At 33.2% G+C, this 64,703-nt stretch overlaps 1 protein-coding gene across 4 annotated transcripts; it reads left to right on the forward strand.

Annotated features, from left to right (window-relative positions):
• Positions 1-7,624: 7,624 nt before the first annotated feature.
• On the forward strand, positions 7,625-45,476 carry LOC110033540. Of its 4 annotated transcripts, none has more exons than XM_020737559.1 (9): positions 7,625-7,964; positions 8,702-8,816; positions 11,887-12,665; positions 24,285-24,473; positions 24,590-24,681; positions 35,991-36,050; positions 36,171-36,240; positions 44,204-44,407; positions 44,493-45,476. In XM_020737559.1, the coding sequence occupies exons 3-9, from the start codon at positions 11,982-11,984 to the stop codon at positions 44,877-44,879; spliced, it is 1,686 nt and encodes a 561-aa protein (XP_020593218.1). In that variant the 5' UTR covers positions 7,625-7,964; positions 8,702-8,816; positions 11,887-11,981; the 3' UTR covers positions 44,880-45,476. The 4 variants fall into 4 exon arrangements, with proteins under 4 accessions (XP_020593218.1, XP_020593219.1, XP_020593217.1 ...); XM_020737560.1 differs by having other exon boundaries at positions 8,722-8,816; XM_020737558.1 differs by lacking the exon at positions 8,702-8,816.
• Positions 45,477-64,703: the final 19,227 nt, after the last annotated feature.

The following is a 64,703-nucleotide window of genomic DNA, read 5'->3' on the forward strand; positions in this document are numbered from 1 at the left end:
TAAACAAATGGAAGAAATTCCTTATGCATCTATTGTTGGAAGCTTAATGTATGCTCAAACTTGTACCAGACCAGACATTAGTTTTGTTGTCGGGATGCTGGGCAGGTATCAAAGTAATCCAGGAATACATCATTGGAAAGCTGCAAAGAAAGTTTTGAGGTATCTACAAGGAACAAAGGACCACATGCTCACTTATAGAAGATCTAAAGATCTTGAAGTGATAGGATATTCAGATTCAGATTTTGCTGGATGTGTTGATACCAGAAAATCAACATTTGGCTATCTGTTCCTTTTAGTTGAAGGAGCAATCTCATGGAAAAGTGCGAAGCAGACTATCACAGCTGCTTCCACTATGGAAGCTGAATTTGTGGCTTGCTTTGAAGCTACAATTCAGGGTTTATGGCTGCGGAATTTTATTTCAGGACTTGGAATTGTCGACAGTATTGCCAAGACGATGAAAATTTATTGTGATACTCCACAACAGTCTTCTTTTCCAAAAACGACAAGTATTCCAAAGGTGCTAAACACATGGAATTAAAATATCTTGCCGTTAAGGAAGAAGTTCAGAAACATAGGGTGTCAATTGAGCATATTAGCACCAATCTCATGATTGCAGATCCTTTGACAAAAGGATTGTCACCGAAGACATTTAACGAACATGTCGTGAGAATGGGCATTACCAAAACCCTTTATTAGTTTTATGCTCTTTATATTTTGACATTTTGGGCTCAATTTTTTTTGTTTCTGATATTTATAAATCTTGTTTTTATCGTTAGTGTACACTTTATGTTGCATGATGTTTCAACAAGATTTGTCTTTTAATAGACATTATGGGACCATGATGTTAATTCTCATTATGCTAAGTATGTGATTGATATCGTGATACATGGAAGGGACTGTGTCGATAAATTGATGCACAACCGCCATGATTCATATTAATTTCATACTTATTAAATAATTTATGATTTAACCAATATAAAGAAGGATTTATCTTGTAGTATGTAATGCACTATTAAAATTAAGTGAGCCAAGTGGGAGAATGTTATATTTTTATTTATGACTCACATTTATTTTAATAACTTATGAGATTTATTTTTGATAACTTAAGTTATTAATTTTCATAACTCATAACTTATGTCATAAATTATGACAACTTATGATATTTATTTTGATAACTTAAGTTATTTATTTTCTTAACTCATAACTTATGTCATAATTTATGATAACTTATGATATTTATTTTTGTAACTCTATAACCCCTAAAATAAATAAATGTTACTAACTTATGTCATTGATTTTATTAATAAAAAACAATTAATTTATTAAATTATCATAAATCCTATTGGTTAGTAACCCCCTTGATGGATGGTGGATAAATAGAGCATGAATTTGAGAATGGGTCCTCTCTCTACCCAACACACCTCGTACATTTCTCTCCATCAGAAAGTACAGAAAGTTTTACGGGATTAGAGTGAACAACTCGTACATTTCTCTCCATCAGAAAGTACAGAAAGTTTTAAGGGATTAGAGAGAGAAACTCCATCTCTTCAAGATCAAATTTGTTCATCATGAATACAGGTATGCGTCGCTTTATTTTTACATAGTAAAAATCATGAATTTAAAAGATCTTGGCGCTATTATGTACTTTTCTTTTGAAATTTGTGTATAAAGTTGAAACATGAATTTTCTAACAATTAATACATAAAAAGAAACTAAGGCATATAAACAAACAAAATGTAGGTAATATCTAAGATAATAATTTCATGTTTTTTAAGATATAATTTATTATAACTCTCATTTCTCTCTTCCTTACATACATCAATATTTATCGATAAAATAGGCTTTTTTATTTTATAATTTATATCATATTAAATATGTATTCTTAATATTTTCTTAATTTTGACTTGCTGACTTTCATGCGATCAACATTTGAGGATGCATTTCTCTTCATAAGAAAATGAAAAAAATTATAAGAAGATAAAATTAAGCTAATTTAAATTATATTTATTTCATATTTGAGTGAGAATTTGAAAAATGGATGAAAGAGGGACATGGCAATGCATGTAAATAGATAATTACATACATAGCTCTTACGAAATTAACACTTGATGGCTTTTTTGAACTACTAAACTAACCCATTTAAGCATGCTAGATCAAACCTCTAAGAATTTGATAAAAATAAAACGTAAAAGTTGGGGATATATTTTAATATTTGATTCATAAATAAAATATTCCTCGTGCTATGTACGTATTTGATTTATTTTTAAAATAAAAAAAAAAATTATAGTAACGGATTCATCACGTCTCCTTGCTCCATCGTAACTGCGTACATGTTCTTATAGCTTCCCCATAGCAGTTATGCAAATGCACAACAATTGTGTAATTTGCCGTTTCGTGAAAGCAGCGCATTTTTATCTGTCGCGGATCTCTCCATTTCAATTTCTGCTTCATATTCTTCCCCAAGAATAGGTTCGTTATCTCGCTTTCCATTGCTTATGCTAAATGTTCTGTTGTGCATGAGTTCGTTTGGTTATATTTTAAATATTTTCCACTTTTATGTTGCCCGCTAAGCTTATCAAATGATTGCCTTGTTATCTGCCATTAAAATGGCAGTTGTTTCTTCTTGTTATTCCTTTCTTTTTTAAAATATCCTCTTCTGTTTGGTTGGAGGTGGTTTTTTTGAGTGTGTATTAAGATAATTGTACTCTTATGGCTGTATCGGCCAGAAAAATTAAATCATCAAGAGTTTTAAAACTTAGCTACTCCAGCTTTTTCCCAAGATAATTTGGCAAGTATACTCACCTACAATCCATAACTTTCTTGAAGCAAAAACTGTTGTTGACAGACACTTGCCCACTACACAACTACCTTCACAGTTTCTATTTATGTACTTTCTCACGCTTTTATCATGTAGCCAATTTTATACTGGCAACCTTGATCCTCTTCTAAGTAGACGTTTGTTGGTTGAGCTAGGGAATGACATAATTTGCACATTTTGGGTGTGTTTGGTAGCATAGTATTTACAGGATTTAGTTAATTTAACTTAAATCCCGCCAAACATATGAAAATAGAATCTAAATCCAACGCTCCGTTAAGGTGTCACTCGTCATCCATCGTCGTCGCTAGTCGCGTTTGATAAATACAGATTTAACAGGATTTGATAAATCCTATTTAACTTGATTCCGCCAAGCACCCCCTTTGTCAATTTTTTGTCTCATTGAGGTCTCTCCTTGTTCCTCCTCCAATTTCTCTCTCCTAGAATTTTCCCTTAGCTTAGTTTGTCTCATCCTTTTAGCTTAATGGGTCAGCTAGGTCTTATTTAAACAGACCCATTTAAAGGGAATCTTTAAACCATAATTGTTATATTTTTATTCTCTGCTCTGCATGCTTGATCGATTTCTATAATAAATTTGTGGTAACTTTTAAGAATAATATTTGATCTAACATTCTTTTAAAATTGTGGTGCGCGTAAATTTTTTTTTATAATCAATTATATTAATTTAATAATGATATATGAGTATGTCTAGTGCATTTTTCAAGAAATGACAGAGCAAAAAATAAAAAAAAAATACATTGAAGAAAATAAATAATAATTTTATTTGGAATGTATAGCTTGAAGCTTGGTAAAAATAGGAGAGTGATGAGATATTTTTTTCTATTTTTTTCTCCATATGGTGTAAATAACTTGAACTCTTTTATCTTCCAGAAAGTTGACACTTGAAATTCTCTAATAACAATAAAAAAACTTTTTATGGAAAATAATTTTCATTTTGTTCGCCAATGAGAAGAATTTGAGATATTTCAAGAACATGCAATACATTTTTAGTGATCATATCAAGGGTTGATTAGGTGATAAACGTCATGGGACTAATAATAATAGAAAGGTCAATCGCGTTCTTCTAAAGTGAAAATTTTGAGAACAAATATGAACAAATGAGGTGAGATCTTTCACCGTAAATGCATTTTAAAAATTGAGATGTTGTAGCATCTAACTGTAAATTTGAAGCAGCGATGAAACCCAAGGTGGTTGAAGGAGGCACTTGTCAATAGCTTTTGAATTTTTACTAATGTATTAATATTATATAATACACTAAAAATTTTGCAATACTTAATAATAGTTTTATATTTATAATGTATTTAATAAACATATATATAATTGATATTAAAAATTAAAAAAGAGAAAAATATTAAACTTAAATACTTGCTGCATTTTTTTATTGCCACCTATTTCCTTAAAATTGGGTTCTTCCCCTAAATTTGGAAGCTAAAGTTAATAAGGTAGACTAGCTAAAAATAATATAGGCAAATTGATGGAAATGAGATTTAAAACAAAGTGACAAATGGATTCACAAAGTAATTAAAATGAGATGACCATCATAAACAACCTATTAATATAATCAGAAATGGCATGAGAAGTATATGATGAAAAATGCTTTTAAACAAAGTCTAATGGTATGCTAAGGGTTAGTAAACTCAACGACATAGGAATAGGAACTTTGCATGGACTTGAAAATGAACCTAGTAGGATCCTTGCACTTGTGTCAAATGAGAAAGAAGAAGAAGATGATGAAATTGGGTCACACAACACATTCTTCATGAACTTTGATGTGAACATGCCAGGCTACGCGAATTGTACTGACCCTGTTGTGTGATGCTCAAGTTGCAGGCATCACCAAGGATGTCTCTGGAATGCTTACCTATGGATGTCTTTAGGAATCTCAGGTTTGATTGCAAATGTCTATGATAGGAAATTTTCATTGCAACACTAGTGTTCAAACAACTATCACCTCTAGACATATGCATCACATGGAGGATCATCTGACAAAGATAATCGAAGGGATATTTGAGCGCTCTTTTCTTATTATGTTAGTGTTTTGGAGTTTGATGCACAATAACAGTAGAACAAACACTATATAAAAGAAAACCAGCGCCCCTTAGGGGTTCCTTGCACCCATAGTGGTGCCCCTTTGCCAGGAAGGACACCCAGTGCAGGGAAGTCCTGTATCAAAGCGCTGATGTGTTGCGTTTTTGCTCATCTTTTTTAGAAATAGTGAGATTGGAATTCCTGCACCCATAAGGGGCACAACATTGGTCAGATCGTGCTTTTAAGATAGAGTGAGTGAAAAGGTGGAGATCTAGACAGACGATCCAGAGTCAAGGGCGATTTTATCTCTGACTCAATTTTAGGTCCTTATTTCATTTGAAAACTTGCTAGCAGTGTATTCTCTTAATGACGTGTGACAAGTGTGAGTTGTGTGAAGTGTCGAGGGGTGGATTTCAGTTGATTTCTCTTGTGTGATCAAGAGAGGAAGGAGCATCCATATTGTTGCAAGTTCTAGGAGAGTAGAAAGAAAATCTGAGCATAGTGTAATATGTATGTTTCCCCTGATTTTCATAGTGGAATTGTGGTGTGATGTGACTCCATGGATTTTTTCCATTCTCAGTTTTGCCCAAATTAATTTTGTGTGTTTTTTAGAATTTTTTATATTTTGAATTTCTGTTGTTATTCTAAATCTCTCGAATCAGCGTTTTTTTTTGTGTGGTGTGGTTTGATTATGAATTGATCGAATCTGATTTTTCTATCACAAAAAGTGTCATCAGAGCGAGGTTTTCTAAAGATATTTAATTCAAGTGAGAGCAATGGTTGACAAAATCATACTACATAATCATCTTCTCTTTTTGCAACAATTTGATGAATTTGTCTTGCATCTATTTAGGAGCAGATTGTGGTACTAAACATTTTTTAAAAAGCTCCACAAAATCTTCTCATTTTACCATCATGATTTGTATGCCACTGACATGTTCTGACTTTGCCCACACCACCACCTTTCAAACTTCTTCATAAAGCACAGAAGTAGCTAATACTACTCTTCTTTCATTCACACATGCCATGTTGTCTAATCTCTTTTCTATCTGCATCAACCAGTTATTTGCTTCAATTAGATCTTCAATTTCCTTAAATAAAGATGGACATAAATCTTAAAATATCTTCAAATATTTAGCCACGACAATGATATTGCTTCCACTAGAATTTAATATGGATTCTTGAATCAAATGAGCCATTAACGTTATCATCTCGGTCAGAGCACTGGTATTCACAATTATAATAAAAAGTACTTTCTCAAGTCCTACCACATTTCTTCTTCCAAAATATTGGGTACACCCATCTGCTTGAATTAAAATAATTACTTAATTAGAGTTAACATAAAAAATTTTATTATTATTAATAATTTTTATATAATTATTCTATTGGTTCTTTCATTAAAATTGTATTAATTAATTCTAAACCTCATCTCTGATACCACTTTATCACAACTCGACACCTGAGTCTTTGAATTAAGTACTAAGTTGAGAATAAACGAATGGATAATTAGAATCAAGTTTTTTTTTTATTTTCATTCTCTATAATTAATATTTTATCAACAAAAAATAATTGAATAAGCAATTACAAAAAAATATAAATTAAAAGAGTTACTTTTTTACTTTTTATTTGGTTGTTCACATCTTGTATAAATATTTCCTCTTCTTTAACTCATCATTATTATGCCATTTTAACCTGAACATATTTATCTAAGATAAAATAAGCTAATAAGCTAGTAGATACACATACTCCTAAACTACATTAACACAATAAAAAAAATAATATGTATGTCTGTTAAGTTTTTAATAAATATGTACAAGTGTATTTGATAATTTATATGTATGAATATGATCAATCAAAATATTTCAAAATCTTTATTTTGTCATACTATATCATTTTCATATCTATATTAGTTTATAAACACTTGTCAGATAAATTGTACATTTTAAGGTACATCAATATCAATAAAATTTTTCATTTACTTGTACTGATACCTTAGCATTATACAACTAGTACCTTAAGGGAGTGAACTCTATCATAGTTAATCATGTATATGCAAGCATACTATATAGTTCATTTCATTAATATGATCTTTTCATTCAACTCTACATTTACATATGTATAACATTAGTGTTCCTAAAAATATATATACATCACAATGATATGACCAATATCTTAAAGAGCTTAAAAATTACATAAAATAATGCAACAAGGTTTCGCAACAATTAATGAATTCAGTTTAAAAGAAGCTAAAAACTAGTATAACTTAAAAGTAAAGGTACTTTCTATTCTTCCCTACGGTTTTACTTGCTTTTAAGTAATGAAATCTTCTATATAATAGAATATCTATCATCAATTATAAAGTGTTTATTATTATTATTAAGTTAAATAATAATTTTGCATTATTTATTATTAAATATATTTTAATTTACAATATTTTATAAAATTTAATACTAATATATATCTATTTAAATCTCAATATATAATTTATGCTTTCTTATAATTAAATTATTTTTTAATATCGTTATTTAACATAAATTTATTTAAACATAAAATAATTCTTATATAAAATTTTATTTGAATCAATTATTCAAATCTACCGAGCTTCTTGAGCTTTGCTTCGATTTCTGTATCTTTAATCACTAATTTAAATTAATAAATTTTAAAATTAATTTTTAATATTTGGCATTAAATAAACAAACCGTCCTCAAAATTAAACATAAAACGCTTACTTTCTCCACGACATGCTTTGCTATCCTTATCTTTCTGCTTGAAGCCACGCATATGCTATTGCTCGGTTCGGTGTTCCCTTACTCGAAATCACTTGGTTCGTCTCCGCTCTTTTCTTCTTACTCTTTGCACATAGAGGCTTGAGGAGTCATATCCTTCGTACAGGAGCCGCAAGCGTCAATCCTAAGAGTTCCTAAGAGTGTGATGTCTCCACTCGCATGACACGACTCACCTCCCTTCTATCCTCCTTCACAGCGGAGCCGTTCGACGCTTCTTCCTTCAATTGGTTAGGGCAAGAGCTCTCCTCCTTCGCTCTAGGACGCTTTCGTGATTGTCTTCTCTTCTCTTGCTCAATAATCGTGTTCACGGCAAGGTATGACTTCATCCTTCTTTCTCTAGCGTTCTCTTCCCCTCTCCCACAGTCTCTCGCTCTCTAGCTCTTGCTGCTCTAATGCGGTCGAACATTTGAGGAGAGGCGGGATAATTGCTCTGTTTAACTCCCCCGTTGTCGACGCCTCTGTTTCAAATGAGCTGGCGTTGAACAGAAAAATCCTAAAATTTTAGAACTGGTTATTAAATTAGTCTGGTCCTAAGATTTTAAATTCATGGTAATGCACTCATGGATTTTCTATCCACATATCCGCTCTTTCTTAACATTGAAGGTTTTTAGCTGTTTCACCTTTATTCATATCCCATCAATAGCACGGTCTTAAACTTGATCCCAAGTCTTTCAGATATACATTCCTCAATTACTTGTCAAATAAAAATGGGACAAATGTTGCTCTCCAACCACTAAAAAAATATGCAATTTCATGAATATCATCTTCTTTGAGAATCAATCTTATTTTTTAAAATTTGACATTGAAGAGGAGAACTCAATCTTCTTTGAGAATCAATCTTATTTTTTAAAATTTTACATTGAAGAGGAGAACTCGGAAGAGGAGAACTCAAGGGAATATCAAATTTGAGATCTTTGCAAAGATACTATAGTATTTTCCTTTAATTGAATCAAACCCTGCTACTCAACTAGCTTCACTTGAAGAACCAAATTCTATGATAGTCACAATCCCAATTATCCTTACTCCTCCTAAACATTACACTAATGATTAGGAACTTCGGTTCTACACCAGAAGATGAAGGAACGCAGAGCATATAGACGACACTATGCAAACGCAGAACTGTAAAGAGCTAGAGCCAAGCCCTTCTACATTTGATAATCATAATGGTATGAATTCCTCATCTCATAACTCTCTCATACCATTTCTTAATGATTTTAACCAATTGCTCACAGAAAATGTATTCAAGGGTACACTAGTCATCCAATTAAAAGATATGTAGTTTATAAGAATTTGTTACCCTGTTATTGAATTTTTCTTACAAATCTTGATAGTGTGCAGATTCCAAACTTTATCCAAGAGATTCTATAGGTTCTTGCAATAAGTTGTGAGGAAGAGATTTGGGCTTTATAAAAGAATAATACATGGATGTTTATGGAGTTACCTCACGGAAAAAATCATGTATGCTACACATGGATATTAATGATCAAATATAAATGAGATAAAAGTGTAGACAGATTCAAAGCCAAACTTGTAGCATTTTATGCAGTCATATCAGATTGACTATCAGAAAATCATTGCACCTGTTGCCAAACTTAATACGTTTTAGCTCCTTCTGTCTCTTGCAGTAAATTAAGATTAGCTTTTATACCAACTTGATGTCAAAAATATTTTTTGAACATGAACCTTGATGAAGAAGTCTACATGACCATACCTTTGAGCATAGAAAATGGGTCAAACGATAAGTTAGTTTACAAGTTGAAGAAGTCTTTATATGATATGAAGCAATCTTCTATCACTTGATTTGATAGATTTGTTAAAATAATGATTACTAGCATTAATGTTAAGCTGATAAAACACTGTTTGTTAAATTCAATCATAGAGGCAAAATTATTATTTTCATAGTATATGTAGATGATATTATTTTTATAAATGATGATTCAGAGGAAATCATGTGACAAAAAGGGATGCTTGTAACAAAAAATGAGATCAAGGACCACAAGACTCTCCTATATTTTCTAGGAATGGATGTGGCTCGATATAAGGAGGAAATTGTCATATTCCAAAGGAAGTATATCATAGACCTTTTAAGTGAAACTTATATGGTTGGATGTAAATCTGCTGACACTTTTATGTATTCTAACAAAAAATAAAACATAAGTGAAAAAACACTCTATTTGACAAAAGAATATATCAATGACTTGTGGGCAAGTTATTCTATGTATTATACACAACACTTGATAGTGCTTACTCAGTCAGTGTGGTAAGCCAACACATGAGTGAACAGAATTTTGAGATACTTCAAGATGACCCCTAGATATAATTTGCACTTCAGAAGCTATGAAAATTATGAGATTGAGACATACATAGATTTTAATTGGTTAGGAGAGGTAACTAATAAGAAATCAACCACTAGATAGTTTTCATGTCTGGGGCATTGCTGTCACGTGAAGAAGCAAAAACAAAACTTTTGTCTTTCGGAGTAGTGCAAAATCTGAATATTGTGCTCTTGCACTAGAAATATGTGAAAGAATGTGAATGCAAAAGCTATTAAAGGAACTTACGATTGAGACGAAAGACACAATTAAGATGTTCAATGATAGATAAGCATGTGTTAGTATAATAATAAATCCTGTGCACCATGACATAACAAAACACATCGATATTGATTGACACTTAATTTCAAAAAAAAAGATTAACAATGAAATTATTCAGCTAAGCCATGTTCCAACACAACATCAGATTGTTGATATCGTTACCAAAGCACTACCAAGGGTCTATTATGATGAATTGAATTCAAAGCTTGATTTGTACAATATATACAACTCAACTTTTGGGAGAGCACATAGTAGTGCTAATTCACATGCTTGATTAGGAAGGAATTTATTTTTTTCCCTCGGAATATATTTCTCTGATTGTGTCTCTTTTATTATATGTTTCCTATTTTTAATTTTTTCTATTTGGTAGGATTCCTAATTTCATAGGATTCATGCTTTCTATTTTGTAGACCGGTATGTTGGACACATTATTATATATTTGTGTGTAGTAAGGGGTAATGCAAAGTAGCAAGAAATAGAAATCTTTCTAAGAATTTCCACTCATTTTAGTAATTTTTAATAAATTGTTTTTTTCCTAATTTTCAATTATTAATTGTCATCAAGCTCTTGTATATTTTAACTTATTAGAATATTAGGGTGTATATTGGTTTGCATGTTCATATTGTCAGAGTGAAAACTGACTGTTGTGGGATTTGAATTTCCTTTATGAGATTATTATTTTGTTATACCCTAATTAAAACAGCAGTAGTTTTTTTTTATAGTATGTATTTTTTTCTTAACGTCTGATCATATTTGATTGAAGATTTATTTATTTATTTATTTGTGTTGTTAAGATTGTTATACACTCATATTCACCTGGGCCACGTTAATCAAATCATGAAGAATACAATCAGAATTTACCAAACTTAAATTCACATAGAGCCTTGAATTTGCTAACATTGAGTAGCATAGGCTTTCCATGAATTAAATCTAACTTGGCTCTTCATGCTAAGCTACTATACTGGCCTCATTATGGCCATTTACCCACAAAATCTGGCCTTGTCCTAGGTACTCACCAACCATCTAATGTTTTTGGTAGGATAACTCACCAAAGGTGCTTGATTTTAACCTAAAACCCGCTTGAAGTTCTTTCCAAGTGCCAACTATCTTCTGAATTCCCATGTTTAATTCTCTCTCCTAAATTATTTTTAGCTCAAATTGACTCACCCTTCTCTATCAAATCAGTCAACTGTGTTTTTTTTTAAAACAAAACCACTTACAATGAAATTCTAAACCTTGATCTTTTTTTCCCTAGTATCTTTGGCTTTGGTTTGCATCTATGGTAAAGACTTTATACCTTTCCAGGGATAATATTGAATCCAATAATAAACCCTTAATTATTTAACCTATTTGTATGAGTATAAATATTTTAAGAACAGTAAGACGGGTTGTTGAGAGGCTATAATTTAACTAGGGCTTAATTGTAAAAAAAGTTTTGGAGTATTTTTGGGTTAAAACAATTGGCCATTAATTTCTTTCCTGGTTATCTGCATTAATTAGCTGTTTTTTTTATTTAATGTTTTATACAGCAGGTTCATGAATATGTTATTGATTGTCAACATGTATTTGTTTTTCCCTTTACGAGGATTTGTAACTGCTATTATGAATTAGAACTGACTCTTTGACATATTATCAATTGCAGGACCTCAGAGTAATTCCTCCAAAATAATTCAGAAACTTGCACACTCATCAGCTGCAAATTGAATTCTGTGATTTCCATCAAGTAAAATTAGCAGCATGGAAAATCATAAATCTCCTTCAGGAATTAAGTCTAGCAGGCAAGAGTTTCATTCAGGCAGAGAGGGTGCTCCTGTATGTGACCTTTGGACTGATGGGCTTATATGTGCTTTTGAGTTTGTTCGAGGATCAAATCGTACAACTACAGAAAAAAATTGTCCAAGATCTCAACCTATGCATCAAAATGATGATCAAAATCTAAGAAGACAAACTGCAAGAACTCTCCCAAGCCAACTTCTAGCTCAGAACTTGAATGATAACACATTTATGGGGTGCCACTCTCTCATAGACCTGAATAGTGCATCTGCTGTAAGAGATGATGAGCCTCACACTCCTTATTATAAGGAAACTGTGCACTATAAGAACCAAATGTCTGATAGTCACTGGGTTCCTATTGGATGGGCAAGGATTTCAGAACTAGTGCAGATTGTCCAAGTTGATGCTAAATGGTCTTCACAACAAATGAATTTGATAGAGGATGAAGATGACTTTACGGTTGCTGGTGTTGTTGCTCCATATTGGGAGCGTCCTGAAGGACCTATATGGTGGTGTCATGTATTTGCAGGGCATTCCTCTGTTGATACATGGCTCAGTAATGCTCATTGGCTACATCCAGCTATTAGTATTGCTTTGAGAGATGAAAGCAGACTTATTAGTGAACGTATGAAGTACCTTCTGTATGAGGTGAGTTCTAATGTTTGATCTCTTTTCATAATAGTGTCATATTTTCTGTTTTATTGACTTACTGTTTCTTGAAAATGCTGTTACCTCCCATAATTGTAGGACTTGGCATGTTTAATGAATGTGAGTTTTTTGGATTTTAAAATGAATTGTGAATGATGTTAATGATGATTTTTTAGTTGTGAAATGAATATTTTTCTAGTGATATTGCCATTTTATCAATTTGAGAGTTAGGGTAGTGCAGATATTTCTTTTTTGATATTGAGAGATAACCTTAGATTATTTATAATTCACATATGAATTAAACTTTGTTCAATTTGAATATTTTAACTTTTTTAATTTCTATTGAATTGATTTATTATATATGAAATCATGTATGCAACTGAAATATGAAACCAATAATTAATTCTATGATTGTCGTGTTGTCTTCATTACGGATATCAATTGTGCTTTTCCATTCTTATTATCATGAACTTTGATGTATTAAGAGGTGAACATAAAAGATGTGTATGCATATGATACAAATTGAACAATGGGTAGATAATGTAAAAATTAAGAGGACTAATAATAAAAATTGAATTCTATAAGACAAATTTTATGTAGTTATGTTTAAGCCAAATAGAAGGCCTTAACTTTCAGAAATTTTGGCTGCGGAATATTTTATGGTGTTTTTTCTTTATTTAATGAACTCGTAAGAAATCCATCTCATGGTAGACCTGTAGTTCCTCCAAGCCCCATAATTATTTAATAGAAGAAATGCTTGATGATTAGCATTTACGACATAGCACCGTAGTAATTTTGGCGGACCTCCTCAAATTATTAGACCTCGTTATTAGATATATCCTTATGAAAGTTCATGATGTCCATCATCCTCGACCTAAGTAACTTGGAACCTTCGAGACATGAAGCAATAAAGATCATTGAAATTTTAGTGGCCGTAAAAATCTTGACGATCTTCCTAATGATTATTGTAATATTGATGGTCATGATGATTGACACTATAGGTTTCATGAAAGAGATCGTTGGTTTCATCGTGACCCTTGTCTTAGTGAATTTTAAGCAATAAAGGAAGTTTAGGTTAGCACCCCTAGTGTTCACAGCAGGTATGATCAAGAATATCTGCAAATATGCTAATATCAAATTAAGAATATTTTAAAATTTACTAATATCAAATTAGTTGGTGGTGCTAAGAAATTTTACTCAGAGTTAGTACAACATGAATAATTTTATAGAATGTCCTATTAGAACTTGTGTCTTGATGAAAGCTAGATTGAGAGAGAAATACTTATCCTGGGTTCATATGAAAGTTATCCTGAAAGACAAATACCTGCTTGCTTGTTATCAATATTGTGAAAACCGGACCAGACATCAAATCGATAGAAGGAAATGTTCAAGGTTCATTAGGTCGACCCGGGATGAACCAAATGATGTAATAAATATAAAAATTAATTAAATATGAAATTAATAACATAATAATGATATATTATATGCAAATACTAATTATAAAGTGATCAAAATTTCATTATAAAACCTAAAACACATAAAAATAAATTCAATAATTTTAAATATATAAATATTTAATATTTTAATGACTAACCTCATTCACAATTTTAGCCAAAAAAAAAAAAATATTGATATTTCTTTGAAATCTTGTATTTCGTATTTCGTTCATTCAAGATTTGATAATATAAAAGTAAAATGTAGATGAGAGAAAATTGAGATTAATTAAAAACCTAACAAACTTGAAAGCCACAGCCATAAGCACATCTTCTCTACATTCCTATTATAAATCCAATATTTTTATCCAATGAGGAGGATAAAATAAAACATTACATTTTTCTAAAGCTCTGCTCTATTTCAATCACATAACTTTTTCTATATCATTTAGTCACATTCTTTTGTATAATAAAGCAAATAAGCTAAAGTAAATATAACAATGATCACCCCAAATATATATTACAATTTTAAATAAAAATATAAAGTAACTTTCATATTCCTTTGATCCTTTCTTCCACCGAATCATTTATTAAAAAGAATGCAATGCAATCTAAAAAAAAACCTGATTATTAAAAACCACGGCCGGTTCAGCCATCGATTGGTTAGACCCTGGTTTTCTCCAATCCTATTCCTCCGGTTATCTCTTGCATTCAAACTGGTTGTCCTACCGGTTCATGGTCTGACCGACCGGTTCGGTCTGATTTTAACAACCTTGCTTGTTATGCATCTTGATTAGTTGAGCTACTAAATTTTTGTGAAGAAAATCCTAATATTGATGTGTAGTTAAATCAATTTGAAGAATTAAATTCTTGATATACTCGTCAAGAAGAAACGTGGGTGGTGAGATTTAGTTTTGTTAATGATCTTCACTCTGAGATGAAGATAGACGACTTTTGTACCAAGGAATTTAGAAGAAGTTCACCATAAAGACTTAGCAGTGGAAAGGAGACTATAGCTCATCTAGAAATAATGGCAATCAATTTTTTACCACTAGCACAATTCCATGTGATTATTAAGTCAAGTTTTGTATCTTCCACATGTCAACTTACTCCACCTTTTAGAAGTCCTAACGAACATTATTAGGTGATTTACCATAAGCGTCAATGGTAAATATCATATAACCTTCTGATGTCCTTGTAAAATCATGCTATTGTTCAAGAATCCAACTTTCAAGTCATAATAATGAAAATATTATAAAATTTCAGGATAATGAACTGCTTTATGATGATAGTTTAAATACATGCACAAAATAACAAGTTAAAATGTAAACGAGTCTAATTTAGGGATAATTTTACCTATTAGACAAAAATGTAAGTGCAAACTGAAATTAAAACTATAATTAATATGAAACTTCTAAGCTGCATAAAGAATCCAATTCTAATTCGTTTGGTAATTCACCCCATTTTTATGAATTGATTGTAGGTTAGCATAAGATTGCTGCATTCCCTTGATATGTATTCCATGATTTTATTGCTTTTTGGTTTGAGCATTTATACAAATTATGTACAATTTTTCAAATGAAGTTCGTAATACAAAATGAATCACATATGATTATCACTCTAGTTATACCAGAGTTAACCCAAACCACAATAAATGCAAATTTTATTGCTAAAACGCAAAAGTGATTTCAAACACAAACTCTTGAAATAAGAAACGACGACACAATTCAAGCTAGGGCGTAAGGTGGAGAGACAGAGAGGCGGAGAGGTGGTGCGGCGAGTAGAGGAGAAGTGGGATTGATGGTGGCTTTTGGTGGAAGGACAACAGTTGTTTGGATGTGGTTGGTCACTAGATGGTTTATGAAAGCGAAGGTCGGTAGTGGGTAGGCAGTGCGGGATATGGGAGGTAGTTGTAGGGGCGAAAGGCACTGTATGGGGGATACAGGCTAAAGGGGAGGCTACGCGTGTTGCTGTGCTTGTAGGTAGGGTTGTCAACTTGGCTCATTGTTCGCGAACAGCTTGTGTTCGGCTTGTTAAGCAACTCGTGTTCGACTCATTTTTTAAGCCTAACAAGCCGAACACGAACAAATTTTTAAGCTCAAAATATAAACGAGCCGAACACGACCAAACATTTTTTTGCTCGTGTTCGAACAAACATTTGTTCGCTCGTGTTTAGCTCGAATTGACTCGAAAAGAGATAAATAAATAAATAAATAAATATATTGGTTTAGTTTGGGTTAGCTAAGCCAATAACACCAATATTCCTCAATTCCTCACCAATAACACCTCAATAACACCGTGGTAACACTCTCAATAACGCCTATTTGTAGTAGCACAAACCTTCCAATATCACTACTCGATATCATGCATGCTAGACCGTAATAACACTGCGGTACAAACTTCAATAACACCCGCCAATACCGCCACAAACTCTTCAGCCATGCCACGCTAATACTGCCCTTGCCACCGCGATCCCACCCAAATAACACCATGATACAACTCCCAATAACACTGCGACTGCGGTCCTGAGCCAATACAACTACAATCCAACCTAAATAATACCACAATACAACTAAATAATACCACAATAACACTCGCCAATACCATCGCATACTCTTCAGCCACATTGCACCAATAATACCCTTGCCCACGCGATACCTTAATAACACCACAATACAATCCCCAATAACACCGTGACCGCTGTTCTGATCTAATACAACCGCGATCCAACCTACAAAACACCAAGATACAACCAACCAATTTCGAACCAAACACGAACAAAAATATGTTATTTGAGCCGAATACGAACACATTGTTCACGAGCCATTTTAAACACGAACTAAATTCGCTCAGACTCGGCTCGTTTACAATTATACTTGTAGGGGTGGGGTAAGGTGTTTGGTATGGGAACAAAGAGATGGTGAGGGGCATAGAGGTAGCTGGAGACATGACACTATGGAAGGAAGCGAGCGGGTAGTATGGTAGCCGGATGTGCAGGCGAGGGTTACGACAAGGAGCAGCTGGGCGGGTTCTTGACTGGCGACTGGGAATGGGATAGAGGATTAAAGCAAGGGATTAGGGAAGATAAGCATTTATGCGAGATCGAGTTACAGCTGGAGCACCCCTCGATCCTTTTGAGAAGATCATCACATTGGATGAGTTACAACTGAAGCACCTTCTTGCCTTTAGTTTCAATCCTAGAAGGGAAAACAACCGCCGACGGTAAGATGGACAAAAATATAAACTTAGAATGACAAAAAACTCCACCTAGGACAACACATACTAATAGAAAATGTATTGACAGGAAACAAAAATAGGATGGGGGAGTAATTTCCTCCTAGTGAAAAGAGGGACAAGGGGCCGATCAACCTCCTGTTGGATCTAGCCTTCTTTTGCTGAACCTGTTGGGGTTGGTTCAGCCCCAAGCCTGTGTGAGTCTCTCGAGGTTGGGAGATTCGAATTCAGCCAACTAAGTTTTTGGCTCGTCTATAATCCTAGCAGCACCTAGACCCATTAACAACTCCATCGTCCCTAAGGCACCTACTGATTTTTCCTAAATTACAAGCAAACATCCACATTGGTCCAATCTTCTGAGAGTTTGCCACTGAACTGAGTCTGAGTGTCTCACTTGTCACGACCCAGCCTGAGACTTGAAATTAACCAAGACGGGTACAAACGGTGAGAACTAAGTTTTCTATATTCATTTACCATTTAGCAAATGAAAGAGACACTAATCCACACGAGATAAGCTTCCTCCCGCACGCGAGTCCCTCACGTGAAAAAACTTTTCTTCTCTTTGCATGCGAGATCTGAATCGTTCCTTCCTCCCCTATGGTTGGCTCCCTCCCGCATGTTCTCTCGACATCGACTTCTCTTTATTCCTTTATATGAAAGCAGCGTACGCAAACCTAGGAAAGCCTCTTTTCAACATGGGATTCGCCTCGCACGTCGTTTTCCTTCCTTTGCCTCGGGTCGCGACTCGACGCAACTAAGCAACACAACGATCGTCTTCTTCCCTTGAGCATGAGGTCTGCTACGTCGTTTTCTCGAGTAAGAGAACACACAACAATTCTCCTTCCTCTTCTCTCTGACCGCACACACGAAAGCTACTGCCTCTCGTGTCGATTTATAATGTGAATTCACCTCCTAAGCTTCCGACTCATAACTTCATTTTGTTCGGTTTCCTCTCCCTATTTATTCGGTTTCTAGACTCATAACTTCATTTTCTTATGTTCTTTGTTTCTTCTCTCCCTTAAAAAGTGTGCGTTGAGCATTACAAACAAAAATAAAGTTTCAAAACATACAAAAAGCCGCTTAGCAACAGACTGACAGAAAACATCATCCCTCTTTACAATAACTAACAGAGGGTGACTATCTTGTAACTTTTTAGTTGCAAAACTATTATGTAAAGAAAAATGGGCATAAAAGTGGGTGGCCTCATTGTTAGATGAGAGATCTGAGAGAAGAACACATGATGAAAGTTGGTTAGAAATGCCATTTTTGGAGTTCGCTGCAGTGTTGGTTCCAAACCCTCTTGTCCATGGATTGCCGAAAATCTTCCATCACGTTATTGTAGTCAATAATGATGCCTTCAGTTTCAACCATCAATGGTTTCACTAAGGCACTGATATGAAAGACCTCTTCCAATTCAACAAGAGCTCCTCTAGTTAGGGCTGTCAAGATTGCTCGTTGTTCATGAACAACTCATGTTCGATTTGTTCACTAAGTTAACGAGTCGAACACGAATACTTTTTTGTGCTTGATATCTAAATAAACTAAACATGAACAAAAATTTGTTCGTTCGTGGTCGGCTCTTTTTGCTCGAAATACTACTCATTACACACACACTAATGGGTAGTATTTTTAAAAAAATTAATTACTAAAAGGCTAAAAAATGTATAACCAATAAAATTTATAAATAAAAAAATTGAATAAAAATATATTAAATTATATTTAAATGATGTTTTAATATAAACAATAAAATTTAAATCTTACCCCAACCCTTAACTTCTTACGGCTGTGTGATTAGGGCTGTCAAAACAACTCTTTTTTCGCGAACAACTTGTGTTCGGCTCGCTAAGCAAACGAGCCGAACACGAACACACTTTTTGTGTTTGAAATATAAACGAGTTGAACATGAATAATGATATTTTTTAGCGAGTCGAACATGAGCTCAGCCTGACTCGCTCGTGTTTGGCTTGTTTACACTCGTACCCCCAGTAACTGAAACAAGTTGTCACATTGCCTATGCTGATGAATACTCTCAAAGTCATCCACAACTGGCATAACCAGATCTGAAGTGGGGGTAATCTAAACTTTCTCGCACGGTGGTGGCATTGGTGGTAAGGTATAAACCCTAATATCTTTAAATGCCCTCTGTTGTGTGTGCCTTGTGTCTAGAGTCGATTTTTCAATTCCCATGCCTCGTCGTCACCAGAACTAGTCCCACCTATGCTATTTTGTTGATTAGGGCTCATGTGATCTTGGGCACCACCGAAGGAAGTAGGTTGATGGGCTTCCCATCCTTGGTGAAATAATGTGTTTCTGAAGCTGTCTACTGAGTCCTCCGTTCAAATTGTCGTGGTCTCCCCAACAAAATGTGACAGACATCTATAGGGACGACATCACACCACACATGATCCTGTAGTTGGCTCCCTATCGAAAGGTCCACTAGGCATCTCTAGTTTTGCTAACTCTGTTCTTCTTCTTCTTCTTCTTCAGCCACATCAGCTTCTGAGTCATGAGACCTAATTTTTCTAATATCTGCGTGGATGCCCCATTCTTATTGCTCTTCCCATCAATGATGAGACTACACACCTTTCTTTTACCGTGCAGTAGTTGTAGAAGATATTTTGGCGATGCCTCTACGGATTCCTCGTATCCTGTAGGATTCATTAAACCACAAGTGCTTCTCCTTCATCTGGTGGCAAGTGATACACCTCACCCTGTTCCTCCGGTTTTTCCTCATCGCTAACTTCATCCACGACGTCCTACTTGGTAAAAGACAGGATTTGGCTTGTCGTGCAGTTGGAGGAAATGTGCTCAAATCTGTGACATTTGATATATTTTCTGACAGGGACTGTAGCAGGCCTGCTACTCTTCTCAGGCTTCTTTTTACTGGGGTGACTTTATCCTTATCCAAATTGACTTGCTCAACTTTTTGAGGTGTGCTCCTGTTGGTGTCTAACTGTGGATGGATGCCTGATTTGTGGTGGTTGTTTGCTTTGTTTATGCTGTATTTTCATTTTTAATGCTATGGTTTGGACATCTCTAAGTGACGACTAAGGCTGCAACTACACCACTTTGTTAATAACGGGCTTCAAGCCCCTCACATAACGAGCTATGATATGCTTCTCTGGCTCGACCAAATCACATCTCATCTGCAACTGATCAAACTGTGCTGTGAACTTCTCTATTGATTGATTCCTCTGCTACAGGTGGTGGAGCCTCAAAAATATATTCTAACAGTAATGGCGTGGGAGGTATTTCTTCTGCATTGCTTTCTTCATCTTTTCCCACTTGATGATCTTATCACTGCCTTCTCTTTCCTCTACCTCTGCTTGTTGTCCCACCACAAGGAGGCGCCCTTTATCAATTTGATAGCTGTAAGCTTTACCCTTCTATATTCTGGTACCTCTTTATACTCAAAGATCCTCTCAATTGATTGTAGACATTCAATAAAATCATGTGAATCTTTACCTCCATCGAACTCATGTAGATCTACCTTTATTCTGAAGTCTCTGTGTCCTCCCTATTTCTCCTATGATGCTGAATTTTGAAACACCGTGGCCTTTCTTCTTTATCATTGAAATCCTCTTTATGGAAGGTGTTGAAATTCTTATCTTTTTCACCCCTTCGACTTTCCCTATCACAATTGAAGTAAAATCTTTCTGGATGTCATCCTTAATGTCCCGCGATCTCCACTAAAGTCTGTGGATCTCTCGTTGTATTTCTTCCCGGGTAGGCTCAGACATGTATCTCCTGAGTGGTATGGTTAGGGTTTGAGATTTGTGGAAGTGGAAAGAGTTTTTGGTAGTAGGAAAAAAAATATTTTGGTTTATGGCAGATACTAGGAAATTCTGGGATATGACCGAGGTTTGGCTAGTTCTGATACTAAATGATGCCAAAGTTAACCCCAATCACAGTAGAAATGCGAATTTTATTGCTGAAACACAAAAGAGATTACAAACACAGACTCTTGAAATAAGAAACGACACAACACAAGCTACGACGTAAGACAGAGAGTATGGTAGTCGGATACCGGATGTGCAGTCGAACGTGCAGACGGGGTTACAACAAGAAGTAGCAGGATGGGTTCTGTACTGGCGACCGGGAACAAAACAAAGGGTTACGGGAAGGTATTGGGGAAGAAAAAGTATCTCAGCTGGATCGAGTTATAGTAGGAGCATCTTTCAACCCTTTGGAGAAGATTACCACTTTAGACGAGTTATAGTCGGAGCACCTCCTCGCCTTCAAATACAACCCTAAAAGGGGAAACAGCCCCTGATGGCGTTCTGGACATAAATCTGAACTCAGAAAGACCAAAAACTCTACCCTTGCACGACAAAGACACGTATATAGGGCTGTCAAAAAAGCTTGTTGTTCGCGAACAGTTCGTGTTCGGTTCGTCAATGAGTTCGTGTTCGATTCGTTCGATAAGTAAACGAGACAAACGCGAACAAATTTTTTTCGTTCGGTTAGTTAAACGAACCAAACACGAACAATGATGCGTTCGTTCGTGTTCGAATCGTTATTGTTTGAAATATAAAATAATATAAAATAATTATATATAAAAAATTTATTATATTTTAAAACATTAAATTTTATAAATTATAATATATAATAAAATAATAATAATAATATATTAATATACTATAGTAGTAATATACTAATATAGATATTGAATATTTATATAATATAAGTTATATAATTAATATATAATATTATTTTTATATATTAATATTAGGGATGTCAAACTGGCCCGTTGTTCGCGAACAGCTCGTGTTCGGTTCGTGTTCGGCTCGTTCGTTAAGAAACGAACACGAGCTTATTTCAAACAAACTAAATTTTAAACGAACCGAACACGAACACAAGCTTTGTTCGTTCGTGTTCGGTTCGTTTACACCCCTACACGTATAAATAGAAGATGGATGGTAGGAATAATTCCCGTCCAATAATAAGAGGGAAAAAGGGCTGGTCCAACCTCTTGCTAGATCGGGCTTTCTCTTGCTAAGCCAGTTGGGGTCGGTTCAGCCCCTAGCCCCACATCATCTAGTTTCTTAAAAATTTTCACGAATGACTGTGATTTAGTTTTTCTGTATTTCGCTCATGATGTGCCATGAATCCTGTTGGCATTGATACGTGGCAAGGATCTCATATTTTCTTATATGCTTTACATCTTAACATAGTATTAGTTTCCTTTTAATAATGTAGCTATGTTGACAATACGAGACACATTTCGGGTTCAATACTTGTTTCTACATGCAGAGTTTATAGAGGTCAAGGCATGCTTTTGTTTTTAGCCAGTGACACTTATATTAGTAGCATCTTGTATTTCTATAATTGCTTTGACTAGATGGAGATATCGTTGGTCTTTATGCGCTTCCATAACTTTACTCTCCAGAGTAGTGTTCATTCTAGGCCACTTATAGCATTTACCCTAGGGATGGATTATTGAAGTTATGTAGATTTCCTACACGCTTTGTTCTGGTTTCTCAATTTTCTTTTATTGAAATTTCAACAATCGATTGCCTTGAGGATTCAAACAACTTGAGAATTTACTGTTTGTTGTATTTCAGTTTTTTTACCGTCTCATGCATTGGATTAACAATGAAACTTAATTGTACATATAAATTAATATATCTACAGGAGAAGATTCTATCCTATAACAAGGAAACTTATTGTTTCGTCTCTTTAGATTACCCATAGCCCTTATGTGGTTCATGTAGCTTTCAGGCTATGCACCTAATATATCAATGCAAACATGGTGTTAAATATATATAGTTCGAACAACTCAAATTTTGTGAAATTGTGATTCCTTACTAGGATTCTGTGAAATTCTGATTCCGTACTATTCACAAACGCATAAATTTCTATTAAACAACTAATAGATTTGGACGGGATGCTAAAAATAATTTAAAAAATAATGAAATTATTAGCTATACTAATGACTGATTTGAATTGAAGTGATTAAAAATTGAGAAAATAAAATAATATATGTGTGTGTGTGTGTGTGTGTGTGTGTGTGTGTGTGTATTATAAATAAAGCAGCATTCAAAAATGATTGAAGGTTTCAACTTGAATTCAAAATTAGAAAAAATGACATTCATATAGTGACAGCATTAATTGAAATATTTATTTCAAAATACAATTATATCAAGTGGGACATCTAACTTTTAGAAGTAATTATATGTATGATTTGATAGTCACCTCTCAATTTATTTTGAAATTTGCCATCTTTTAGAACCACTTATGCTTGTTTAGTATATATAGAAATTAGAAATCATTTTATATTGGTTGATAATACTGACATAAAAGTTATGGTTGCGAATTTGAACTCTTTTTTTAAATGTTTGACCTGTTGGAAGAATTGCAAAACGTTGTCCAAGATATAAATTATGAGGGTTTTGGGTTTAGGCCAGTGTTAGTTTCTTTATTGTGCTTGTAAAATTTTTGGGATAAGCAGATAATTAAGGTGTTGCATAGCAAGGAAAAGGAACTGCTTAGAAAAAAAATCTATTTCACTGTGTGATTTTGTAATTATTCTCTGTATCTTTCTAAAGCCTTACTATGATGATTACATATGGTAATTTTTGAAAGCAGCAGTCTTTGTTGTGAACAAGAGTGCTTTTGATATTTATTGAGAATAGATGCCTTATTCTTTTTGCAAGAACTGGAATCATATATTATTGTGGTATTGAGCAGCTAGCATGTTTTACCCATAACAGAGCTGATTTTTGGTTTTGTAAATTTTTTTTTAATTTTTTGTAAAAAAAATATGGCGAATGCTATCTTTTGAAATCTGATTCCTGAAATGCAACTTTTATTCCAATATGAATTAATCTTGTTCAATTTGAATATTTTAACATTTTTAAATTATGTTTAATTGGTAACTTTATATATATATATATATATATATATGGGATGTTTTCTTTTTTGTTTTTACTGAAAATGAATAGTTTTTCAGGTTCCTGTCAGAGTAGCAGGAGGGCTGTTATTTGAGCTGTTGGGGCAATCAGTTGGTGATCCAATTTGCAATGAAGATGATGTACCAGTTGTGCTTCGTGCTTGGCAAACTCAAAATTTTTTAGTGACTGCGATGCATGTTAAAGGTTTTGCGTCAAACATAAATGTTCTAGGGATCACTGAAGTGCAGGTGGTTACAAAAGAAATACAAGCCATTTATCATACTTGTGTGCGATTCATAATTTTGTACAACTAATAATTCATATCTAGTATAGATCATAATTTTGATTGTGTGATCTTTTGTAGGAATTACTTCTTGCTGGTGGAAGTGCAGCTCCTAAATCTGTGCATGAGGTCATAGCACATTTAACTTGCCGCCTTTCTCGGTGGGATGATAGGTAAATAAAAATTTTTCGCTTTTACTAGCAAAATAATGAAAGTTCAAAGTGCCCCTCTTGATGTTTGCTCTAAATTTACTAAAAGCCTCTTATTTTGCACTATCATTCTGCACTAGCATTTTGCACTAGCATCAAACTACACTTAACTTGCCTAATATGTTAATATATATATATATATATATATATATATATATATTCTTTTTTTTTTCTTCATTTCTTATTTTTTTTCAAAAGGAAATCAGTATTTGGCAGAGGCCCAAATACCGATTTCTCATACGCAATGCCCCATGATGAGAGCCCGCGTCATGTGCCTAAATATTCGGGAACCTAGCACCACTAGGGATCGAACTTGTGACCTGAGGCGACTTAAGTGAACCCCGCCAACCAACAGACCACGGCTTGCGGCGCGCGCGCGCGCGCACACACAGATACATAACTCACTCATAAGGGTGACCCATCCACTTACATCCTCAACACAAAAAGAAGGGAGAAAAAAAAACATTGTATATATATATATATACATATATATATAAGCATGCTTTAAGAAATGTACTTTAAAATCAAGTCATCTCTTTTAGAAATATGGAATCATTATGGTAATACTAACATTCTGCACTGAAATATAACAATTTAAAGCTACAACACTATATTGATGTCAATGCTAGTGAGCTAAATTACATAACATTTGTTTGAAAGAAAAAGGTATAATATGAGGGTGCATTTTTTATAGGTGATTTCATAAAAAAAAAAAGTAAAAAAGATATCTAGTGAAGTAATTCCAATTAGTTTTACCTAAACTTATTTAAAAGACTCTTAAAATGAAATATTTTTTATTTATAGTTTGAAGTTACAACTAAGAGATTCAGGCTCATTTGTTCTATCAAATGGAAAATATCTCCTAAGGTTAATTACAATCTATAACATCTTCAAGGGACGATATTAATAAAAGAGTCATGCTTGTATTATGATTTGATAATATTAAAGGAATGGACTCTCTAGAAAAATTAGTCTATGCGTTAAGGCAAGTTAGACTATAAGAAGGTTATCATTGCATGTAAGTGGATGATCCTCTTTCCACATTGAATTTCCACATTCAAAACTCCATGGAATGATGATTGATAAATCACCATGAGTCAGGCTCAGTTGGTCTGAATTTCATGAATCTGTTGTCCTAATTCGCTAAGCTTGACTTCATTTAGCCTTTAAGGCTGTCTAGCTAGCCTGACCGTGAGAAACAAGCAGCTAGCAATTATGAATTATATATCTAGAGTAATCTCATAATCTCAAATCAAGGAAGACAAGGAAGTGATATAGTTTCTTAGACAAATGAATTTACTTAGTAGAACTGAAAACAATATATGATTTCTAATCTGTAGAGGTGTAAAGAAGACCTGCAAAGAGTGGATACATAAAACTCAACTGTATGAGTCAAATCTAATTAAATGTGCTTAGATTTTTATCTTGATCAAGGCTGCCACTTTCTGAGCTTGGTTTTAGGCAAAAATTTTGATATTTTTAATTAATTACGTAGGGTGGTAGAGAAGAGAATTAAAGTGCCCTTGGAGGCATGTATGCGTGCGAAAATATTTATAATTAAGTGAAGGCTTTAGCTATATTCAAGAAAGACCATGCCATGTCATGATTTATGCGTCTATTATGATTTAGTGCTGATATGCTCCGCTTTGTATCTTCTCTTAAAGACTCAAAATAATTAAAACTCTTTAAAAAGTTCTAGGATTAATGCAAATTTTTTCATTCTGATTTTTTATAGGGCCTATTTAAAGTTGATTAAAAGATTATTTGAACTTTGGAAAATGATTTTTCTTGATGAGCCTAGATACCTGGTTTATAAGCAAAACATAACACAAGAAAATGGGAAACACTTGATGCAATTCAAACACTTAAAAGAATAAAGTCTAGAGTATAAAAGAAAATTGAGAATGGATGCAGTTGAGTTTGTGGATACAATTACAATGACAATAGAAAAATACAGATAGACTTTGTATAAATAATCTAACCATAGTATTTGCACATAAATAGAATATGCGAGAAACTTGCACACGAGCATAAGGTGCAAGTATTGGGTTTCCTTTGCTGCTGTTTTTACTTCCTAGATCATCTTGTATACTTCTAATGTCTGAATTGAAAGATGCTTCTCGATATGAAAGCGTGCTAGTTGGAAACCCTTGTTTGTAGCTTGTTTCACTCGTAAGACTTTTTTACTAGAAAGTATGTATATATGTGTATATATGAGTATATATATGTTTGTATGTGTGTGCGCGCGCTAAAGTTAAGTATAGAGGAATATCAAGCACAGCACAGTTTTTCTCTGACTTATCAAATAGTTTAATAATACACACAGAAAGGGGAAAAAACCTGTATGTGTGTGTATATGGTTGTTTGTACTAAAGTATATAGGAATATCGAGTAATACACAGATTTTCTGGCGTATCGAATAGTTTAATAATTTGTACATAAAGTGAAAAAGAAAAAAGAAAAAACTTAAAAAAATTATTGTTTGAAGTAGCTATCATGTTTGAAGTAGCTTTTGAAGTAGCTATCAAATGCATTTTTGGTATTTTTCTTATAACACAAAGTTTAAAAAACTTGCATATGAATTTATTGTTTGATGTAGCTATCAAATGAATTATTGGTATTTTTTTTTCTTATAACACAGCTCTTGTAGAAATTAGTAACTTTTTAGTTATGTGTAGAACACCTACAAGTGATAATAATATCTACCACAGATCCACCTCTAATGCGAAATAATATTTACCACAGTTCCACATCTAATGCAACAATCGCATAACAAAGGCAGGAGTGAAAAATAGCATAATCAGCCACATAGCATTAGTCAAATTATCACAAGAGCATAGCTGTGGCAGTAATAACCTGAATCTACTTTAAGTTAAACAACAAATGTGTGTCTATTATAGCATCTAGTGTAAGGTCAAAAAGGTGGTCAAAGGTCTACTCATATTAGTTTGTCTTAATAATCAAATTAAATTAAGTTCTTTTACATAAAATTTATTGAATTTAAAAATTAATTTTGAAGAGAAGCCTTTAATAGGGTTAAAAGATATTTGAAAATAGATATATAATATTATACTTTTTAAAAGACTTGAATTAAAAGTTATTTTAAAAGTGTAAACTTACGGATGGTATAAATAATAGATTTAATTTATTAAATTTAAGATTAAATTCTCTAGGTTATTTGTATTCTTGGCCATTCATATGCGATTTGGATAGGATGGAATGAATATCTTTGTCAGATAAACCATTGCCTTATAATAATAACAAACTTATCATAGCCATAGGGCAATCCTAGATTGTAATGCTAAGCCTACATATTGAACCAATTGAAGTGCTAACTCAAATTATATGGAGTTACAAATGCATATATCAATTTTAGGGATAGATGATTGATGTTAATAATTACTTAACTCAAGATTCAAGTGTTCAAATGTTATTCAATGTTTTAAAAGATCAAAAGGGTCCAAGTATTTATGAAGAACATTAAGTGAAGTTTAAATTGTATGGGTATAACCTACTTAAATTAGTTTTTGTGATGGATGTATTTCATTAAGAATTGCTTTGGATGGTGAATATATATAATTTTTTAGGCAAGTGAATGTGATATTGTGGTGTCTAAGCTATAACTAAGTCTAGTCAGAAGATTGTAATTAAACCAAGATGTGAATATGTTTGTCTAAAGAGTATGACAAGCTAAAGCTAGCGATTGAGTTAAAAGAGCATAATGGACTAAATGAAATGATCTATTCAAAGTATCATGACTAACCAAAATAAAATAGTTTATTTAAAAAAGAGTGAATATAAGTAATAGTCTAGTTAAAAGAACATGACTAGATTATGACATGAATAATCTAGTCAAAAGAGCATGGATATGTTAAGTGCAGTCGAAAATGATTAGATTAGAACATAATTAGATACTCATTCTTTTATTTTTAATTAAGAGATGAATTTTCAAATAAATGAAAGACATTTGGGTATAAATAAATTTTTAGACAAGTTGTGGTAGGCCTATGCGGAACAATAGTTTTAGAAGATCTATTTAAACTTTCAAAAGTATACGTAGATCAAAGCTACTCAAACTAACTCAACCGAGGATCAGGTTAAAACTTAATCAAACAAGATACTCATGCTCAAAGGTTTTGTATAATGAAATCAAAAGCTTATTAAAAGACCAAGCTGTAGTGGTTCTAAGGAAAATGTCAATCAAAGATATACGTGAATGACTGTTCTAGCCTTGATAATAATAGGATGGGGTGAGTGCAATCATAAGGCATGTACTAAATGTAATGTTGATTCCTATTAGAAGAGATGGATCAATCAATACTATGCTCAGATGTGCTGTAGCTTTCTTGACCCATATTAATCAACTCTAACCTGATCTGCTCATCAAGGGATCAATTAAGAGAGAAACCAAGAGTATTGGATGTTATGTATGATCATAGAATGTGATTTAGATACCAATGCATGATGTAAACGTAAATGACCAATACACCAAGTCCATTCAAATAAACTTATATGAGTATTTGTTTTGGACAGTCTCTTATGCAAGTGTGTTCATATGTTCTAAATTAGATTTTAGCTTAGAGTGATCCAAATCCAATTTAATGAAAATTAAACATGGATTTATCTTCTTTTTTAACCGTTTTTTATATTTTAATGATTTAAAAAATTAGTAGTTTTGATATTTAAAATCACCTACAATTTTTTTTTTTTAATTTTTGAATTTAAGATCTCAATTTTGAATACTTATTGATGATTAAAATAAATGATCATAACTTATTTTATTAATAAATTAAATAATTTAAAAAATCTAGCTTTGATTGAGAAAATTTTGAAATTAATTAGTTTTCAATAAAGGAGATGGTTAATGCTCCGAATACTTTTAATCAAAGTGATAATATTCACCAAATATTCATGATTTTTTTGGAATTATTTATTATTTTCATAATTATTATAATCTGTGAAAATATAAATAGTAAATAAAATAAAAAAGATAAAATAAAATGTTTAAAAGTGTTCAAGGCGTGTTCACTTATCTTAGAGAAGGTTAGTTGAGCCATAAATAATAATATTAAGCATGTTATTAATTGTTTTGTAATTAAAATAAAGGGGTTTTAATATTAGAATGATACATTAAATTCAAATACACATGAAATTAAACTATATGCATGCCAAGGTGATCTAAAAAATATCCTTAGATTTTTTTTGAAATTATTTAATATATTTTATAATATATAAATGGCGGATTTACGTACATATCTTATAATTCTATAGATTTAACATTCCTTCAAAACACCAACTTTACTACAAACACAAAATTTAAGAAGAGGAAATTTAAGGATATGAATTTCAATGTTGAAGCATTTTTGATCATTTATTACTCTCTATATCAGAGTTAACCTAAAACACAATAGGAAAAATAAATTTTATTACTCAAAAGCAAATAGAGGTTAAAATTATAGACACTGAAATAGAAAATAGCAACTGACTTGACACAAACACTCAATGAGGGTGGACCTTCGGTGATAGTGGTGATCTATGAGGGTTAGGAAGGTGACGCGGGGGTGGAAAAGGCGGGTGATAAGAAGAGAACAACAAGACAACATTTTTCCTTGGACTAGACAACAAGTAGACAGTCAGAGGATGATACGTAAGGGATGTTAAGGTTGATTGTAGCAAACGAGAAGGGTGAAAACAGTGGCGGTTGCAATGAGGAGGGGGGAGGCTAGGAAGGGGGCTACAGTCGATGGGGAGGGCTATGTTGGCTCCGGGAGGATGTCAGCAATGTTGGCGGTGAGCTGGAGGCCATAGCAATGAGGATGGAGGGCTTGAATGGTGTCAAGGGATGTGGTGGCTACGAGACAACCAACGAAAGGCGGTCTTCGATAGGGGCAGCGAGGAAAAGCACTGGACAACGAGGAAACTTAAGAAAAACAACAAAAGAATTATTGTCGGGGGGTAGTAAGGCGAAGGTTTGCAAAGAGGATATGGAAGATAAACACCACGTCAGGAGAGAGAAACAGACGAAGCACCGCCCAAACCCTTGCATATAGCCATCGAAGGGATGAAACGGATGTCGACGATTATCCTAAAAACACATCAGAAAAATGACTTCCAAACCCTAATACAATACATATATAGGAGAAAACTAAAAAGAATATAGGATAATAAGAAAGAAAATATAAGAAAAGAAAATTAGATTATTCCGGCCCTTTTCTTGCAATAGCTATTCTTGCGGTACTGTAGCAACTACAACACAAATTTTGAGTTGTAAGCTTGTGCATCATTCTCCCTCCACGAACTCTTGGACATTGAACATTAATCAATGCCTTTTATTCATGTTATTAAAGTCTCACCAATGCCACAAACTCCTACAGACTTTATTAGTTTATCTAACCTATTAAAGCCTCACTACAAGCACCAACTCCATCATCACCTTGTCAATGCACCCAATTTATGTAGGAAAAGTTTCGTGTTTACACTTGCTAGGGAGAAAACAAAAATAGCAGCAATCAACATATCTCTAGAGCACTCAAGAATCCAAACCTAGTTCAAGGACCAGTGAGGTACAAACTGTTGAGAATAAATCTAAAGATCATGATATTAATATGTAATTTTTTTTTGCCTTAAAGAAACAGAGAAGGGCATGCACTAAACACCCAATAGTTTATTATGATTTTTATATCATTTACTTGGATTTGTGCTTTTCACGCTTTAATATTGGAACTTACCAAATATTCAAGGGAAAATAAACGTTATTACTAAATTCAAAGTTTGAAATTACAATAGATAACTAGGAAATCAGAAATTACAACAAAACAATATTAAACACTAGAAGTAGGGTTGGATCTAGGGTGTAGGTTATGTCGAGGGAGCTGTTTTATAGCAACCCATGGAATTTGGCAAGCTAGTAGCAAGGGAGAAAGTTGTGACAACAAGGTGGAAGGCGGCGATAACAGAGGGAAGGTGGCGATAACAAGGGGAAGGCGGTGACAACAAAGGGAAGGCAATAACATAGGGAAGTCGACGACAGTAAGGTGGAAATGACAATAATAACGGGAAAGTGGCAACATCAAGGGAAATCGATGCAGGGGAGTGTGGAGGATTAGCAACGGGGATACACACCATCTCAGGAATGAGATACAGTTAGAGAACCACTCAGAATCCTTGGATTTAGCCGTAGAAAAGGAAAAGAAGACGTCGATGATTATCCTAAAGCAAAACACAACAAACATCTTAACCTTATGCACTAACAAAACACATATACAGTCCTAGATAATTAAGTGTGAGCCCACTCATGTTGGGCGACACTCCCAAGACAACTATAGTGCGATCGGCTCTCAGGAATCATGGACTGATTGGTCCAAGTACATACATATGCGTAAGTCTCCCTTGATTGTGGTAGTTGCAGCCTCATCATTGAAGTTTCTATTTCCTCATAGTATGGAGTTAGATCAGTCATGTTGAAAATAACAGAAAGGTTTTAATCTCCTCCCATTGGAGGGTCTTCTACCGTGTCTCTAAAAGCACCTAAATAACATTATCGGATGTCTCATAAAACTCTTCTTCACAATCTGACCTGATAGACCAAGCAAGGAACTGTGGTCCGACGATATTAGCATTTTTTTTGCTTTCCATAGATTTTATGAACTTCCAATATATATTAAAGAACCACAAAAAACCACAAAGTATACTATACATAAATTAAAATATCCAAAAAACTAAATAGTCTGTAGACAACATCTTAAACCAACATATAACAGTATATCACTACTCAAAAGAAAATAATAAAAAGAAACTACAATCACAATACCTATCAATTGTAGTTCTTATCCTGCAAACTAAATCCTTCATATCAGACATTAATCTATAGTTTTTTCTAAAAGAAATAATTAAATTTAAAAGTAAGTTTTCATGACTTAGTAAGCGATTATAATCTTATTATGCATTAAATTTATATGCAAATGCTATGCATGAATGACCAAAAAAATATTAGTTTATCACTTAATCAAACTGTATGCTTTGATTCTAAATTGAACTATTCTGGTTTCAATTAAGTATTTATCTTTTTTTAACCTCTTAAAGAATTCATATCAGGATTGTTGTCAAACTCAAAAGTATCCCCAAAATTGTACCCATAGGTACCTTCAAAATTTGCACCCAAAGTTAAAAGCTTACAATTTTTTTTTATCTATTTCACACGGGTATATTACATCCACTGTTAGTACTATATGGGGTAAATTCTTTTTAACTTAAGCATTTACTTATCATTTCATATTAATTTAAAATTATTTAAATGTACTTTCACATGTCAATTATTTTCTTCCTAGTTGTGAGCCATCTTTCAAACTTTGAAGCTATAAAACATAAATGAAATATTTATTTTTAAAACCATATTGCAAGTTCACTTTGATCAATTTGAAATGCAACTTCTAAATAAATCATTAATCTAATGCCAATAAGAAAATAATTACTCACATTTTCCTAAAAAGTCCTCTTTACAAGCTTAATTCTCTAATTATTTCCTTTTACTATCATTTCCTTTTTGACAACTTTTTTTTCCAAACCACGATCCGAAGCCCTAATTCATTGAATCAAATTTTCTTTAAATAATATTCAAATTCATTAAATCATACTTAATAACATCTATTTAATTAAACAAAATATTTTATATAATTAAATGTCCAAATTTTTATTTTACCAAAGTTTGCTCGGAGTGATCTCTTATATATATATATATATACATATATAACTTTTGATTAATTAAATAAACTAAAATCTTGAAGTCACCTTTTATAAGCCTAGGTTAACTGCTCTAACACACATGCAATTTGACTTTCTATTCTTCCTCCTCTGCTTTATGTTGCGGCTCAACCTAGCACCGCACTCGCATGCGGTCGTTTTCTTTCCTCCTTCCTCTTTGCACCAGAGTCGCTTGACTAGGGTTTGTCAGGGCTAGCTCTCCACTTCACACACAACACTGAGCCATTGCCTTCTTTTCTCTTTTCTTCTTAATGTCAATCAGTTCTCTTCCTCCACGTACGCCGACAAAACATAGTGCCAGACTCGGTAATCTTCGACAAATTTACAGAAAGCGGGGACGTTGACTACAAATGCAAGCACCTGCACATGAAGCCCTTAGTTCTTCCTCTTCTCCTGCATAGAAAGGTTGCAACCTGATTCTTTTCTCCTTGTTCTTTGCTTGGCTAAGACTCGACTACTTCACAATGTCTTTCTCCTGCTCTCGCTCTCCCAACTTTTGAAATAAAAGATTGACTCCCCAAGTGTACCTCCTGTCGATATGATGACCTAGGAGTTCCAATAACGAAGTTTGAGCATTACTTAGACTTGGTTAGCATTCATTCTTGAACATTATAATTTTGTGGAAGAGGTGGAGAATGTCTATTCTACATTCTTTGGAAATTCATGTCAAGGCGGAGATCGGTAAATCCTTGATCCGAATTTTGTGGGTCCCATTTGTCATTTCATAAGAAAATTATGAACAAACGGATTGAAATTTTAGAAGAAAATTGTGAGCACACTAATTGAAAGAAGTACATGAAAGTTGTTTGACTTATTTTTCTGTATAAAATGTATTACTTGAAGTAAACATGAAGTTGCATCTACCACGTGATCTGATACTAGCCTTTGTTCATTTAGGACTCATTAAAGTTGTGAAATCTTAGATGCTCGCCTGCTCTTATGGTTTGCTGAGAAGGCTGCTTGTGGTGGATTTAGTTTGAATTTTGATCCAAATGAGGCAACTCTCCCATTCATTAATAGAGAAGTTTTTTCTGGTGAAGAACATTTTCAATGGAAATAATATTTTTTTGTGAATATCTGGAATCTAGATTTATGTGTTTATTGTGATGAAGTTTCAAAATCTTCCGTCACATAATGCCCAAAAATCGGAAGTAATGCAAAGTATTCATGCTATTTTTCAAATTATTTTCAGAGAACTCTTAATTGACATGGACATTTTCTTTTCCTTTTACTAGAGTAATCGGAATGTCCATATGGTTTTCAAAGTCAAAAACTTGCATTTCTAAGAATTCGTGCTTTGAGATGTAATACCTCCATCTACAAATGTAATTTGATTATGGGCTGAATGTTTTTAGCACCAGTTTTTATCATGCAAAAGATATTGTTCAACTAGTTTATAAGTTGAGCTTTTTAGGCTGAGAAGTATTCTTAGTTTTTGGTCTGCTGAATTGCTAGGGAAAGCATATGGGCCAAATCATTTGTTTGAATCAGCATTATTCATGCTTAATTCATGCAATAACGAAAGTGTCGATTGATGGAACTACGACTGAATTGGATGATTTGTGAAAGCATGATGAATTAATCTTTTTATAATATTGAAGATGCACCAATAAGGCTAATATATAAATTCAATGTGAAAAGCATAGGTAGATGATAATAGAATTTATTGGAAGGTTCATAGACTGTAAACAATTTTTAAAAGGAGATCTTATGAGATTGATTAGAATCTCAAATTATCAGGATAGTCATCATATTTTATTAATCAAGTAAAAATTATTATTATTTTTTTTTTGTCTCTTCTTTGGGGCTGAGTAAGCTGTGCTTGTGTAAATGCACATTGTATTTGAAAGGAAAATATTTATTTATTTTTTCAATCTTCAATTGGGTTAGTTTTTGGTAGAAACCTTAATGTGTGAATATTTTTTTTCTTTCTTGGAGTCAGTCCAAAACCTAGCATGACTTTGATGAAACCTTATTTGGAGTGATTCTCGGAAACCGCATTCCTTTATATATTTAAAATCCTCTTTGTTACACATTAGAAGGTAAAAGGTGGTGGTTAAGGATAATCTTTCTAGAAGTTGTTAACATAGATTGGTGTAACCTAAGCATATAATATTCACATACATAATTGAAGAAAATAATTCATAAACCCATGCCAAATAGTTGGAATAAGGCTTATAGTACTGATAAAGAACAATAGTTTTTTCTTTATTTTGATGGGCTTAAGTGATAGCATTATCAGCTTCACTTTTTATTTTCATTAGCTCCATTATAGCATATGCTGTTTACCATAACCAACTTCTTATCAACTAAACTATGGTTTAATGGATTCACTAGGAATGGCATTTGTTCTCAACGAGGCTGCCATTTTGCATGACTTTCTGGGCATCTTACCTATCCATTCTGTAATAGAAAAGTTGTGTGGTTTTATAGCTAATTTTAACTTCTACAGCTATTGTCATTATTCTGAATTTGTATTCTTTTCTGATGTGCTTTTTTTTTTAATTTTTTAGACTATTTCGCAAGTTTGTTTTTGATGCTGCTGATGAAATCGAGTTGAAGTTTGTGAACTGGTACATTCATCAACTTTAATGATGTTGATGTGGTTCAAAAAAATATTTAATGCTACCTTTTATTAAATTATAGTCTATATTTGATTGTGATGCTATATATATTTATGTATTATTGGGCAGGAGAACTTATGAGGATCTAAATCTACTCAGTATAATATTAAATCAGGAAATCAAAAGGTTGGCAACACAGGTACATTTCTTTCTTTTTAGTCATTAATGTTTTGCCAGGTTCTTTTCACTTGGGGTTTGCTTTAAGGTATGATGAGGTAAGATTGCCTCAGAACATGGAGTCAATTTATAGAGTAGAGGACATGCTTGTCCAATTATTACTTTTGAGTGAAGAATTATTAAGCGGAGTTGCATTGCTTTGTTAGGTTTTGACACTTTGGTTGTGCAAAGCATTTTCATTTTAGTGTTTACACTTTGAGGCAAAGCTTTCTTAAATGCACTTTATAGATGCCATCATGAGAATTATCTAGGAACTCACAACATTCCTCATTGATTCAGTTGCTTGCTGGTTCATTTAAATTTCGGTTCCAATGAAATAAATAATGTTGCCGGTTCAAAAGATTGTAAAGGTCACAATTGAAACTGATGCAGCACAGACAATAGAGTCAGTCACATGTAGCATGCACATAATGAGGACTTTTACTTGATTTATTTATTTAGCTTTTTTGTCTTTTAATTTTTATTTGTATAAGACTATAATTATATATTTTTTAATTACTATGGACTAACATGGAAAAAAATTGAAAATTAAAATTCCATATGAAGTTAGGTTTTTTAAATTTGGAGGAAATTATGCAAAATTTTGAGAGAAATAATTAATGTAATAACCAATTTTAAACATTTTAAAAAGTGAGATTTGAAGGATACAGGACGCTCTCAGGAAATCAAAACGAGGATTATCCCTTCATTCCTTTGAAAGAAAATAAAGGGGAGAAGCACAAGAGAGGGTGAAGGAGAAATCCCAAAGCGGGAGAGGAAAAGGGAAAGGAAGAAGAGGAAGAAGGAAGATAACTCGTGTGTGGAGGTGGAAGGCTGTGATAGACATCACTTGCGAGTCATGTGGGTGGAGCGACACATTGTGTGCATCTAGGGCAAGGAGTTGATGTCGTTGGTGAGAGCAAGAGGGGTTGACCGATGTCTCACTTGCAGAGAATAAAAAAGCTTCTTCTCTTATTTCGATTGTCCTGTGTGAAGGAAGAAGAGTCGAGCGGCTCTAGTACGAAGGAGAAGGAGAAGTGGGAAGATGGAACCTGTCGAACTACTCCGCGTGTGGGTGAGAAGCCTTTCCATGCAAACAATGCGCGGAATGGGAGCATCGAGCGACTTCTCTTGTGGGAGAAGGGATCATCCTGATCAATTGAAATGAAGAAGGAAAGGTTTGCGGGTGTGTGAAGGAAGAAGGGAGGCGGGGTCGTTTTTGTCCGAGCTTGTAGGTTCTAGTAGAGTAGGAAACAAAGCTTCAAAGGAAAACTATGTTGTTTAACTGAGCCTTATTAGAGGTAAGGTTTTTAAAAATATTATTTTATGAATTATATATGCATATAATTATTATTTGCCAAAGAGCAAGTGAGGTAGGTTTAAGGTAACTTTTAATTTAGAGTTATTTTAACTACATCAGAAGTGTTATACATACATACATACATATGTATAATATTAATTAAATATAACTATAAAATAAATAGAAAGTAAGATTTTAGGATTCGAGTGAATAATATATGTTAAATAATTGAGCTTTGATATATGCATAAAATGACCACTTAAGTATTTAATTAGCTAGTATGACTATTTTTATAAGTATTAAATTAAAGAAGGTGAAGTCAAAGATAAAGATTGAAAATCTAGAAGGAAGTCATACGATATTGAGATGAGTATTACTCTTAAATTATACTATCATTTTATATCCATTTTGAACCAATTGTTTGAATTGTTATTCATGCTTGATTAATGCAATTGATTTCTCTATTCTTAATATTTATTAGTCATTTTGATATGAATGTTCATAATCTCTCATTATGCAAAATTTATGCATTATAATATTAAATATTATATATTGAGCAATATGTAATTGTGAATGATATGAACTGCATAGAGTGATTTTATGTGTATACTAGAAATAATGGAGTCACCCATGTTGGTATTAGTGGAGAACGCTAAAGTATCCGTGCAAATATTAAATGAAAACTAATATTTATATTGATGTACCTTAAATGGTAAAAATTTTATGCAATGCTCCTGTGATGGTTATATACACATTTTTAAAATGGATATTTATATGTCAACATTACAGTAAGATATAGTGAAAGCTTAAAATTACATTGAATGATCGTATTAGAAAGTATAAACCTTCAATTACTCTTAAATTGATTTACATAAAGTTTGACTGGCTTTCATATTGTTTTTTTTTCATTGTATTATTATGATTTAAGTGTATGAGTATTCACCAACTTTTAGCTCAACATTGTTTTAAACTAGCTTTTCAGGTTAAATTAATCGATTAATATATGTGCAATAGAAAAGAAAATATTTATAAAAGATCAAGGCAACCTAATCTAAGTTAAGTTTATAACTGCTATAGTTTAATTTTCATATCTGCAGTGATTCTTTTATTTATTAAATGTTACTTATAGGAAATGAATATGCAAAATTATATTTTTAACCGTCCGACCGTATGTACCCATCTTGGCTAATTCTAAGGTCGGGTCTTGAAAAAAGTAATATCAGAGAATAGTTTAAGATTATTTAATGCAATATATGAAAAAACCAATAGAATAATTACAAGAAAGTTTAAAATAATAAATTAAAATTTTAAGTTAACTCTAACTAAATAATTATGTTAATTCAGTCATATGGATGCACCCGATATTATAGAAGAGGGGAGTTTGTTAAGAAATGAAAAAATACGACCTGCCATAGCTGTGAACACAAATGTCCTGACGCAGACGATGATGACCATGATTCAACTGATTCAAGAGCCCAAATTTCACTCTAGTTAGGATGAACTTATTGTTTTGGATAAGTACTTGAAAATATTTCAAGATCTATGTCCATCTTTCTTCAAGGGAATTGAAGATTCGATTGAAGCGAAGAACTGACTGATGAGGATAGAAAATATATTAGATCGCTTGATGTGACTTGATTATTGAAGAATACCTTTAGCTATATTTGGGCTTGATGGATGCGTGGTGGCTTCAATATAGACTGAGGGATGTGCCCAATATGATAGTAAGTTGGGAGGTTTTTGTGGATCTTTTCAGAGTGATTTTTACCTCTATCCTCTTGAAGACAGATGCAGGGCCAATTCAATAAGTTGGTGCAAAGAGAGGTCAGTTGCGCAGTATGAATTTCACTGCATTGTCAAGGCATTTCCCACAAGTGATAGCTTTTGCAAAAAAGAATTGTTACTGATTTTTTCCTGAATTGAAGGATTCTGCATTGGGCCTTTCTAATGGAGAGGAAAGGCTTTGCATGGGGAGTTTCCAATGGATATGGGGAGTTTCCAATGGAGAGAGGCTCTGCATGGGAAGTTTCCAATGGATATGGGAGTATCCAATGGAGAGGAAAGGCATTGGAAATGGAGCCAAGAACCATAACAATATATTTAAATGAAATTTTGTGGAAGTAGATGATTACGCGGTGAGCAAAAATGTATTCAGCCACATGGAAAATTCAGGATGAGAGGAAGAGCAAATCTTGAGAGATTTTACTTCTCTTTGATTCTCACATTATTTAATTTTTATTCAATATATATTAAATTATTATAATCTAGTATGCTGCCCTTATATTTCATATTTAAAATAATTTATCGGAATTATTGTCGTGTTTATTATTTAAATATTGTTGTATTTATTTTATATTTTAAGTATCAATTATTTTAAAATATATCATTTATGTCATTTAAATAAATTTATATTTTATTACATCATCCGACTTAACCCTCAACTTCGATTGAACCAATGATCCTTGAACTTTTTCTTCTTCTTGTTCGATGCCCGGTGCAATTTTCTCAACCTTGCTTATTTTTATTGTCCTGCACGAAAGAAGTGTCAAGCGGCTCTGGTGCGAAGGAGAAGGAGAAGTGGGAGGAAATAACATGTTGAACGACTTTACGCGTGGGTGAGACGTCGTTCTGTGTGAATTGTATGCGGGACAAGAGCATCGAGCGATTTCTTATGTGGGAGAAGGGACCATCCGGAGCCATCGAACGGAAGAAGAAGGAAAGGGCTGTGAGCATGTTACGGAAGAAGGAATAAGGGAGGTGAGATCGTTTCTGCCTTAGCTTGCAGGTTCGTGTAGAGAAGGAATCTGAGCTTCGAAGCAGGACTATGTTGTTTAGCCAAGCCTTATTAGTTGTATTGGTTTTAAAGTATTAATGTATGAATTTTTTATACATGTTTAATTATTATTTGTTGATTGTATGTTCAATCAAATCAAATATTAAGTGAGGATAGTTTAATTTAAATTTTAATTTAGAGTTATTTTAACTACGTCAGAAGTAACACACACACTAGTATAATATTAAATAAAGATAAATATAAAATAAATAGAAATTAAAATGTTAGAATTTTAATGAGTTAGTATTTATTAAATCGAATAATTGAGCGTTGATATATGTATAAAATGACCACTTGGGTATTTAATCAATGATTGTGAATATTTTTATATTTGTTACATTAAAGTAGGTGAAGTGAAAAAGTAAATGATTTGAAATCTAAAAGCAAGTCATGCGATATTGATGTGAGTACTCTCACTTTTAATTATAGTATCATTTTTGTTTCTCTTCTTAGCCAATTGTATGAATTGTTATTCTTCTTGATTAATGCAACTAATTCCTCTATGGCCTTAGTTCCACTCCTTTTAAAAAATGTCTATTCCTTATGTGCCCTGTTTTCTCTGTTTTCCTTATTGCCTTTGGAGTTTCTTTGGGATTGTTTAATTGTTGATTTACTGAATGAAATTGGTAGTTGATTGAGAAAAGAAGCATGAATTTTCATCTAAGATTTGAAGGCTTGTTGACCGACTCAAGAAGGTGGAGATTTGACAATCTTTCACCTCTCTATTTCTTTGATATGAAAAGTTTATTTATCCTTCAATTCATTTCTTATTTTTCTTTCTTGTTGCAAAAAAAGTAAGTTTTTGTTGTGGGATTCTTGTTCATTCTTTCTTTAACACGACTATAGTTTTTCCCACACTTATAGTCTGCTAAAACCAAATTAAATCCCAACATCATCAAGGCTAGGGCAAATATGACCTTATCTCCATATAAATTCTAGAAATGCTGCTCAATTTTATGAAGCTTTCCAAAGCACATTTAGATGTTCTAGCTAAAATTTTTAAGTGGTTTTGTGAAAACCCTTAATTAAATGAAGTTGAATTCTTAAATATCCACATGCTTTTTGGTGTAATACTTGGAATTTCACCATAAACTCTAAAGTTAAGCGTGATCTTTTAGGAGCATTTTGGGATGGGTGATCTACAAGGAAGTTTTACCAATGGGGGCAAAACTATGAGGCTATCAAGTCAAAAGCGGATAATTTCTCGATGAGTGAGATTTTGAGATATTACAAATGGTATCAGATCATTAAACTAATCTAAAGACAAAAATATCTACATGGTGGATGAATTTGTGTTAAGGAAACTGTTGAGGACGTCAGCTACTTAAGTGTGAGAGATTGTGAAACTCATAGGTAAAATGAAGTTGATTTTTTCAACATCGAGGTGCTTTTGGTGTAATGATAGGAATTTCATTAGAAATTCCATAATTAAGCGTGCCTTTATGTCAGCATTCATGGGATGGATGACCTCATAGAAAGTTACACTAATGTGGCAACATTGTGAGACCATTGGGCCAAAGCAGGCAATATCTCGATGATTAAGAGTTTGTGAGCATTACACCAGTCTGAATATAAGAAGACTTGCTCGGTGGATGATTTTGGTTTAAGAAAACTAATGATGAAATCATTTAGTTAAGTGGGGGAGATTATAAAATCCCTTAAATAAAATGAAAGCTGAATTATAATAATAGTCAGGGAACTACAAAGCTAGGAAAAGGGGGCTGGTGGCTAGGTCAACGATAGGACATTGAGGATGATCCACCCTTCATTTTTGCTCAAGTAATAGTCTTACCACCTGAAAGAGAATGCGATACAACACTCATAAAGGAGGGTAATTAGAGGATAAATCCTATAATAAGATAATTCCAAAAGTGTTCTTATAGTTCTCAAAGATCAATACTAATATTGGAACGACCTAAAACTCGAATTGTAGTTCAAAATTAGAAAGCTAATATGCCTATAGGGATGATTGACCCCACCTCTTAGGCGAGAAACCCGAATTAGGACTTGAGCAGTACAAACATAGAGCCAGTTCGTCTCTATTCGCGTGTTCTGGGACGTCTCGCCCAAACCTTTTAAACCTTGAACCCATGCTTCTGTACTTTGACACCTCTTGAAGCTTATAAAAAAAATTCCATCACTTCGTGGCAAACCCTAGGCTCGCCACCAAAACACAATTTTTGCTTTTTGATATATTGGCTTTCTTTCTCTCAATCTTTGGTTTTTCCTCCATTTTTTTCTCAATAATTTATGATGTAGATCTCAACTCTCTCTTCCTTTCTCCATCTTTGACAATTGTGTAGGCGGTCATTTACATAGATCTCACCAGTTATCCTTGTTTTTTAGTTATTATTTCTTCAGATTAGGAAGGATGGACTCGAGGATCTCCGGTACCTCTAGAGGGTTGCATTGCTACTATAGAATTCAGTGTTTCCTGCTCACTTGCGTTAACCACAGCTACTGGAGATAGTTTTATAGGGTGCCCATTGAGAATCACATAAAACCGACTATTTTTAGTGGGTAGATGGGCTGAAAGATTTTACCCCTGAAAGTGATCATCCGTTTGGAGTATCTTTGAAGGATGAATTATCTCGTGACATACTTCATCTGCATTTTAAAAATAATGTTATTATATTATTAATTGTTATTTTAATAATCATTTTATTAATTTTGATAGTCATGCTACTCACTGTTTAATAAGGTGTCTATATTTGTTTTGTAATGTTCTGCACTGAATATATGCTTTCAAGTATGGAATGTACTGGTATGAACAACTTCGTTACAAACAATATTACTATACAGGGGTAGAATGATTATTTATCCAGAATTAGCTGTAACATAACTATTTTGGAACTGCATAAAAGAAACAGACAACCAGCTTGTCAGCAGCAATCTTTACGTAGCAGTTTGTGCAACAACTTATTATTAAACTGTAGTTGCCCAACATACCCCAAGGCTCCCCAGTCTACTACAAGCTACATATGGATAAAAATTTGAATTTGCTAATGCTAAAGGGACAAATTGGACAAGAAAATATATTGTCACTCTCCAAAATATATCTGATTTAAGTTGGGCGTTTTTATTGAGGGTCTCATGTGTCTTTTTTGATAGGTGGTCATTCTTTGTAACTGTTTGTGTTAATGGTGTATTCTATTTTTTTGCTTTTTTCATTTAACAATTTTAAGTAGTTCCTCTTTCTATGGTCTTTTCATTGACAGTTATCAAAAATTTTTTGTTGAAAAAAAAATCCTTTAGCCTATAAGCTTAAGCATCATAGTTAAATTATGCAGTACTGTATTTATGTTCTCTTATTTCATTGTAAATTTAATAAATAAATTTTCAAATTTCTATTTTAAATTATAATTATAAATTTTGCATTTCGGTTTACACTCCATAACAAATCATACATATAGCTCTTTTATATTTTTTAGATCTTCACTATACATTTCCATGTTTTTTTGCAAATACTTGATCTTTGTGGTAAAAAAATTTAAATTAGTTCTCGGATATATATATATATATATTTATATTACTTTGTATTTCATGATTCTCTCACATCATTGTTATTTAACTCATAAATTTTACTTTCTTTATACTTCCATTTTGGATGTCTCATTTATTTTTTAATATTGACATCAAATACTTGTTCTCTAATCTCTAGATGTTATGTTAGTTTTCAATATTCTCTATTAAAAGGATTTGTTAGTTTTCAATATTCTCTATTAGAAGAATTTGTTACGCAAACTATTGAAATATTACAAATAACTCTCCAAATCTCAATTAGTATCTCAATTATCCATCTCGTTTTGGCAGGTTATTAGAGTTAAATGGTCATTACATGCAAGAGAAGAAATTGTGTTTGAGCTTCTACAGCACTTGAGGGGAACTACCACAAAAAGTTTACTGGAAAGAATCAGAAAGACTACAAGAGAAATGCTAGAAGAGCAAGAAGCAGTTCGTGGACGACTCTTTACCATTCAAGACGTCCTTCAAAGCACAGTCCGTGCATGGTTGCAGGTATTTACGAGCTTACAATCATGTTTTAGCTTCTATACCTTTAATAGCCCACATTCTTTATAGTTCTATGAATTTTGTGTATCAGGATAAAAGTCTGAGAATTACTCATAACCTGGGGATCTTTGGGGGTTGTGGGCTGGTTCTTTCCATAATAACGGGCCTTTTTGGGATCAATGTGGATGGAATCCCTGGCGCTAAGAACACTCCCTATGCATTTGCACTGTTTTCTGGACTTCTCTTCCTCATGGGAATAGTATTAATTGGGTTTGGCCTGCTCTATCTTGGCCTGAAGAAGCTCACCACTGAAGAGCAGGTCAATATTAGAAAGCTTGAGCTCCAGCAGCTGGTTTCCATGTTCAAACATGATGCAGAGACACATGCGAAGGTTAGGGAAGGTGTCTCGAGGCAACATAACTTACCACCAACTGCTGCGGATATGTTAAATGATGCTGACTATCTTCTTTTTGCCTGAGCATTGTACTGGAGTTAATATAAAGCAGAAGAAGATCCCACTTACACTGACATTTCTCTCAACCTTCTGAAAAGGCCATGGAGATTGAAGTCTCCTCTAATGATCGGAGATTCCTGCAGATTATGGCCTCTTTCTAGAGATGGTTTCAAGATTACTGCGTTTTGGGTGCTCACAATGACAATAAACCAAATTTGCAGCATAGCTAAACATGTGCCATTTAAATATAATGGTTGGAACTTCATCAAAAAGTCCGAAGTATATGCGGTGGGTGAGAGTTAGGGCTGTTATTATCATATTTGTAGTATGATTTCTACTTTCCAATGAGCAGTGCTTCTTTATTTATAAATTAGAAATATATTTTACTTTTTTGATTTTGGTGCATCACAACGTTAGAGAAACATGGAGAGATGATTTGGTGGGTGTATGCATTTGTTGCATAATACAGAAATCATGTTAGGATGTGTTTACTTATTGAATGTAAAGAGGATTTTTTATTTCTGCGTTTGTAGAAGTATTTGAATTTATGATCTGGTTTATTGTCCATGGCAGTCGTTAGTTTTCAAATTGGTGGTTAATTGGACCGTAGAACTCTGAACTACAGTATTTGTGCAGGTCATCCGTCAATTCTATGAATTTCTGTGATAGCTTGAGATTTGCTTCTATTACCTCTTATGAGGTACTTTTAATATTGTTTGTATTATTGATTTTTTACTTATTTTGTAATGATGCTACGTATATTTTTAAATTGAATTGTATAATGTGTGAACACAACCTAGGTAGCAGTAAAAAGTAGAGAGAACTCCAGAGCAGAAAAGAGGAAAGAGAACACTGAGAAATTTGGGTAAGTAATTACTCATAAATTTTCAGTACCTTTTTTTGGTATGGATGTAAGGAAGTGTAGAGTTTTTGCTACTCCGCTCTCTCGTTTTACTACGTGTTTTCTTGAGTTAGGAGTCTGGCGAAAGATTTTCTGCATTTCTGTCTTCTTCGTGTTATTATGACAATTTTGAAAGCTTAGGTTATGTCGAATGGGTTTATGTTTTCTCTCCTATTTCACCCCCTTAGTTACTTCCTCGACCCGGTAGGGGTGCAAGACGGGAAGGTTTTAGGGTTGAAAATCATTTGAAGGACAATGTCATGTTTAAGATACTTTATTTTACTAATCCAGAGTATCTTAGGGAGGCCACTATTTTTAGCTTCAAAGCCAATTAAATTTTAAGATGTTATAGTTTATAAAATTTCTGACAATGCGAGCAACTTTATTACTGGTAAGTATTATACATTTATTTATTGAGAAAGATCATGTAATATTTCAATTTTGGTTTAAAATGGATATGTTTCTGTACATTTATTTATTTAGAAAATTCTTTTGTATAATTAAGTGTCATTTGTTAGGATAATCCATGTAATTTCATATACTTAGTTGTCTGTATATTTTTTGTTGTATTAATGCAGAATTTTAGAAATTGAAATGCTATCAAGCTTTAGGTTAGATTTCTTCATAAAGTCTTAAATTTATGTATATATTTAGCAATTAATTAGCTGTGTATGGTGTGATTGCCGAACTAAAAGTCTTATTTAAGAAATAATATTATTGATTGGTTATAATTATAAGAAGTTTAATTAGGATTCTTCAAAAATATGTTGAACTAGCACTGAGTTTATTTTATTTTGTTGATGTGCATTGATACTTTCTTGAAGTAAATTTTTTAATTGAAGTTCCAACAATGCTTATCTGCGATGTTTATGAAGTTTTATGCTGTCTTTATTTAGAAAACAAAATTCAATTAATGCAACAATTTATCATGTAACTTGTTATGTATAGTCTGATTAATGAAGTGAAAACCTTTTCGTACGACCCAAATAAGGCTCATTTGTGTTGTTTATAAAAACTATGTTTGGGTTTCTTCAGAAATTTGTATAATTAATAAAAAAAATTATTTTGCATGCTTTGTAGGATAGTTTTATGAAGTGAAAGCTTTTTTTAATCGTCTAACAACGGTGATGTGTTATGTATATGAAGTTTTAGATCACACTTCTTCACAAAATATTGAATTTATGCAAAACTTTGTCATCTAATTTGTTGTGTATGGAGTGGTAACTAAAGTGAAAAATCATTTAAGACTAACAATATTGATTGGTGATGATTATGAAAATTTAAATTAGGTTTTTTCAGAAATATGTTGATCTAGTGCTGAAATTATTTTATTTTGTTGATGTGTATAGACAATTTCCTAAAGTGGAAATATTAATTAAGCAGCTAACAATGCTTATTTGTGATGCTTATGAAGTTTTAGGTGGCTTTTATTTAGAAAAACATTAAATTAGTGCAAAAATTTGTGATGTAAGGTTTTTTGCATGGTCTGATTAATGAAACAATGCTGATTCGTGATGTTTATGAAGTTTTATGTTGTCATTTTTCAGAAAAAAATTAACTAATGCAATAATTTGTCAATTAACTAGTTGTTTATGGAATGATTACTAAAGTAAGGATTTATTGGAGGCTCTCATAGTAATGATTTGTGATTTTTATGAAGATTTTTGTTTCCTTCTCAAAAAATTTAAATTAATTCAAAATTTTCTCATTTACCTTATCGTACATGGACCAATCACTAGACTGATTTCTAAAGTAAATGTAAAATTAATGCAAAGTGTGCTCATTCATCTTGTCGTGCATGGATTGATATTTGAAATTATTACTGAAGTAAAAGTAGATTCAATAAATTGCTCTTGGATAATAAGAAACTACAATATAGTTGGAAGGTAAAGTTACTAAACTCCATTGGATGAGTTAGAATAAGATGTGTAAACCCACTAATAAAAGTTGTCGTGGTTTTAGATCTTCTATGAATACTATGCATATCAATTATATGAAGTTGTGGATGAATTTTTGTAGTGGCGCTTCTCTCTGGGCTAAAATAATGAAAAATAAATACTGTGGAATTGATCATCCTTTGGCTATAACTAGTAAATCTCTGGATTCTTTTGTTTGAAAAGGTATAATTGATGTGGCTAAGTACTGAAAATTTTCTTTGCTGGGATATTGATTCGGATCTTTGCAGTTTTTGGTATGATAATTGGCTTGGGAAATGTCCTTTACTTGGTTTTTACAGTGGACATTTTGACATTAATAAGCTAGTGATGGATGTTTGGATTGGGAATGAATGAAACTTATCCTGACTTGTTGATATGGTGAGTAAGGAGGATGTTATGCAAATTGTTAAAATTCCTATCACTATGGGTTAGGACTGTTAAAATCAAAGGCGATCTGGATAAATGTGATTCTAACATTTTTTTCTAAGTCTGTCATCTTCTCTAATGGATTGGATATTCATTGGGCTTAGAATACTTTGGTAAAGGCCACTTAGTCTTTTTTTTTTTTGGACTTTTACATAAAATTGTGCCTAAGGATGACATTATAAAATTTAAGGGGCTTCGGTTTCCTTTTATCTGTTTTCTATGTAAGAATAATGAAGACAACTTGGAACATTTATTCTATAGTTGCTCTTTTACTATTGAGATTCAGATTATGATTTTCTCTTTGTTTGATTTTAATGGGAATAGACAAAACTGCAGTTCTATTTTTGGTTTGATTACTGAGTGGAAGAGGAATGGTAGTACCCTTTTTGTTTCTATTCCTATAATTGTCTTTTGGTATATCTGGATGGCTAGGAATAAATGCAATCATGATGATAAAGTGGTTTATAAATATAATTATTTTTTTTATATGAAAGGTTTTGTTTATAAAATGTTGAAAATTGGTAAGTTTAATGCTTCTACTAATACTAGTGTACATAATATGTTAATTAATTTCATATTGCTTATGAAAGGAAAGGTAATCATGATATTAAGTTGATTATGTGGATTGCTCCTGGTAGAGGTTATCTAAAAATTAACACTGATGGTTGCTGGTATAGGTGGTATTTGTAGAGATTTTACTGGACAATGTATTCGCTGGTTTTCTGCTCATTTTGTTACCTCTAACCCGATTATTGCTGAAGTTGAAGCATTGATTATTGGTTTGGAGTTGGAGGTAAAGTTTGGTTGACACAATATTCATATTGAAATGGATTCTATAGATTTATGGGATTATTGTTGCAGGAAGAAATATTATCCTTGGAATCTTATTATCTAGTTGAAGAGAATTTTTTCTCTAATGAATTTTGTACAGATTCTTTGGTTCTTTATACACCGTGAAGGTAATAAATGTGTGGATTGGGCTGCAAGGAATGGCTTAAAGTCACAAAATGATACTTTTTCTAATCAGCTTCCATTGAAGCTTACTCGTCTGGTTAAAGGGGATAATGTTAGTATCCCCTTTATTTGTGTTGCGTATTGATTTTTATGATTTTCGTGTGAGTTGCATGTGGCCAATGATTCCTAGGTTTTTTCTTTTTTTGTGTGAATTGTATTAGTTTGTTTTGAGTTTAGAAGAATTATTGGCCACCCCCTTGAAATTTTACTTTTGATGGAATAAAATAAGAGTCGAATAATGCTCTTTAATATGTAGTAGCAATGAGAAGGAGGTTGCAAAAGCCACATGAATATATGAGTGGCTTCGTGACTCTTAATGATAAGTATGCATGCTTCTAGCAAAAAAATTATATTATTCAAAGTGATTAACCTAACATGTTATTATTTATATTGCAGATTTGGTTTTTTTGAGCTTAATTCATTGATGCATACTTTAATGTTTGATGCAAGGCATTGTATGATGAGATGGCCAAAGTCTTTTTCATTCAACCCAAAGTTCTGTGAAGAGTTCTTATATGTTTTGCATACTCAACAGGTAACAATATGACCCAATTTAATTTATTCATATTACACATTCATATAAATCAAATGTTAAGTGCAAGATATGGTCAATACATATTTTTGAGTCATTCATTGAGGTGAATTCAAAAGATGAAGCAGTACTTGTTGGACCACACCTCCTTCTACCAATTATAGACCATTCACCATTACCCCTTCCACCACCTAAAAAAAGTTCACAAACTAAGGACACCTTGTTTTCTCTTCATAGCTCTGCACGACATTGTGGTAAAAGAAAGTAGAAAATAGGAGGAAAATTTTGTGAGTTCTTTCAAGATAGATGAGATTTATTCTTCTGTGATTTGGGATTATGGCTATCGTGGTTTTCATAAATATCAGCCTACTTGATTCCCGTCGACCAGGAACAAAGAACTCCTTATGCCTATGTCTAGGTCAAAAGAAGCTTAGAATCTATGAAGTTGAGACTTCCTCAATCTCTATGACATTCCACATACTTCTTTGATCCCCTGGGATGATTGCAATATTCTACTGGAATATGTCTTTCCTCTCAGAATTATATGGTTAACCCTTTGTTTCCACTGCGCAATGGTTAGAGGTTGTAGTTTTACGAAATATTTTAACTTCCTAGTTGGCCAAACTAGGAATAAATGAAGTTCAGAAGTTAACCAATAACATCGACCATAAATAGCTTAAGAAAATGATTAACGAAAAAATATTACAAAAACCAAAGATAAATCCACTACTTCTGACATCACGGAGATACGAAGAAAAGCTTAACTGCTAATTATAGAGAAAAACACGTGGAAAAGCACCACATGAAATTTCATTGTAAGCAACATAAAAATGAAAAACTTACAAGACATTGTTTCCCCGGCAGAGTCAACAACTTTCCTCTCATATAAAATCTCTCACAACTCACTAAGTAAATAAAAAATTTTCCTTTAAGGTTTGAACCCAAGGAGGAAAAAATCCCTCAAATTCTCTCAAGTTGAATGCATACAAACTTGATGTGAGACTGCATACAAACTTGTTGAAGTAGTTTTGGGAAAAAAAGTGACTACAACTTATCTGATAAATTGTGGTATTTTAGTACCTTTGAATGAAGGCTTGCCTTAAAAAATTTGGAGTGATAAAGAGGTAAATCTATTTAACCCAAAGGTATTTGGTTGTACAATATATGTTCATGTTGATGCAAGGTACTAAAGTAAACTTGAATAAAAACCTATCAAGTATACATTCATTGAATATGACATAGATGAAGTTGGGGTATAAATTCTGTGATTATCATAATTAAAAGTTAATCAGGAGCAGAGATATACTTTCAACGAAACAAAAATGTACAAGGATAAGCGTAGAACTTGGGTTAGCTACTTCTGAAGAATCATCCAAATATGTTGAGATAGATGCTAACGCTGATCAGGAAGATCGAGAAAGGAGAGATGCTCAATCCGATGAAGCATGAAAAGTTCCTTAGTCACCTGCTATTGAAGTCATGAGGTTCAACAGTACTACAATTAATAAAGGTAGTAACTTTGGTTCAACTTTATCAGTTAACAAAAGGGTTAAAATTAAACACGTAACCCTTACTTGCTAAAAGGTTCAGCTTTAATACCTTTATTCTTCTACTCAAAGCTACACGTAAGCTATCTTATAATTGGTTGGTTTGGTGTTACCTTGCCGACACTATTTTGGGTTGTGGAGTTGCCCGTTGGAAGCTGTCAACCGTTGGAATCGAAATCTCGTCACCCTGCTTCGAAAGGACGTTTAATACACACACACACACACACACACACACACACACACACACACACACATATATATATAGTTTAGAAAAATATGAAATTAAACTGATCCCATATTTTACATTGTTTAAATGAAAGATCGTCATACCTCAAATCCTATATCTATCCTGAAGGATAAACACAATACTTAAGGATGAGACTCGATTAAACAAACTAAGAAATATATGACATCCGTTTGGTCTGCGAAACAAATTATTTGCAGACAAGTTCTCATATTTAATACAAAGAATGAAATAGAGTTTATATTAAGCTGGGTTGCGACAAGCTTCCTTCGGAAAAACTTCCTATAAGGGCAAACCCCTATAGTTAATTACATCTTAAATGACCGAAGTCACCTAAGAAAACTCTCGATAAAAATTAGGAAATATTATCTTCAAAGAAATCAAAAGGATAAGAATTTTTAACGAAATCGGACAAAGAGGTGTGAAAGGAGAATGATTCAAATTTGAAACATTTTGTTGTAAAGTCCAAAGGAGGAAGAACTAGGGGATGTCACAAGTCCGGGGGAGAACCTCAGTGACTTCCTAAGCTATTCTATGGTTTGACTTCAATTTTGAGAATAAATTACTTAAGTGTTTCATCCTGTCAATTTTATTTGTTAAGACTTAAATTCATGTGAAACGATCACACAAATAACCTGAAAGATATGAGGATTTAGGTCATGACGAACGACAACCTCATCATCCTAAGATGAGTTAGGACTTAGATTGTATAATAGAGCTCTAGAAAAACTTAAAGATGAGATGAGGATTTATGTTGCATAAGCAAACTAACTCGAAGTCTTATGGCTTAGTTGTTTAATTCTAAGGAAGGAAATTAGTTTAGCTGGGGAAGACGTGCTTTGTTGTTGAAGATGGCCGTACTGCCCACCATGCTAGCTCCAAGCTCCTTACCGTGACGAGTTTAAGTTTTCTAATGTGTTAGGTCGTGATGTCAAATCAGATGACCCTATAGTTAAAGTTCTTTAAATGTTATGGGGCATGTTAAATTTGATTAGAGCGACATCGATTAGGATCCTACGGTTCCCTCGTTCTGGCACCACTATTTTCTATCGGATTCACTTAGTCTAAATGAATTTACTAAACTCAACTTAATGAGTTCAATACTTTCATTTAGACTGTGGGAAGTCTCGTTAGCAACCGTAGGTTATCTCCTCTGAGAGATTCCCAATCATCTGATAGAGACATCTTAATTTAGTTACAATTGTTGTTTTGTGTGATGTTTGTGATTAAATTTTGAGTTTATATTTTGAATATTGTGGTAGTGAATTTTATCTTGGTTGATTTTAGTTTTGGTTTTGGTTTTGATTTTGTGGCAACCCTAGCAGTTTTAGGATTTTATACAGGGTGTCATCGTTGTTTAACATGTAAGTTTAGTAAGCATGAAAGTATAGTGCGGGAAGTAAAAGAAAAAAAAAACATTATTGTAAACTGTAAAAGCGTACCTGGCGAGTCTTCTCGTTCCGCCACCTGAAAGGTCAGTACTTGCAAGATATGTAGATAATATTACATGAAAGTTTAAATTGCAAGAGTAAATGAATGTTTAGCTACCAAACTCCAAGTTATGATTTAGGTGAATCTCGAAAGATCCTAGTAGATGATTTTAGGACAAAATACGATAAGTTCAATTTGTCCTTCAAAACATCCAAAAGATTCCAAAGTGCTCGGGATATGACCCTGACCTATTTTGAAGATCTCTTGAATTATTTTGAGTTCATTTTTAAACTTATCATATTGTTCCATTAACCATCCAAGTTCAGAGTGTGGCTACCCCATTACTCATTGAAGCTTAACAATTTAATTATTCTAAGGATATGATACTCGATTAATCAATTGATGTTTCATTTAAGAGTTATGTGAGTGAGTGCCCCTAAGGCGAGTTAAAGTTATTTAAGATTGAGGTGCCCACAAGTAAAGTTGGACTTGGAGTGTTTAAAGATATTGATTATCAACCCAGTTGTCTTCTAAATCAAATCAATTGAGCTTAGATATCGAGCCTAGGTCATTACCAAGCTCTTAGCAATCATAATGGGGAATTTGGTGAAAGTTAAGATTTTTGTTTAAGTGACATGTATTTTCATTTAAAGATTACATTATCATCAATTTTGGGCTTAAGGAAAGTAAATTATCATCCTTTTAACATAAGCCTATCAATTAAGAAACTCTTGATATTAGTTGACTTCCAAGCCATGAAGAGTGGGGGAGATTATTATCTGTTGATGTTGTGCAAAGGTGGTGGGTGAGTTTCTATCTTACAATCTCATTGTATTTTAATCATCCAAACATGTTTATTAGGATCAAAGTTACTTATTTATCCCTAGTTAACACTAAATTTTGATTAAGGCGCCACAGTCCAAAATGACTATCTTGCCATTGGGGGACTTCACCTCATAACTCTCTAAGCACAATTGAAATTACTTTGAGGGTTTAAAGTCCTATATCGAGAGGTAATTAAAATGTTAGAGTAGGATATGTGGACCTCTCAAATTTTGATTTAATTTAGATAGTTATTTAAATTTAGAAAATAGGATTTCAAAAGTTAATTTATTTAATTATCCAAAATAAAATTTATATTTATGGAAATATTATTAAAGGTTTCCTACGGTCAAAGAAATACTTAGAAAAAATTTCATGATCATTTTGAATCAAATTTCTATTTTTATTATTTAATTTTAGATCAATTTTCATGATTTATTTAAATAAAAAATAGTTTTTTAATTACAAAAATTATTTTTATACTTTTATTGGACTCCTCTAAGTTCAGAAAACTCAGAGAATCAATTTTTATATTTTTGTGATTTTTAATTTATTTAATATAATTATTTTAGTAAGAAAATACGAAAAAAATTCATTTTTAAGCCTTTAAAATTTATTTTTAACTTAGAAAAAAAATTAGGAAAAATGTCCTAATAATTTCTAAGTAATCAGGGGACATTCCCACACAATTTTTTTGTATTTTTGAAAATTTTGATTATTTTAGTTCAAAGTATATTTTAAAAATGAAATATTTTCACAAAAATGAGTTTTATTTTTATAAAATGCCCCTGATCACAAGGAACTCAGAAAAATAATTTTCATAATTTTTCTAACCATATTTAATTTAATATAATTATTTTTATATAAAAAGCAAAGTTTCTTTAAGAAATCCATTTTAGTGTATAATTCAAAGTATATTTTAAAAATGAAATATTTTCAGAAAAATGGGTTTTATTTTTATGAAATGCCCCCGATCACAATATGGAATTAATTTTGTTAATTTTTTATATGTATTTAATTTACACAAATTAATACAAGACATTTACATTTAACTAAGTATAAAAATTCACAAAATATTCAAAGCATCACAATAATTTTTCCTAGATTTCTCTGACCACAAGAAACCTACTAAAATTTATCTCATAACTTTTCAAGTGATATTTTGATTTTTGTAATTAAAATAAGCCAAAATGGTCACCTTAGCTTGAAAATTAGGGTTAGAAGCATAGAAATGCCCTCTGACCTTGGAAAAATCACTCTGACCTTGGAAAAATTAAAAGACATAGCCTTTGTCATGAGGAACAAATCCTCAAAATTTCAAGTCATGATGAAATGTTTTAAGCTATGGAGAATTAAATACCACATAGGGTATTTAACCACAGAGGGTATTTAATTAATTAAAAATTAGGGAGTGAGAAAATAATTTTTATTTTAAGTCCATTGGTCCACATTATTCTCCTCTATTCACTAAGCGAGGGCGTATTTTTCTTTTATTTTTATGATTTTTCTAGAGAAAGATATGAATTTTGATGTTTAAGCATTTAAAATAATTCAAAAGTTCCATATTTTTCTACTTATCCACACGACGCCAACTCATCCTCATCCGCTCCAAAGGCTCCCCGCGTCGCTCCGCCATTTGATGCAGCCAGCCACGTAGCCTCCACGCAGACCACGCTTTATGCACCATGGATCTGTCCGGCTTGATCTTCTCCATCCATTGGGTACACGTGTTGGGTACACGGTTGATCGGACGACTCTCCATTATCGTCCTCAAGTGACCTAACCCGTGAGCCATTCACACTAAAACCTACACTAAATCCTTAAGATCTTTGTCTAAACTCAACCAAATCGCATGGGGTTTATTCCTAAACCTTCATTTACTCAAGACGAACACATCTATATGGTTTATACTGTACAAAATATAGTAAATACATATGGAGGGTTAAAACAAGCTCGATTTAGGGTTGGAGTTCAATACCTTTGTCTGAGAGGGGAGGCCTCAATCAAATGGTTGTGGTAGCTTCGATTGGTCCCAACGAACCTCCGGATGAAGTCTCAAGCTTTGGTGTATGGTCTAGGAAGGTATGAATTCGATCAAGCTCGATTTCAGCCCTAAGGCTATTTCAGAGGGGGGTTTGATGGGGAATCAACTCCTCTTACTCTAGGGATGGTATGTGCACAATTAATTTGAGTTTTGTGGACTGTGGAAAGATGTTCTGGTTTGAGCTAAAAGTTTGAGCTCAAAATTTGGCTTCCACAGTTGGGATCAATTGGGAAAAATGGTGGCAATGAGCTTAGGAGTTCTAAAAGAGTGTCTGAGAGCAATTGGACAGAGTTTACCCAAGGATTTTAGCAGTCTTCTTTTCTTGGCCATGGAGGGGCTGATTAAATAGAGGAGCTTAGGGGGGAGTTCAGGGCTAATTGATGGGTGTAAAATGGTGCTTAGGTGGAGGGATGAGGAGCTCTCAAGAGCCATTGGGATGAGGTGGCTTATATGGTTGAAATTGGATTTGATTTGGCACTGGGGCTCTCGGTTTTGGGGTTTTTCGGCCACTAGGCCGGCCGGCAGGGTCGAGGGAGGTGGGCAAAGAGTCAGGTGATCCAGGGGGAGGTTTAATTATAATTTACACCCCATGGTAAGTGATGATGGGGGAGATATTTGGTTAAGGCCCATAAATGGGCTAATATCCCTTAATTTAGTGACCCATTGGTCTATAGCTCACCATGGCTGGTCCAAAGGGGTTTGGCCTGGTCAATAAGGTGTCCTTATTGGCTGTGGGGACCTTAATTTGGTGACTTTAGGATGACTAAGTCAATTTTGGTGCATGGGTCCAATTTGGGTTCAAATGGCTAAGAGTTGGGTTTGGGTTAGGCTAGCCATGACTTTGAGCCCAATTGATTGATCAACATTATGTAGATGATTGTAGTGAAGATTTTTGGTGAAGGATTGAAATTATTTTGAGTCCAATTGGAAGCTTAATTTGAAGGATTTTGGGATTTTGGTAAATTTGGGCATGTTGGGCTAAACTTGGGTCTAGGTTGGGCTAAGGTTGGGTGAGGTTCAAATTAATTATTGAAAATGGTCCATATGAATGTCATAAAGAGTTTCCAACATAAATTGGGTGCCAATTTTGGGGTTAAGACATTCAATTTGGGTTGAAATTAAATGAAATTGAGGCTCCACCAAGGCCAATTAAAAGTGCAATTTGGTGTGTAGGACTGTTATGAAGAGTTTAGGATTTAAATTGGGGCAAGCTAAGTAGGCTATGAGGTTCAATTTGGTGGGATTAAGTCATAGGGTCAAAATTGGGGGTTTGACTTAGATCAAAATTGAGCTCAAAGTATGGGCCAATTAGGCTTGGATTTGGTTTAGATTGGTCATATGAAGGGTGAATTTGAGTTTAGGATTGAAATTGTGGAAAATTGGGACCAAATTGATGGACATTTTTGGTGAATTTGAGGAAATTGGGCCCTTAAAGGGAATTTGGGGGTTTTGGTCAAAATGGTCAAAGTGGCCAAATTGGGTTCAATTGGAGGGTCTAAATGGGTTTTGGAGACATTTGGAGTGATTTTGAAGGCTTGGGAAAGTTTGGAGTGCAAAGGATATTTTTGTAATTTTGGCAATTTTGGGGGTATTTTGGTAATTTTGGAAATTTTGGGTGGATTTAGGTAATTTGGGTATTTTGAAATGGTTTGAAATGATTTCTGAAAAAAAATTTGGGTATTTTGGGTGAAATTAGGATTTTTGGCCAACTTTGGGATTTGGGGAATTTGGGTCCCAAGGGCATTTAGGTAATTTGAGTGGATTTAGGGGCAAAAGGCAAAGTTGGGTATTTTTTGTAGAATTGAGAAGCCAACCACTACATGTGAACTATGGACCAATGGAATCCCCATTTGGGTCCTCTATGTACTGGTCTTTAGCTAAATCCTAGTCTAGGGCTAGTGGGTTTAGGGGACCATCTACATGAGTCACCCAAAACATCAACATATCAAATTCAACAATTTTGGGTTTAGAATTGTGAGTGATTGTGGGTGAGAGTGAGTGTAGGTGAGTGAACTAGCTCCAGACTAACACCCAGGGCTAACCCTAAGGCTATACAGTCCTATGGGGGCTTATCTTGATCTCCCTCATATTGACCCCACCTACTAAGTGCTAGAGGTTATGACCAATATGTGGATGTGGAACTTCAAGTTGATAAGAGGAGTTTAAAATTTCTAATGGTGAGGGTTCCTTTCTAGTCTTCTAAGAATAGTCAACAGGAAAATCCTTTGGCTAGACTTTAGGCAACTAAAGAGGAAAAACTAAACCTCAACAAAAAAATGAGGCCAACGTACTTTAATGTGAAATCACTCGGTTCAACTTAATCTCTCCCACACTAAAGCAAGCCCGCAAGCCGACAAGCCTTCGCCTCATCTCCTCCTCTTCATGTAGAGAGGCTTGCGACATAATTTTCCTTCATATAGAAGTCGTATATGTCAACACTAAGAGTGCGATGCCTCCTCTCACACAATACGACCCACCTCCCTTCTATTGTCATTCATAGTAGAGCTGCTTGACACTTCTTCCTTCAATTATTTTGGGCATGAGCTCTCCTCCTTATTCACTCTAAGACGTGTACATGGCTTACCTCAAAGCCCACGACACGCTTCTTTCACTTCTTTTTCACTCAAGACTCTCTCATCTTCTTCTGCTGGAAGCACTAAAACCCTTCACTCATGCTAGTGTTTCTCATTTGGCTTTCTAGTGTCATCTTCTCCTCTCTTGCTTGAAAATGGTGTTGATGGCAAGGTATGACTCTTCCTACTCCCTTCTCAAGCATTCTCTTCCTCTCTCACACTATCTCTAGCTCTCTTTTGCTCGTTTCTCTAATACGACCAAACATAAGAGGAGACAAGGGATAAGCTCTCTATTTCTCCCTCGTTATTGATATATCTATTTTGAATGAGTAGGTGTTGAAGAAGAATCATAGTATTATTATTATTATTATTATACAAGTTAAGGTAATTAAAATTTTAAAATAAATTATTTCAATTTCCTTTATTAAAATTTCTTCATTAAAATTTAAAATATATGAATATGATTTTTAGCTCAGGCCTCAATCACTTCTTGTTAAGCAAGTAAAATCTAAATTAATTATAACATTTTATGAGAAAGTTTAAATCTCATTCAATAAGATCGAAAGTGGATATAGTAAAATAATGATTTATTACAAGACGACTTAACTAACTTCCCTCACCACAATAATACATAATAGAGGACAATTACATTGACACCCCCATAGCATGTATGAAAAATTAACTTGCATCAAACCCCATTAGCTTCATTATCCATAAAAAAGGAGGTTCCTTAGGCTCACCATGGGTAAGGGTATAAACTTGAAATTGGATTGGCTGTCCTGATTTATCTGAATTGGAGTTGAAGCTGTTGAATTTGTCATCCTTTGCCATGTAGTCTTCTATGAATGAGCTCCACCTGGTTTACTTTCTTCTGAGGTATTTTGGAAGTGATGGGCAGTAACTACCCATGTGACTAGATTGACGGCACCAACATCATGCATTTGAGCCCATCAAACATTAAACCTTATTCTATCTTTCACATTTGGCACTCATGCATTTGAGCCCATCAAACATTAAACCTTATTTTATCTTTCACATTTGGCACAAAAAAAAAAAAGAAAATAGTAGTACTATGAGCAATGTCATTACTAAATCCATCTGAGCTAAACCTAGGCTTTTTCCCATTGAATTCCTCTTATTGATCCACATGCTTCCTTTATCCAGACACATCCTCTTGCACGTCTCCTTATGCTTCTAAGTAAACTGAAAAATTAATCTTTACTCGTCTAGCCCACCCCATTAATACTTGAGTAATCATCGATCCCCAATGACACTAACAACACTAATGACCGTCTGATCAAATCTTTCAATCCTGAACGAAATTTGTAATGCTTCTCTTCTGCAATAGCTATCAAAAGTGGTGCATATCTTGATATTGCATTAAAATCTATTTCATACAACATACTCATCTTCTCTTTTTGCAAAAAATTGATGAATTTGTTTTGTATCTATTTTGGAGCAGAGTGTGGTACAAAATCCTTTTACCATAATGTTTGTATGTCCCCTAACCTGCTCTGATGCTGCCCACTCCACCACCTTTCAACTTCTTCATAAAGCACAAAAGTAGCTAATACTACTCTTCTTTTATTCACACATGCCATGTTGTCTAATATCTTTTCTATCTGCACCAACCAGTTATTCACTTCAATTAGATCTTCAGTTTCTTAAATAAATATGGATATAAATCTTGAAATATCTTCAAATATTCATCCACGACAATAATATTGCTTCCACTAGAATGTAATATGGATTCTTGAATCAAGTGAGTCATTACTGTCATCATCTCGGTCAGGGCACTGCTCTTCACAATTATGATAAAAAGTACCTCCTCAAGTCCTACCACATTTCCTCTTTCAAAATCTCGGGATCTATCTACTTGAATTAAAATAATTACTTAATTAGAGTTAACATAAAATTTAAATTTTATCATTATTAAATTTTTTTTATAATTATTATAATGACTCTTTCATTAAAATTGTATTAATTAATTATAAACTTTATCTCTAATACCACTTTTATCACAAATTGACTTGAGTCTTTGAAATAAGTACTAAGGTGAGAATAAATGGTTGGATAATGATAATCATGTTTTTTTTTATTTTCAATTTCTATAATTAATATTTTATCAACAAAAAATAATTGAATATGCATCTACAAAGAAATATAAATTAAAAGAATTAATTAATTTTTATTTTATTTTTGGTTGTTCATGTCCTTTATAAATATTTCCTCTTCTATAACTCATCATTACTTTGTCATTTTATGTGAAAATATTAATCTAAAATAAAATAAGCTTATAAGCTAGTAGATACTCGTATTCCTAAACCACATTAACACAACAAAAAGTTAATATGTATGTCTGTTAAATTTTTAATAAATCTATTTAAGTGTATTTGGTAATTTATATTTATGAATAATCTATTAAGATATTTTAAAATCTATATTTTGTTATACTATATCATTGCCACATCTATATTAGTTTATATATACTCTTTACAAAAAATTATACATTTGAAGGTACATCAATATCAATAAATTTTTTGATTTACTTGTACTAATATCTTAACATTATATGACTAATACCATAAGAGAGTGAACTCTATCATAGTTAATCATGTACATGCAAACATACTATATAGTTCATATCATTATTAAGGTTTTTTTATTCAACTCTACATTTACATAATGTATAACATTAGCATTCTTAAAAATGTATAATCATCACAATGATATGACATATCTTAAAGAGTTTATAAATTACAGTAAAATAATGCAATCAGGCTTCAATAGCAATTAATGAATTCATTTTAAAAGAAATTAAGAACTTCCATAACTTAAAAATAAAAATACTTACTTTACTTTCAGATGATTTTACTTATGAAATCTCTTGAATAATATAATATATATCATCAATTATAAAGCACTTTTATTATTATTATTATTATTATTAAATTAACTAATAATCTCTCATTAGTTATAATTAAATATTTTTAAATTTACAATATTTTATGAAATTTAATACTAATATATATCTAATTAAATCTCAGTATATAATTTATGCTTTCTTATATAATTAAATTATCATTGCGTTTTAATATTTTTATTTAACATAAATTTATTTAAAAATAAAATAATTCTTAATTAAAATTTTATTTGAATAAATTATTCAAATCTAGTGATTCGCTTGCACTTCTTTTTTAGCTTTGTCGCGATTTCTGTATTTTTAATAACTAATTTAAATTAATTAATTTTAAAATTAATATTTTGCATTAAATAAACAAACCTCCACAAAATTAAACCTAAAACGCTTACATTCTCCAGAGGTTCGGCGCAATTGCGAGGTTCGGGGTTCCCTTACCCGAAATCCCTTGTTCGTCTCCACTCTTCTTTTCTTCATCACCACTCGCATGACACGACTCACCACTCGCATCTGTTCTCCTTCATAGCGGAGCCCTTCGACGCTTCTTCTATCAATTGGTTAGGGCAAGTGCTCTCCTCCTTTCAAGCCCACGACACCCTTCTCCTCTTCTTCCTTCACACAAGACGCTCTTGTCATGTTCTCCTGGAAGTAGTAAAACCCTTCGCGCACGTTAGAGTTTCTCCTTTGCATTCGAGGCATTGTCTTCTCTTCTCTTGCTCAATAATCGTGTTCACGGCAAGGTATGACTTCATCCTTCCTTCTCTAGCGTTCTCTTCCTCTCTCCCACAGTCTCGCTATCTAACTCTTGCTGCTCTAATGCGGTCGAACATTCGAGGAGAGGCGGGATGATTCCTCTGTTTAACTCCCCCGTTGTCGACGCCTCTGTTTCAAATGAGCTGGTGTTGAAACAGAAAATCCTAAAATTTTAAAACTGGTTATTAAATTAGTCTGGTCCTAAGATTTTAAATTCATGGTGATGCGCTCATGGATTTGCTATCCACATATCCGCTCTTTCTTAATAATGAAGGTTTTTAGCTGTTTTACCTTTATTCATATCCCATCAATAGCGCGTCTTAAACTTGATCCCAAGTCTTTCAGATATACATTCCTCAATTACTTCTCAAATAAAAATGGGACAAATGTTACTCTCCAACTGCTAAAAAAATATGCAACTCCATGAAATCTTCTTCTTTGAGAATCAATCTTATTTTTTAAAATTTGACATCTCAAGGGAATATCAGATTTGGGATCTTTGCAAAGATACTATAGTCATTTTCCTTTAATTGAATCAAACCTGGCCACTCAACTAGCTTCACTTGAAGAACCAAATTCTATGACAATCACAGTCCCAATTGTCTCTACTCCACCTGAACATGACACTAATGATTAGGAACTTCGGTTCTACACCAGAAGAAGAAGTACAACTGAGCATATAGAGGACACTATGCAAACCCAGAACTGTGAAGAGCTAGAGCCAAGTCCTCCTACATTTGATAATCATAATGGTATGAATTCCTCATCTCATAACTCTCTCATACCATTTCTTGATAATTTTAACCAATTGCACGCAGAAAATGTATTCAAGTGTACATTTGTCATTCAATTAAAAGATATGTAGTTTATAGGAAATTTTTACCATGTTATTGAATTTTTCTTACAAAGCTTGATAGTGTGCATATTCCAAACTTTATCCAAGAGATTCTATAGGTTCTTGCAATAAGCTGTGAGGAAGATATTTGGGCTTTATAAAAGAATAATACATGGACGTTTATAGAATTACCTCATGGAAAAAATCTTGTAGGCTACAAACATGGATATTCATGGTCAAATATAAATGAGATGGAAGTGTAGACAAATTCAAATCCAAACTCGTAGTATTTTATGCAGTCATATGGGATTGACTATCAGGAAATCATTGCACATGTTGCGAAACTTAATACGGTTTGGCTCCTACTCTCTCTTGCAGTAAATTAAGATTAGTTTTTATACCAACTTGATGTCAAAAATGATTTTTGAACAAGAACCTTGATGAAGAAGTCTACATGACTATATCTCTGAGCATAGAAAATAGGTCAAACGATATGTTAGTTTACAAGTTGAAGAAGTCTTTATATGATGTGAAGCAATCTTCTATCACTTGATTTGATAGATTTGTTAAAATAGTGATTACAAATATATATCATTAGTGTTAAGATGCTAAAACACTTTTTGTTAAATCCAATCATAGAGGCAAAATTATTATTTTCATAGTATATGTAGATGATATTATTTTGATAGATGATGATTCAGAGGAAATCATTTGACAAAAACAGATGCTTGTAACAAAAAAAGAAATCTAAGCTTATGGTTAGCCACCTTGCTTACGCTGACGACACTATCCTGTTTTCCAACGCCAGTAAGACTGATTTTAAAATTTTGATGTAAATCTTAAATATCTTTCAAAATACTTCTGGATTAACCTTTAAAAAGGCTAAATGCCAGCCATATTTTAGCAAGTATGTTAGCACCACCCACACCTCATGGACTACTACCTTCACCAGATGTCAAGTGGCCTACCTTCCTCTAAAATATTTGGGAGTCAATCTTTTGCGGGGTAGAAAGAGACAAACTCAGATGGATGATGTTGTTGATAAAATTAAGGCTAGGATTAATGACTGGAGAAATATCTTCTTTTCTAATGGTGGTAGACTCACTTTGCTTAAGAGTGTCCTTTACACCCTCCCTCTTTATGCTCTTCAAGTTCTGCATCTGAAAAAAAGTACTCAAATTTCTTTGGAGAGGATTTTTAATAAATTCCTTTGGGCCGGTAGCACTCAACGTAAGATTTGGACTATGTGGGATAAAGTTTGCAAACCCAACACTGCTGGTGGTATAGGTTTTAGGAACCTTAATCATATTATGGAAATCAACATGTGTAAACTTTGGTTCAAATTTCGTTCGGGCACTTATCTCTGGGCTCGTTTTCTACATTACAAATATTGTACCCATTCGCACCCTACTAATGTTGTTTGGAAGATCTGCTAAATGTTAGATCTATTGCTCAGAATTTCATATTTTGGGATGTTGGCATTGGTAACTTATCCTTCTGGTTTGATCAATGGGGCACAGTAGATCTCTCTATCTTCCCGCATAATTTGCAGGATAACACATTACTGGTTTCTGACTGTTGGAAAGATGGGGCTTGGGATGTTAATAAGCTTAGAAATTTGATTGGAGATAATTCTGATCACATTCGGAGAATTCCCATAGATTCTACTAAATTGGATAAACCTTTATGAAAATTTACTTCAAATGTGTCCATCACTAAATTCTTATATGAAAAGCTTTTACTCCTCAACGGTGGACTTTTAATCTTTGGAATGCTTTCTTATCTCCGTCTATATCATTCTTTCTCTGGAGATATTACTCAATGTTCTTGCCTTTTGATGATATACTTAAGTTAAAAGGTTTGCGTATG

The sequence above is a fragment of the Phalaenopsis equestris genome, unplaced genomic scaffold (assembly GCF_001263595.1).
Source record: "Phalaenopsis equestris unplaced genomic scaffold, ASM126359v1 Scaffold001216, whole genome shotgun sequence".
NCBI lineage: Eukaryota > Viridiplantae > Streptophyta > Magnoliopsida > Asparagales > Orchidaceae > Phalaenopsis > Phalaenopsis equestris.

Coding starts and splice junctions, on each gene's coding strand:
- LOC110033540 (XM_020737559.1), top strand. CDS start 11,982: ATGGAAAATCATAAATCTCCTTCAGGAATTAAGTCTAGCAGGCAAGAG. Junction 24,474..24,589: donor TAGGGATCACTGAAGTGCAG/GTGGTTACAAAA, acceptor GATCTTTTGTAG/GAATTACTTCTTGCTGGTGG. Junction 24,682..35,990: donor CTTTCTCGGTGGGATGATAG/GTAAATAAAAAT, acceptor TTAATTTTTTAG/ACTATTTCGCAAGTTTGTTT.